Below are 72,089 nucleotides of genomic sequence, written 5' to 3' on the forward strand. Positions count from 1 at the left end.
CCCCTGTCTTGGGGGGGATGTGGGCCCTCTCCTGGGGATAATGGGACCTGGTACTTCCTAAAAGATCCCCCTAGCCTGTCAGGATACCTGGCCCTGTGCCCTACCCCCCTCTCCCGCCCCCGGGGGGGGCTCTATAGCTGCGGCACCTATCGTCCTGGTGGGTGGGGTGAAAATTGTACCTTTTCCTGCTGGGTCTGGTTGTAGAGTCCTTGTGGCCTCCATATTGGGGTCCCCTGACCGCATGGCTCGCTGTGGGAGCAGCCATCTTTAGTGTAGCCAATAGAAAAAATGTTTTCCCATTGACTTGTATGGGGCAGCCATTTTCCCTGTGCTTCCCATTGACTTGCATTGGCAGCTATTTTTGTGTAGCCCTATGGAGCTACAAAGGCAGCGTGACCTTTCACATACCAGGCTGATGTCATAGCGTCCTTTGTGTGAAAGTCTTGGTGTTCCCCTCATTCCCTCTGCTTTTCTATTAAAAACTGACCACACTAAGCAGGAGAACTCAGCGTGGTCAGTTCTCTAGCTACAGTATCTCACAAAAGTGAGTACACCCCTCACATTTTTGTAAATATTTTATTATACCTTTTCATGTGACATCACTGAAGAAATTACACGTTGCCACAATGTAAAGTAGTGAATGTACAGCTTGTATAACAGTGTAAATTTGCTGTCACCTTAAAATAACTCAACACACAGCCGTCAATCTGTAAACCGCTGGCAACAAAAGTGAGTACACCCCTAAGTGAAAAAGCTGAAATTGGGCCCAAAGTGTCAATACTTTGTGTGGCCACCATCATTTTCCAGCACTGCCTTAACCCTCCTGGAAATGGAGTTCACCAGAGCTTCTCAGGTTGCCCCTAGAGTCCTCTTCCACTCCTCCATGATGACATCACGGGGCTGGTGGATGTCAGAGACCTTGCGCTCCTCCATCTTCCATTTGAGGATGCCCCGCAGATGCTCAATAGGGTTTAGGTCTGGAGACATGCTTGGCCAATCCATCACCTTTAGGCTCCAGGCACACAGGGCGTCATAAAAACGAGCTCCAAAGCTGTTTCTTGACGCCGGGAAAAAGCAGCTGTAAAAACGTGCTTTCAGTAGCTTTTTCCATTAGCGTTATTGCACGTTTGGCCACAGTAGCTGTTAGCAGCGTTTTTTCTGCCTCCATTCAAAATCAATGGTTCCCTATGGGAGCCTATTGATTTGAATGGAAGTCGCACCGCAGGTCGGATCAGGGTGAAGAATCTTGAGGGGGAACTCCACGCCAAAATGGGGAAAAAAACGGCGTGGGGTTCCCCCCCAGGTTCCAAACCAGGCCCTTCGGGTCTGGTATGGAATTTGAGGGTAGCCCCACGCCGAAAGAAAAACGGCGTGTGGTCCCCCCCAAAATCCATACCAGACCCTTATCCGAGCATGCAGCCCGGCATGCCAGGAAAGGGGAGGGGACGAGCGTGCGGGTGCTTTGGGGCAGGGGGGGCTCTGCACCCCCCACCTCAAAGCACCTTGCCCCCATGTTGATGAGGACAAGGGCCTCATCCCCACAGCCCTGGCCGGTGGTTGTGGGGGTCTACAGGCAGGGGGCTCATCGGAATCTGCAAGCCCCCTTTAACAAGGGGGCCCCCCAGATCCCGGACCCCCTCCCTATGTGAATGGGTATGGGGTACACTGTACCCCTACCCATTCACCCCATAAAAGGCAGTGTATGTAAATAACGACAGGAGACGTTTTGGAAAGTTTATTAAAAATCTTCATCCTGTCTTCTCCCTCTCCGGGCTTCTGCTCTTTTGCTGTCCTCTCTTCTTGTCTTCTCTCCGATCTTCTGCTCTTTTGCTGTCCGCGCTTCTTGTCTTGTCTTCTCCTCTCCGGTCTTCTGCTCTTTTGCTGTCGGCTCTTCTTCTTCCTCCGGTCCTCCTCCGACGACGTCTCCGGCGATTATGCCGGTCTCTGCAGCTTATTATATAGCCATTAGGGGCGTGGTCGCCAGCGACGTAATCTGGAGACCCCACCCCCTTATGTCACAGATGACGTAATTTGTGACACAAGGGGGCGGGGTCTCCCGATGAAAACGTCTGACGCTGCTAAAGGCTGCATAACGTTGCTTAACGTGCGTTAAGCCACGTTATACGTTTTTTTTTTCTTCCATTCAAAATCAATGGTTCCCTATGGGAGCCTATTGATTTGAATGGAAGTCGCACCGCAAGTCGGATCATCACATCGATCCAGGGGGGGTGGGGCCGTTCGCTCGTCTCCTCCCCTTTCCTTGCATGCCGGGCTGCATGTTCGGATAAGGGTCTGGTATGGATTTTGGGGGGGACCACACGCCGTTTTTTCGGCGTGGGGCTACCCTCAAATTCCATACCAGACCCGAAGGGCCTGGTTTGGAACCTGGGGGGGAACCCCACGCCGTTTTTTTCCCCATTTTGGCGTGGAGTTTCCCCTCAAGATTCTCACAGTGAAAGTCTCGATGAGATGATCCGACTTGCGGTGCGACTTCCATTCAAATCAATAGGCTCCCATAGGGAACCATTGATTTTGAATGGAAGAAAAAAAAAACGTATAACGTGGCTTAACGCACGTTAAGCAACGTTATGCAGCCTTTAGCAGCATCAGACGTTTTTACAGCTTGACGTTGCAGCTCCAGAACGCACAGTTCCTGGGTTTTTTTTGGAGCTGTAAAACGCCTATGCCACTTGGAGCTCCTAAAAGCTCTATGTGTGCATGAGGCCATAGAATAACATGGATGGGCGTTCTGCAGCTGCAAAAAAAAACGTCTGACGCTGCTAACAGCAGCTCCAAAAACGTCCAGTGTGCATGAGGCCTTACCCTCAGCTTCTTTAGCAGGCAGTGGTAGTATTGGAGGTTTGTTTGGGGTCGTTAGGTTGGAATACTGCCCTGCGGCACAAGCTGTGTGCTTTTGCAGCTCTTATGCAGCTGAGAACAGAGGGGAAGTGGTCACTTTTATTTCCATTTTAAACTGAATGGGTTGTTCTTTGAATTTAGGTAAAAACCTTCCAATAACAGTGCCCCTAGCCCCCCTTAGACATATGCCTTAGGCAGGCCATACAGATTAGAACCGTGTATGTACACATCTTGAGAAAATGCAAATATTTAATAACTTAAAAAAGTAGTCATTTCGAGTCATATGTCTCAAGTCAAAGTCAAGTCTCAAGTCATGAATACCCAGTCAAAGTCAAGTCGAGTCTTTTATTAATTTTAGTCAAGCAAGTCTCAAGTCCGCAAACTGGTGACTTAAGTCTGACTTAAGTCAAGTCATGTGACTCGAGTCCCCCACCTCTGGCTTTCAGGGATATGGTCTAGGCATGGCTGCTGTTAGAAATCGCGGGGCCCCGTACAGACTACCTGGCAGGGCCCCCCTAAGAAAATATTAAAGATATATTTAGCTAAAATTAGAACAAAATCACTATTATGAGACACAAATACTGAATAACATAACTCTCAATTCCTGCTAAATCTAAAAAAAAAAAACCTGTCAAATAAAAAAGATGAGATGAGAAAAATATACAGGCTGGGCAGTTGGAGCTCAGTGATCAGAGAGACAGAGAGAGAGAAACAAAGTTACAAATAAACTCCTGAGCAGAGATAACATTAGAGTCAGTGCTGGGAGGGGAGCCCACACAAGGGAGGGGGATTAGTGAGGGACAACTGTCTCTTTCTCAACAGATAAAAGCTGATAGCAGGGAGAGGGACAGATCAGATTCATGTGCTGGAGGAAGATTTCTGTATTTGTTGTCCATCACTAATCCCCCTCCCTTGTGTGGGCCCCCCTGTGAGCTCGGGCCCCCTACAAGAGGGCTGGTGGTCCCCCCCTATCAGCGGCCCTGTGTCTAGGTATTGTACTGTATACACTTAGTAACATTGGTCCACGCCAGATCAATGTAAGTGTTTATAAAATATCCATACCTGGAATTCATCTTTAAATGTAACCACCCCATTAATTTGCAAAGTGGACTGCACCAAAAAAAAAAAAACCCAGTGTAAACACCCTACAGTTAAAGAACACATTTATTTGTTATACATTTTAACCACTTGCCGACCAGTCACGTTGACTGGACTGCGGTAAAGTGGCTCGATTCCGTCCAGCTGGACTCCTCCCCTTGTGGGCGCCGCCCGCCGCCGGAGGCTCGCTCCCGCTGTATTCAGTCACAGCGAGAGTCGGGCCAGGGGAGAAGCGGCGGTGATCACCGCCGCTCTACCTCGATCGTCGGGGAATCGAGTCTGGAGATCCGCCCGCTTGTGTAAACAAAGCGGGCGGATCGCTTAAGTGACAGGCAGGGTCAGATTGCAGGGTTCAGCATAGCTGAACCTGCGATCTGTCCCTGGGTCACTCAGTCACCTCCCCCCACACACGTTAGTAAGCACCAGGCATATATTAACCCCTCCCTCTCCAATAAAATTAACCCCTTCCCTGCCAGTGTCATTTTTACAGTAACAGTGCATATTTATAGTAGTAATGTCACTGGTACCCCCAAAAGTGTCAAAAATGTCAGTCAAGGGTCCGATCTGTCCGAATGTCGGTCCCGCAAAAAAAATCGCAGATCGCCGCCATTACTCGTTAAAAAAAAAAAAAACACCAAAAATGACAGAAATCTTTCCCTTCGTTAGTAAACGCAATAATTTTTGCGCAAACCAATCAAAATACGCTTATTGTGATTTTTTTTTTTTACCAAACATAGGTAGCAGAACACAAGTTGGCCAAAAATTTAAAAATAATTTTGATTTTTTTTGGGTGGAATTTCATATAAAAAAATGTGAAAAATATTGTTATTTTTTCAAAATTTACGCTCATTTTTTGTTTATAGCGCAAAAAGTAAAAATGTGGCACAGGTGATCAAATACCACCAAAAGAAAGCTCTGTTTGTGGGGAAAAAAAGGACGTAAATTTATTTTGGGTACGGCGTTGCATGACCGCGAAATTGTCAGTCAGTCTCACAGCGCCGAATCGCAAAAAGTGGCCTGGACGTAAGACAGCAAAATCCTCCGGTGGTAAAGTGGTTAATACATCAAACTGAAAAGAGAGACAGGAGAATTTGGATCCAAAGAGTAACTGTCCCTCTAGATAAGAAATAGTAGCTGTTTGATCAGTAAAAAGGAAGGTAGTATTTCTTATTGTCCTTATTACATATAACATTTATATATTCATCTGAGAGCCACCCCCCCCCCCACACCAGGACAGTGTGGGGTTGTCTCTCTTCACATAACTTAGCTATACAGCCTTTCACTTTTCTGAACCCAACTGCAATCCGAGGCTCTATGATGTTCAAAACTTTTATGTTGATAAACAAACACCCTAAGTGCCGGTTCAGACTTTGCCTCCTGGAACCTGACCTCCGCCACACCTCGCCCCATAGGACTGGCACTATACTAAAAGTGTAGCGCAAGCTGGCAAGGACCCTTTTCGTTTGGTAGCCGGGAGGAGGTTGTTTTTTTTTTTTTTCGTGCGAGGTTCAGCTTTTTTGCTGCCCCTCTGCAAAGTGCTGCCCTAGGCCTGGGCCTTGTTGGCCTAGGCCAAGATACAGCACTGAGTGTCAGGTAGGCATAGGCTTTTTTGCATGTATAAAAGAGAACCTGATCTAGCCTACAAATGCCTTTGGAAAGTCCTAAACTGGTTAAAAAAAAAATTCCAAAATTCTGCATAAATGCTTAGATCTCCGCAGCGCATTTGACCAAAAGTGGGGGTACCTGTCAAATTCAGGTACCCGCTCCACCCTCCCACAAAAAGTGCCAAATGTGTTAGTGGAAGGGGGGGAGAGAGGATGCAAACAATCGGAACTTCCCTTTTTGGGTGAATTCCTCCTTTAAGGGCTCACTCACACATGTTCTCTGTCCCATACAGTGTGAATGAGTGGTTTGTGCGGCTGGAGCTGCCTGTTACTCTGAGGACGCAGCAACTGTATGAACGCAGCCCCATGTCAAAGTGTGCAGGTGTAGGTGAATGGCCCCAAATGCACACTTTGTGTTAGTAGCTGTACACCTGCAACCACATGCCTATCCAATTAGGATCTGCTGCATCCCCATAGCGTACCATAGGCTGCCTACACGCAGCTCCAGCCACATAAAAGATAAAACACATATTTACACGTATAAAATGTATAATGTACATGTATAAAAAAGGGGATTCACTCCAGAAATAGAGATTATCCCCCCTCTTTACAAGACTCTGCTCCGGCCACATCTGGAGTATGCTGTCCAGTTCTGGGCACCGGTCCTCAGGAAGGATGTGCTGGAACTGGAGAATAATTAGGGGAATGGAGGACATCAGCTATGAGAAAAGACTACAAGCACTGAACTTATTCTCTTTGGAGAAGAGACGATTGAGGGGGGATATATCAATGTACAAATACTGTACTGGTGACCCTAGCATAAGGAACAAACTATTCAGAGAAAGGAGATACAATAAGACACGTGGCCACTCACTAAAACTAGAGGAAAGGCGGTTTAACCTTAAAATACGTAGGGGGTTCTTCACTGTAAGAGCAGTAAGGATGTGGAATTCTCTTCCGCAAACAGTCGTATCAGCAGGGAGCATCGATAGTTTCAAAAAACGATTAGATGGGCACCTTAAAGACCACAACATACAGGGGTATACAATGTATGGTTAACAGCAAACACACACAGACACACACATCATAGGTTGAACTGGATGGACTGATGTCTTTTTTCAACCTCACTAACTATGTAACTACACTGTACAGGCCACAGCACCTATGTGAAGGAGCCCCAAGACCTCATTTACACAGAGCTTTATTTAATACCTCAATACATTTTTATCCTTTTAGATTTCACAGGAAATGTGTAAGTTATCTTGTGTTTCTGTCTCTTAAAAATTAGTGTATTTTTAGCGTAGATACTGTTTTAATATTATTTATTTTTTTAACGTGGGGGGTGGAGGGAGGTCTCTCAGGTAGGCTGTACGGGGCCCTATGATTTTTAACAGTAGTCCTGCATTTTGGCATCTGTCTGATTCTACTTTTGCTTTCTTGGGCAATCAAACAACTAATTTTCAAGCAGAAAATATTTGTTTAAACCATGCAGTTCAGTTTTGGGCACCACTTCTTAAAAAGGATATCGGGGAACTGGAGAAAGTTCAGAGAAGGGCAACCAAACTGATAAGAGGCATGGAGGAGCTCAACTATGGGAAAAGATTAGAGGAACTGAATTTATTCTCTCTTGAGAAGAGGAGATTAAGGGGGGATATGATCAACATGTATAAATACATAAGGGGTCCATATAGTGAACTTGGGTGTTGAGTTATTCACTTTAAGGTCAACACAGAGGACAATGGGGCACTCTTTACATCTAGAGGAAAACAGATTTCTTCTCCAAATACGGAAAGCTTTCTTCACCGTAAGAGCTGTGAAAATGTGGAATAGACTCCCTCCAGACGTGGTTCTGGCTAGCTCACTAGATTGCTTTAAAAAAGGTCTGGATTCTTTTCTGGGTGTACTTAATATACAGTAAGTAGGTACTAAAATTTTTTTTTTAGGTAAAATTGATCCAGGGAATATCAGATTGCCTCTTGGGGGATCAGGAAGGATTTTTTTTTCCCCCTGCTGTAGCAAATTGGATCATGCTTTGCTGGGTTTTTTCGCCTTCCTGTGGATCAACTGTGGGTATAGGATTGTGTGTATATGGGATTGTATGGTTGGGTTTTCAATACTGGTGTTTTTTTTTTTTTTTGTTGGTTGAACCAGATGGACTTGTGTCTTTTTTTCGACCTGACGAACAATGAAACTATGTAACTGTGTCATCTGTTTTTTTTTATATTCTCGATTTGTTAATATTGTTACTTTACTTTCCATTTGTTATTGCCATCTAGATAGAAGGATATGGCCTGAAAATAGCACAGGTCCAGAAATGGTCTTTTGACCTGTATCTGTGTCACTTTCGAATGCATAAAGATTATAACCTTCCTTATGGCAGATGTCAGTGTAATGCCTCTTTACAATAAAATACTTTTCTGTTAAGCACGTTCTTTAGGAATTAATACTGTTTGCAAATACAAGGCACGCATAAGTGGGGGGAAGGCCAGCTTGGAATAGAATGAGATTTCCTTGACATGCTCTCTTTCCAAGTAACCAAGCCCATCGCCAAATTCTCTATGCGATACAATGAATAGGCTTTTATTTCTAACAAAGCTTGGAAAGTCAATGCTCGCTATATACAGAACTGCAGGTGATGTGAGGCTTTTCTTGAGAGGTATTCAGTGGAGAGATTAGGATATCACTGTTAACTGTTGCATCGCAGGCTTACTAAATGTGGATTGCTAAATGTATGTGTTTGTGCAGATGATGCCTTTGTAATGCCATATGATGTCTGACCAGTGTTTTCACAAAGCATTGTGTTAAACGCAGTGGCGGCTGGTGCTCAAAATTTTTTTTTTTGGGGGGGGGGGGGGGGGGGCGCAAAAAGAAAAATGTAATGGGTATTGCTTCGCGTCAAAAAACGCAGTAAAAAATTGCGTGACTTTGAAGTCATGGTATAGGCATGGCATAGGTATGGCACAGGTGATGGTATAGGCATGGCACAGATATGGTATAGGCATGGCACAGATATGGTATAGGCATGGCACAGGTCATGGTACAGGAGATGGTACATGCCCCCTTTCAATGCAGTGACCAGCGTACATGCAACCTTTCAATGCAGAGACCAGCGTACATGCCCCCTTTCAATGCAGAGACCAGCGTACATGCCCCCTTTCAATGCCGAGACCAGTGTGCGTGCCCCCTTCAATGCAATGAATATGGTGCTATTCCCCCTTCAATGCAATGAACACTGTGCCCCCTTCAATGCAATAAACACTGTGCTGTGCCCCCTTCAATGCAATAAACACTGTGCTGTGCCCCCTTCAATGCAATAAACACTGTGCTGTGCCCCCTTCAATGCAATAAACACTGTGCCCCCTTCAATGCAATAAACACTATGCCCCCTTCAATGCAATGAACTCTGTGCTGTGCCCCCACAATGCAGAGTTCAGCGTGCATGCCCCCTTCAATGCAACTGTGCCCCCTTCAATGCAATAAACACTGTTCTGTGCCCCACAGCATTGTACCCCAAGGATTGCAGAGTGCCAACAGCATTGTACCCCAAGGATTGCAGAGTGCCCACAGCATTGTTCCCCAATGATTGCAGAGTGCCACAGCATTGTACCCCAATGATTGCAGAGTGCCCACAGCATTGTCCCCCAACCCAATGCACTTACCTGGCGGCGGCTTGGCTATCGGCGGCTTCTCCCCTCCTCGATCCTTCGTCCTCTTCTGCGGCAGGGGGAAGGTGAGCGGAGCGGCTTCTCCCTCGTCCTCTTCTGCGGCGGGAACCGGCGGGAAGGTGAGCGGCGGTGACGGTGAGTGACTGACGCATGCACCGGCACCGCCCCCATTGCGACGTCAGCGATCGATGTCCTGGATGATGATTGGTCCATGCTGGAGACTGGACTAATCACAGCCAGGATATCACGAAGGTGGGGGTGGCCAAGCGCTCTTTCCTGCGCCCAGGTTACGCCCCCAGAAGGCAGCCAATCGGCGCCTTTCTGGGTCGTAAACCCCACCCCCCCTTTAGCCACCACATAGGCCGGCGAACCGGTTTTTTTTTTCTATAACTTTGTTTTTTTTTTTTTCCTTTTTTTTAAGGGGGCGGCGCCCCCTATGCACGGGCCGCCACTGGTTAAACGTGGAACATACAGTAAATCTGCTTGCTCCTATTAAGCCTAAAATTAACATTGACTTGTACAATGTTCCAATTTAGAGAAGGGGGGTAAATCCGCGCTAAAGATAGTTAACAGGCTTCTGCCTACCTCCAAAGTATACCTAAAAAAGGTATACGAAAATAAAAGGTAGGGGGCTGAGAAAGATGGCGCTGCCTAAAATTTATGAATAATGGTGTATCTGAGCAAAGTCAGGTGTAGCAAAGCACTTTGGCAAAAAATACAAATATCACACTAATTCATAAAATAGGGTAAAATATCCAATAAATAAATAAATACGTGAAAGTGCCAAAATAGTGCAAAATACTGATATAATGCAAAGATAACGGAATATGGGGGTGCAGTGTACCAATATAAATAAGTGAACCAGGTACAATAAAAACTGAATTAAAAAGTGACAGGTCTCTCTTCTCTCCATCTTCTGTCGCAATTTGAAAACAGAGCAGCATCATTCATCCAGTTTGTGAATGAATAGACTACAAGTACCATCAACCAATTCTAGCTAATGGCTTGTAGGTCTCAATGAACTGCAAGGTCTCTGGTGAGCACGCTTGTATTTCATTGATCTTAATGTTCTCAAGTAACTGCCTGCCCGTATTGGAGGTGTGGGCAGACCGCTATCCTGAGAGTCTGCATTCTACTGGCATTGCACCTGCTGATCATGGGTGCAATGCTCTGCAGGCTCGTTGGATAAAAAAAAAAAAAAAAAAAACTCCTATTTTTAAACCTGCAAAAAAATTCACATTTTTCAATTTTTTTTCAAAGGCGAACTTAGCCTTTAAAAGATGGCATGACTACTTAAAAATAAATACATAAAAATAAACTTGAGAAACCCGTTATACACACTAATAGTTTTTCTTTCTTTCTTTTTTTTTTTTTTTTTTTTTTTTAGAATATTTCAAAGACATTGCTGGGGAGAATGAACAGTCTGGTAAGTCAGTATAGTATTGCATTGCAATAAACCCTCACTAACCTTTATATTGGATATTGGTTGAATGCATTTCACTGCATTTTAAAGTAATTTTTTTTGCTGTACAACATTCGCCTTTCTCCTGTCTCAGGACAAGGATGAACAAAACTGAGAATCTTCGTTTTTGCTGAAATTCAGACCAAATTCAGGATATTTTGGCAAAATGCATTGCGTCAATGGGAATGGCAATTTAAGGTGGGATTTAAGGGTACAGTGTGCTTTAAATGGCACCTGTGGGTTAGGGACACTCCTTTAACCACTTAAGCCCCGGAAGATTTTACCCCCTTCCTGCCCAGGGCCTATTTTGCGATTCGGCACTGCGTGACTTTAACGGACAATTGCGCGGTCGTGCGACGCTGTACCCAAACGAATTTGACGTCCTTTTTTTCCCACAAACAGAGCTTTCTTTTGGTGGTATTTGATCACCTGTGTTATTTTTTTTTTTTTTTGATCATGCTCTAAAAAACAAATAAAGAGAGGCAATTTTGCAAAAATAACAATATTTCTCACATTTTTTTATATGAAATTCCCCCCCCCCAAAAAATGTAAAAATCTAAATTTTTTAACATTTTAGGCCAATTTGTTTTCTGCTACATATCTTTGGTAAAAAAAAATCGCAAAAAGCGTATTTTGATTGGTTAGCGCAAAAGTTATTGCGTTTACTAACTAAGGGAAAGATTTTTGTCATTTTTATTGTGTTTTTTTTTTTTTTTTTTTTTTTTTAAAGAGTAATGGCGGCGATCTGCGATTTTATATATTTTTTTTTTTTGGGGGGACTGCGACATTGCGGCGGACAGATCGGACCCTTGACTGACATTTTTGACACTTTTGGGGTTACCAGTGACATTACTACAGTAATCAGTTATATACATATGGATGGTTACTGTAAAAATGACACTGGCAGGGAAGGGGTTAACTTTATTTACGAAGGAGGGGTTAAGTGTGTCCCTAGGGGCGTGATTCTTACTGTGATTGGATGTGGCTGTGTGTGTAACAGCACAGATCAACGGTCCTACATAGCAGGACCGTATGATCTGTGCTGTTACACAGGGGAGAATGACAGGTGGCTTTGTTCACATTAGCCGCCTGCCTTTCTTCCGGTGTAACCGACGATCACGAGTGACCGGCGGACATCGGGTCCGCCGGTCACTCGCGTGGGGGGGTCCGTGAGCGAGCGGGAGTGCGCCTCCAGCGGCGCCGCTTGCTCCCTAGAGCCTCATAGGCTAGCGACGTAGATTTACGTCGCTTTGCCTGTAAGGGGCTGACTGCTGACTTAAATCGTCGTTGGGCAGTCGGCAAGTGGTTAAACTATCTGGGATCTCCAGTATTTTTTCACAAAATAGCCCTATTGCCTTTTATACAGTTGTGCTCAAAAGTTTGCATGCGTTGGCAGAAATTGTGTAATCTTGGCACTGTTATTGAAAATTGTTGCTTTGGTGCCTATAAAGTCCATGGTTTTGAAAAAAATCCTTCGAAATTGAAAATATGACTGATCATGTATTTTATTTAAGGGTAGTGATCAAGTGAAGCCATTTATTATCACATTGTTGTTTGACTCCTTTTTGAATTATAATACCAGAAATCACCCAAATGGCCTTGATCAAAAACGTACATTCCCTGGAATGTTTGGCCTTGGTACAGACACACAAGGTGACATACACACATTAAAATGGCAATTAAAAGGTAATTTTCTACATCTGTGGCTTTTTATATTGCATTTAGCCTCTGTGTATGAATAGTCAGTGAGTTTGTTAGCTGTCATGTGGATGCACTGAGCAGGCTAGATAGGCTGAGCCAGGCTAGACAGGCTAGGCTGAGCCATGAGGAGCAGAAAAGGACTGTTAAAAGACCTTTGTAAGAAGATAGAACTTTATAAAGATAGAAAAGGATATAAAAGGTTATCCAAAGCCTAAAATATGCCAGTTAGTGCTGTTCAATCATTAAGAACTGAAAAATTTGGGGATCTCTTGATACCAAGCCAAGGTCAGGTAGACCAAGAAAGATTGCAGCCACAACTGCTATAAGAATTGTTCAGGGTAGAAAGAAACACACACGTAACCTCAGAAGTACAGCCTGCTCTAAAAAGAAAAACTGTGTAGTTGTTTCAAGGAGCACAATATAATGATACCTGAACAAAAAGGAGTTGTATGACCGAGTTCTTATGGCGCTTTTCCACTGCATGGAACCGAACGGTTCGGCTCGCTTTTGTGCTTTTCCACTGCTGGTACCGCATGGTATGGTGTAGGAACGGTACGGTACGGGGGCGCTTTTCCACTGCATGGAACCGAATGGTACGGCTCTCAAAAACAGTACCACCTCGATTGTGGTTCCAAGAGGTACCAAACCCGTTCCAACACCGTACCATGCGGTACCAGCAGTGGAAAAGCAAACGGGGCCAAGCAGGGCTGAGTAGAGCCGAGCCGGTACTTGCAGTGGAAAAGTGCCATTAGAAGCCTTTACTGCGCCAATGCCACAAAAAAGCCCTTTTACGATATGCCAGACAGACAACACCTTGACGTGCCTCCGCTTCTGGCACACTGTTTTCTGGACTGAGGAGACCAAAATAGAGCTTTATGGTCACAACCATGCAGTTGTGTTCATAAGTTTACATACCCTGGCAGAATTTACGATTTCCTGGCCATTTTTCTGAGAATATGAATAACACAAAAACGTTTCTTTCACTCATGGTTAGTGTTTGGCTGAAGCCATTTATTATCAATCATATGTGTTTACTCTTATTAAATCATAATGACAACAAACTACTCAAATGACCCTGATCAAAAGTTTACATACCCTGGTGATTTTGGCCTGATAACAGCACACAAGTTGATACAAAGTTGTTTGAATGGCTATTAAAGGTAACCATCCTCACCTGTGATCAGTTTGCTTGTAATTAGCGTGTGTGTCTGTGTGTATATAAAAGGTCAACGAGTTTCTGGACTTCTGACAGACCCTTGCATCTTTCATCCAGTGCTGCACTGGCGTTTCTGGATTCTGAGTCATGGGGAAAGCAAAAGAATTGTCAAAGGATCTGCAGGAAAAGGTAGTTGAACTGTATAAAACAGAAAAAAGGTATATCCAAGGAATTGAGAATGCCAATCAGCAGTGTTCAAACTCTAATCAAGAAGTGGAAAATGAGGGGTTCCATTGAAACCAAACCACGGTCATGTAGACCAACTAAAAAAAATTTTAGCCACAAAAAAATTCAGCCATAAAGAAATTTTGGGATGCAAAGAAAAACCCACAAATAACTTCAGGTGAAATACAGGACTCTCTGAAAACATGTGGGGTGGCTGTTTAAAGATGCACAATAAGGAGGCACTTGAAGAAAGATGGGCTGCATGGTCGAGTCACCAGAAGAAAGCCATTACTACACAAATGCCACAAAGTATCCCACTTACAATACACCAAACAGCACAGAGACAAGCCTCAAACCTTCTGCCACAGTCATTTGGAGTGATGAGACCAACATTTAGCTTTTTGGCCACAACCATAAACGCCACATTTGGAGAGGAGTCAGCAAGGCCTATGATGAAAGGTACGCCATTCCTACTGTGAAACACGGAGGTGGATTGCTGATATTTTGGGGATGTGTTCGCTAGAAAGGCACAGGAAAAGACTTCAAGCTGTCATTGATGTTAAAGGGGGCAATACACGGTATTAAGAACTGGGGTATGTAAATATCTGATCAGGGTCATTTGGGTAGTTTCTGTTGTCATTATGACTTAATGAGTAAACACATTTGATAGATAATACAGTAAATTGCTTCAGCCAAACACTAACCATGAGTGAAAGAAAAGTTTTTGTGTTATCATTCATATTCTCTAAAAAATGGCCAAGAAATCCCAAATTCTGCCAGGGTATGTAAACCTAGAATACCATCCCCATTGTGAAGCATGGTGGTGGCTTATTGATGTTTTGGGGGGTGTGATCTCTAAAGGCACAGGGAATCTGGTGATATTTGATAAAAGATGAATAATGCATGTTATCAGAAAATACTGGCAATTTGCATTCTTCTGCACAAAAGCTGTGCATGGGACGCTGTTGGACTTTCCAACAGGATAATAACCCTAAGCATAAGGCCAAGTTGACCCCCTGGTGATTACAGCAGAAGAAAGTGAAGGTTCTGCAGTGGCCTTCAGTCTTCTGACCTTAATATCATCGAGCCACTCGGGGGAGATCTCAAACGTGCGGTTCATGCAAGACGACCAAAGACTTTGCATGACCTGGAGGCATTTTGCGAAGACGAATGGGCAGCTTCACCACCTGCAAGAATTCAAGACCTCATAGACCACTATTACAAAAAAACTGCACGCTGCTATTGATTGTAACGGGGAAACACACAGCATTAAGAACCAAGGGGATGCAGACTTTTGAACAGGGGTAATTTCATTTGTTTACTTGTTGCCATGTTTTGTCTTATGATTGCGCCTTTCTGTTATGCCCTACAGTTACAGAATATGAATCCCATAGGAAATAAAAGAAATGTGTTTTGCCTGCTCACTTTGTATTCTTTATGGTACATACTGTATGTTGCCAATTCTTCAATGCTTTTGAGTACAACTGTATTATAACAATTGCCTAATTTTTGTCCACATGTTGTCAAGACTGCCTTTTTTGTTGCTTGCATATTGTCACTACTGCTTATTTGTTGCCCTCGGCTAATGCCTGTTTCTTACCCAAGTATTGTCATGACTGTGTTGTTGCCAAGGCGTTGACTGTATACTTTGACAATTGCCTGTTTATTGGCCATAATATCATAGTAATTGCTCATTTGTTGCCTGAATGTTCTTATATATGTTATATGTTGATGCCTGCGTCTTGTCATGGTTACCTGTTTATTGCCATGATTGCATGTTTCTTATCTGTGTATTGTCTTGATTGCCTGTGTGTTGCCCTTATATTATGAGATTTGTATTGTGCATAGAGCGGTGCACATGACTGCAATTAACATGCACTGCTTGTTCCAAACAACCAGAAGTGAGGGGAAAAGGAGAGGTTTCGGGAGGAGACAGAAAAGCACAGTAAGAAACAATTTAATAAAAATAGATTACAGGACCATTAAGTGCTGGTTGTATATGGATTATTTTTGGAGAATAAGGATATGACTTATTGTCACTTAAAATTTTGCCTCTTGCACCAACAAAGATCCAAAACTGAATAAAAAAAATTGGTAGTGGGCAAAGTTTAATGGTTAGGAGAGATGTTGGATATCTTTCCTGCTAAAAACTACCTGTTTTCTTGCAATTTTTACAATGAGCCAAGTGCTGTGATAATGCAATGCACGTGTGGGAGTTGCACTTTCCTTGGTCGCTCCATGGCGGAGAAGGAAGATGTGAAATGCAGAAATGGAATCAGAGAAGATGGTATTGGTAAACGACAAGAGAAGGGCGCACCGACCACTGAAAAGTTTACTAAAATCAAGAAGGGTAGCGTACAATATACTCACAAGCATGTAGGAAATGGCAACCGCTCCCTTCCAGAATATTTCTCTACTGCTGGATAGCGTGATGGTGTCCTCAAAACCATGAGGAAGGCTCTGAGGAAGAGGGCCCTCCCTCGAAACGTGTAAGCCATACCAGGTTTTGAGGACGCCATCACGCTATCCAGAGAGTAGAGAAGTGTTCTGGAAGCAAGTGTTTCCCATTTCCTACATGCTTGTACATAGCCTGTGCTTGTGGGTATATTGTACGCTACCCTTCTTGATTTTAATAAACTTTTTAGTGGTAATGCACAAGGTCGGTGCGCACGTCTCTTGTCGTTTTCTTGTAGTGCTTTTTGGATACCCTTGGTCCTAAGGGGGGCAGCAAGACCGCTTCATTTGTGCCAAAAAACCACCTAGAACATTTACCTTCCCACATACCACTCGAGCACAGGAGAGATATTGTCTTCAAGATGGTATTGGTGACCGAGAGCCAAGAGCTATCATCTCTGAAGGAGGTAAGGCTGACTGTGCTGTGCAAACTTGCACATTTTGGTAAATGCTAACACCTTCCCTTAATTTTCAGCCATTTGATTGTAATTTTAAAATCTTATTGGAACCGAGTGAACAAATGTGTTTTACTGTAGAGACATGACTGTTCAATGCTTGTTCATGCAGATGATGTGAGCTAACATTTAAAGTAGCACGAAATCCTGGTTTAAAAAAAAAAAAAAGATCCTAGTAAGTATTCTTATCTCAGAAAAACTTCTGTTCTCAACCTCCTTCAAATTCAAATCACCATCTCTTCCGAATTCCCTTTTTCCTCTTCTGTGATACGACTTCCTATTAGATGGTGGCCATATTCATTCTCCATGGTCCTACTAATAGGCGTCCTCAGAACTTTTTTCAGGGAGGGGCATCATTTTAAGGTCACCCATGCGCCGCCCCTTTTCAACTATGTCCTGAAGGGGAGGGGCTTAGTCATTATACTAAGTTTGAGTATTTATTTTTACAAATATGAGATTTTATTGAGGCAGAAAGATGCAGACAATGCGAACCATACAGAAATGTCGTAAACACATGAACACAATGGTACAAAAAGAACAATCTTGTATTCAACAGAGGTACAAAAAAATCGCAAGTCTGACACTTCTCATGCCCACTTTTATAAGGAGATGTAAGGAAAACAGAAAGAAAGGACAATAAGAAAAAGAGGAAGAAGGGGAGGGCAAGAGAGATCGGAAGGGGGGGAGGTGGAAGGGGAGAAAAGGCAAGAGGCAAGGCAGGTGAATGGGGGGAGCAAGGAAAAGTAGGGCCAAGGGGTCCACCATGGAAATCATGCTAAGGGCACTAACCACTCATCAAGGCGGCCCCCTCCTCGGATACCACGAACATGTCCCAACTCCACCAAAGAAAAGCAAGAGTATTTATTTTTAAAGGACAAATGGCAGCATTTATTTTTAAAGCATTTGTTAACCTAAAAAAAATTGATCCTGTTCCCTTAAAGCATGTTATATGTAGTGCTTGTGTTGTGTAATTCCCCCGTATCACCTATAATCCTCTCCTTACAATTTTTATTTTTAAAATAAAAATTTATACCATAAATTTAATCCAAAATATATTATTTTAATAAATCTACCTTTTTAATAATTTTTCGGACTTTTATATTGTAATAATAGGAGTTATCAGTGTATATATTTTTTCTGCTGATGGAAATATATTTATTGAGATGTTTTCTAGTTTAATTCTATATACATTGGGTGATTTTTTTTTTTTTTTTTTTTTTAATAGTAGCAGCATATTCTTAAAATGATATACTTATTCATTGATGGTTTTTTGATATTTATAGAATACATTATGGCATATACAATACTTCACTTCCGGGTTCGGGATTTAAGGATGCATTCTTATAGGTTTTATTTTTTTTTTCTCAATTCCTAAATAATCAGCAATTTTAAAAGTGAAATTATACTTGGACCATAGTAATATAGCTGCTGGGCTCTCTGGCTTGTCCCAGAATGTAGTAAATACAAAGCTGAATATTAATAAGGCATAATATGGTTGGGGAGATCCTTGGACCCAACCGCTGCAAGCAGCTGTCAGACTGGGAGAGGAGAGAGCCGACAAGTCACGTGAGTGGCGCTCTGCTTTTTGCAAACTGGTAAAGAACGCCTTATTTTTTTAAAACCCAGACATAGGGGCACACAGGGTTATTAAACAGACCAGACAGGGTGGTATAAAGTGGCTTAACAACCACTTTAAAGTGGAAATTGAGATGCTGGGGGGGCGTTGCCCCTACCTGCGGACGCCCATGGTCCTACTGTATGTCGAAACGTAGCCAACATCTCTTGTTTCCTCCTGATTTGAAGGGGTAACTATGTACTATGGGATTTGAAGCATGCATAGTGCATTGTATATGACCACAAGGAAAACGTGCACTGCATGTCCCAAACAAAAGTACGGGAGCTCATGGAGGATGTTGCAAGGACACGGCAAAACACAGAAGAAAACAATGTCAATGAAAAATGGTTGACAACTACAATTTTGCAGTAAGTATTATAACTCGATCCACATAACCCAAATACCAGAATCATAAGAAACCATATACTAAACATACATTTATATATATCTTAAATATTTAGCCCTGCAAACAATATATCCTAAGAAAGACCACCTGAGCAACTTTTTAGCTGCATGGTGACTGGGACCTTGCAGTACACACTGTAAGTACTCTGCATTCAACCTTAAATCATCCCTCTACTTCACTACACACCTTGGTCATTACAATATGTATGTCATATGTACCTACAGATTGTCAACTACCTTAGAAATACCCGGATATCTTCTCCGTCGCTCAACCTTCACAAATTACATGAAGGATCAAATAGACGACCCTACAATACATAGTAAGTTGACACCTAATGAGCCACAATATCCCATTAACAGATCCTTCTTCCAATCATGACTATATACATATACCTTCCAGGCTGCATCCCATTGGTTCCTTTGCAAATCTTCAGACAGACATTCACAAGAATAGGCAAAATGTATGTACTTTGTTTTTTTTACCTAATTATGTTACAAAAATCTAATATGATATACATGAACAACTACCTATATTCATCACTATTCCTACAGAACCGGTGATATGAATATCCTTGATAAAGGCTACATTTTTAGCCGAAATGCGTACGATCAATACCGGATGATCTCTGTGAACACAATTCCAAGCAAGTTAGCCTGGAAAAACAGAGTTTCTCATCCAATAAAAGTCACCTTATTTCACCAGTGTCACGGAAATTCTTTTCCGAACTTACCTTTCCTCTACGCACTTTGGGTCTATAACCCAACACTTAAGCACTATAATAACTGCCAGTTATAATTCTCATTGAATATATGTTTTCTTTTAACAATCAATAAATTATTTATTTTCTTCATTTATACAACCGTGTATTTATCACTTGCCCTGAAAGTCCCACACCTTGGCTTGAGGCACCATCACACACCCCCTATAGATATACAGGGACGGAGGCAGACAAAATTAAGCTCTCCAGAGATCAACCCTGCCCCCCTACAAGGAGACAGCAAAACACAGGAGAAACAATTTCAATGAAAAATGGGTTTATTTGTTGAGCTGTAATCATCTATTGCTGGTTTTCACTGTAAGGTGTTTTTTTTCATATATATTCTTTAATATCCTAAGCCATTTAGAACAGTAAATGATGAATAAACCATTACCAGTGTAAAACAAGATAGGCAAAGCAATGAATGGAATAATAAGAGAGCAGGGCAGATGTCTGGAATCACACCCTGACCTGGCAGCAGATGTTAAAGAAAAACCCAATTGGAGGTTCTTTTTGCAGCCATGGGATTTCGTTATCTAATTAGTTTTGACTTCTCTTTTTGGAAATCAGTGAAGGGGGATCCGTATTGATTCATGTACAATTCTGCTTATTTTGGAGCCCTGTGTGTTTGAGGCATGGCATAAAGAAAGAGATAAAAGAATTAGTCATTTACTCTAAACCCATGCTCTTTGGGTAGAGAATAATTTAGAGTGTGCAGTATGACCAGACACATGTACTGATTGGTTGCTTTGCTTTAAATCAACATTTTGTTTAAAGTTATATATATATATATATATATATATATAATATATACAGGGAGTGCAGAATTATTAAGCAAATGAGTATTTTTGAGGATTAATTTTATTATTGAACAACAACCATGTTCTCAATGAACCCAAAAAACTCATTAATATCAAAGCTGACTATTTTTGGAAGTAGTTTTTAGTTTGTTTTTAGTTTTAGCTATTTTAGGGGGATATCTGTGTGTGCAGGTGACTATTACTGTGCATAATTATTAGGCAACTTAACAAAAATCAAATATACAGTATACCCATTTCAATTATTTTTTTTTACCAGTGAAACCAATATAACATCTCAACATTCACAAATATACATTTCTGACATTCAAAAACAAAACAAAAACAAATCAGTGACCAATATAGCCACCTTTCTTTGCAAGGACACTCAAAAGCCTGCCATCCATGGATTCTGTCAGTGTTTTTTGATCTGTTCACCATCAACATTGCGTGCAGCAGCAACCACAGCCTCCCAGACACTGTTCAGAGAGGTGTACTGTTTTCCCTCCTTGTAAATCTCACATTTGATGATGGACCACAGGTTCTCAATGGGGTTCAGATCAGGTGAACAAGGAGGCCATGTCATTAGCTTTTCTTCTTTTATACCCTTTCTTGCCAGCCACGCTGTGGAGTACTTGGACGCGTGTGATGGAGCATTGTCCTGCATGAAAATCATGTTTTTCTTGAAGGATGCAGACTTCTTCCTGTACCACTGCTTGAAGAAGGTGTCTTCCAGAAACTGGCAGTAGGACTGGGAGTTGAGCTTGACTCCATCCTCAACCCGAAAAGGCCCCACAAGCTCATCTTTGATGATACCAGCCCAAACCAGTACTCCACCTCCACCTTGCTGGTGTCTGAGTCGGACTGGAGCTCTCTGCCCTTTACCAATCCAGCCACGGGCCCATCCATCTGGCCCATCAAGACTCACTCTCATTTCATCAGTCCATAAAACCTTTGAAAAATCAGTCTTGAGATATTTCTTGGCCCAGTCTTGACGTTTCAGCTTGTGTGTCTTGTTCAGTGGTGGTCGTCTTTCAGCCTTTCTTACCTTGGCCATGTCTCTGAGTATTGCACACCTTGTGCTTTTGGGCACTCCAGTGATGTTGCAGCTCTGAAATATGGCCAAACTGGTGGCAAGTGGCATCTTGGCAGCTGCACGCTTGACTTTTCTCAGTTCATGGGCTGTTATTTTGCGCCTTGGTTTTTCCACACGCTTCTTGCGACCCTGTTGACTATTTTGAATGAAATGCTTGATTGTTCGATGATCACGCTTCAGAAGCTTTGCAATTTTAAGAGTGCTGCATCTCTCTGCAAGATATCTCACTATTTTTGACTTTTCTGAGCCTGTCAAGTCCTTCTTTTGACCCATTTTGCCCAAGGAAAGGAAGTTGCCTAATAATTATGCACACCTGATATAGGGTGTTGATGTCATTAGACCACACCCCTTCTCATTACAGAGATGCACATCACCTAATATGCTTAATTGGTAGTAGGCTTTCGAGCCTATACAGCTTGGAGTAAGACAACATGCATAAAGAGGATGATGTGGTCAAAATACTCATTTGCCTAATAATTCTGCACTCCCTGTATGTATGTATGTATGTATGTATGTATGTATGTATGTATATATATATATATATATATATATATATATATATATATATATATATATATATATATATATATATATATATATATATATATATATATATATATATATATATATATGTATATATGTGTATGTATATATGTGTGTATATGTATATATGTGTGTATATATATATATATGTGTGTATATATATATATATGTGTGTATATATATATATATGTGTGTATATATATATATGTGTGTATATATATATATATATATATATAAAATAAAAAAAAACAAACAAACACTAACTGGACAGTTTCTAACCAGCCCAAAAATTGATGGACTCTTTAATGCTGCAGAAAAATAAATAACATAGTTGTATTTTATTTCATTTTTCAATCAGTACGAGAAAACTAGTACAGCCAGTTCAAGACAACACCCCCCCCCCCCTTTTTTCTTCTTTTTTTTCAGTGATCTTGCTTTGGCCTGAAATGACAGGAGGGATCCCGTGAGCAACCTCTTAATAAATTAATAAATTGCTGCTAACACTCCACTTCTCATATCAGTGTAACAAATCAATAAAAATAAATAGTGCTGCACAAAAAAATATTAAACCATTAATAATTAAAAAACTATCAAACAGTAAAAAATCATCAGTGCCAAGATAAAATGTTAAGCATAAATATGATATATGCAATAGATATGCAACAGTGCAAAGTAGAAAAATGCAAATAAAGTGCCGATAAAAAATATATAATGAAATCCAGTAAATATAAAAACTGTGCAAACTGTTTATAGGTGCAAAGATTGCAAAGGAAGTCCAATAATAAAAAGTCCACGTGAATAATAGTGCTGAAAAAATTGTTCTATAACAGTGAATCGGCCAACCAAAAGTGACTAGTGCTTCCCAATAGTGAGTGACCAGGGTGTCACAGTGAAAACAGCAACCATGCTCCCACTTGTGAGTGGGTGCTCACCTTTAAATATATACGATAGTTCGTATATATAGAAGATCTCAGTAAACATCCATCCGGTTCCCTATGGCTCCTCTCATCCTGGATAACCATGGCCGATATACCGTAACCTATGGGATTGGACGAAATGGAATATTTTGGATACCTTGAAACAATGATCATCCCTGATTCAGGCATGCAGAGGGGGAGACACAGAAGAGCTGAACAGGTAGCAGGACAGAGGCAGAACTGGAGAGAGAAACACCAGCGCTGAATAGACAGCGGGAGTTGTCTTGCTTTGGCCTCTTTTTTTTGTTTTTTTTACTATAACTCACTCTGAATGTGCTTTTCTCTGCATGTCACGTATGTAATCCAAAAAAGATATAAGACAGGACTCAATTTGTTCTGTGGCTTCCCATCCCCATATAGATCAAGAATAACATGGAGAATAGAGGAAAAGATTGGCACTTTAAAGGTAGCCACTCATAGCCCCTGGGAGAAATAGACTCAAGTGTTTGTAAAAAAAAAAAAATATATATTTTTATTTTAACATGATTAAAATAAATATATATGTGCGTATCTATATAGAGATATATATAGATAGATAGATAGATATAGATAGAGATATAATATATATATATATATATTATATCTCTATCAGTACAACAAATAGGTGCAATATCTCCTCATAGTATGCAATATATAACAAGCTCCCTCCTACAACACAAAGGACAGGCTAATGACAATACCCATAGTGTATATATACACACAACATGTAGTATGAGATGAGATTCTCTAGGTTCCACGCGTATCTCTGAAAAGTTACAGGATCACAACCCTAGCCCATATGTACCAATTAATCAGCTGTGATCAATTACAGATAATCACAACAACTGAATGCATCTCTTTCATTCAGTAAAACTGGTTGCTTATAACAGTGCAATTCACTGGTATAAGCAATCATAATGCGTAAAATAATAAAATCCTGATCACTTCTGCAGAGAAGTACTTTAATGCACTGGTCACAGTATGTAAAAAGGAAAAAAAAAAATCTTAAAAAAAAAAAAAAAAGTAATAAAGGGGGGAAAAAAAAATTACAAGTATGTAAAAAATAAATGAAAATGTCATTAGTCAGTGTCCCTGATCACTGCCACATCAGTAATGATGATGCTGTACTGCAGTGGTTCTCAATTCTGGTCCTCGGGACCCACTAACAGGCCAGATTTTAAGTATTACCTTGGGGGATGCAGACTAGAATACTGCAATCACTGAGCAGCAAATGAGATCACCTGTGATGTAACTTAGTTATCTTGCAAACCTGGCCTGTTGGTGGGTCCCGAGGACCGGAGTTGAGAACCACTGCTGTACTGCACTGGTGATAGTATGTAAAAAAAAAAAAAAGTCCCTAGTACGTGTCCCTAATCACTGCCACATCAGTTTTGTTGATGCTGTACTGCACTGGTGGTGATGGTATGTAAAAAAATAATTTTTTCACATTTTTCTTTTCCATAAAATTGACAAATTACAACTTAAAAAAAAAAAACTCACCATGCCTCTTTCTTGGACTGTGTACTTTCAAAAAGGGGTCTTTTGGGGGATATTTGTACTGTCCTGGAGTTTTCAGGCCTCAAGAAATGAGATGGTACCTTGAACTATTTTCAGATATATACATACCATAGTTTGTGGACTTTATAGTTTCCCTACAGACTAAAGCCTCTTTCACACGTGTGTTCCGTATGTCCGTATATCACCCCATCTGTTTGCGGGTGATATACGGACATAATGGATGTCAATGGGATTGCGGATGTCAGTGGATGACCATCCGCTGACATCCGATTTTCGTCCTTTCAGTTCTGTTCCATTTTTTGGAACGGAACAGGACCCTATTTTTCTTCCGTTTAAAAAAAACGGAAAGGACGCAAAATCGGATGTCAGCGGTGTCATCCACTGACATCGCAATCCCATAGACCTACATTATGTCCGTATATCATCTGCAAACGGATGGGATGATATGCGGACATACGGACTGGATGACACAAGTGTCACCCGTGTCCGTTAAAAAAAAGTGCCGGAGCGGATCGCAATACGGTCCACTCCGTGTGAAAGAGGCCATATAAACACAGATTAGGGTTTTTTTCCCCAAAGAAATTGTGGAACTTTATTTAGCAAAACCTAAAAAATCCAGTGATGATTACATACCACCAAAAGAAAGCTCTATTTGTGTTTCATATGGGTATAGTGTTGCATGTGTCGCAATTGTCAAAGTGTGACAGCGCTGAAAGCAGGAAAAGTGTAAAAGTGCCCGGTATTGAAGTGGTTAAAGTGTCCTACTTATAACCCGATCTTGATGCACAATGTAATTGGGCAACTTTGCGGCCAAAGAGGTTAAACCACTTAACGCAAACTGACGTAGGTCTACGTCTGCTGCCTTTAAGTGGTTGTACCGGGGTGATGCCTCTAGCTAGAGGCATCACCCCGGTACCCTTTTTTTAGAGCCGGCAGTCGGCTTTCCGGTGGCAACGACCGATGCGGCTCGGGAGTCGCTCGATCGTTACCCCAGCAAGCGGGAGGGGACGATTCCCGCCACCTTCCATTGCTCTGCCTGGGTCTCCCTTCCCACAGGGAGACCCGAGCAACGAGTCAGCGAGTCCGCCGGCTGGATGGAGTCCCAATAAAAGCCGAATGCGTCTTCGATCGGGTCTCCGATGACGTAACACGGAGGCGGCATCCATGGCGTCACGTCCGGGTTACTCGGCTGCTAAAGACGCCAAATTTAAAAAGTGAGTGGATTCAAAAATGCAGTTTTCAGCATTATGAATACATTGAAGTGCAGTGGAGGGGTCTAGGGTCTTTTAGACCCCGATCCCTCCATAAAGAGTACCTGTCACTGCCTATTGCTGTCACAAGGGATGTTTACATTGCTTGTGACAGCAATAAAAGTGATCAGATTTTTTTTTTTTTTTTAAAAAGCCCGTGGTAAAATGAATAAAAAAAAATAAAATGAAAAAAAAAACAAACATTTTTTACCCGCCCCGTGGCCGTGAGCTCGCACATGAAAAAAAAAGTATACATAAGTCGCGCCCGCAAATTAAATCGCTGTTCAAACCACACATGTGAGTTATTGCTGCGATCGCCAGAGCGAGAGCAATAACTAAAAAAAAAAAAAAGAGCTACACTCTAACTCTAAACTGGTAACCGTTAAAAGTTTGTAAAGCGTCGTCTATGGAGATTTTTAATGATCGTAGTTTGTCGCCATTTAGTGGGAGTGCGCAATTTTAAACCGTAACATGTTGGGTGTCTATTTACTCAACGTGACATCTTTCGCAATATACAAAAAAAAGGGCTAAGTTTACTGTTTCGTTTTTTTTTTTACATGCAGTGAAATGTAATTTTTCGTAACTTTTCCCAAAAAATTGCGTTTAATAGACCGCTGCGCAAATACCGTGTGACAAAAAAATTGTCCATTGTGGAATGCACTAGCCTTGACTGTCCCGGGGGTATTTTCAGTGAAAAAAACTTTCGGAGGGTGGAACTCCGCTTTAACTTGTGAACAAAATGTGTCAAAAATAGGCTCGGTCCTTAAGTGGTAATGTTGATAAATGTAGGGCTGAAACAACTAATCAATGAATCCACAACTAATCGATTATGAAAATAGTGGTCAACTATTTTCATAATGTATTAGTTGGTCAGCCAGTTAGTTGGCCTGCATACAGAATGCATTTTCTGTTTACATATCCGCAAATATAGTAAAGCGTACACAGCTCAGTACACCGTCCATACATGTCAGTATACACAGTGTAGCACACATACAGCTCAGTACACCGTCCATACATGTCAGTATACACAGTGCAGCACACATACAGCTCAGTACACCGTCCATACATGTCAGTATACACAGTGCAGCACACATACAGCTCAGTACACCGTCCATACATGTCAGTATACACAGTGCAGCACACATACAGCTCAGTACACCCTCCATACATGTCAGTATACACAGTGCAGCACACATAAAGCTCAGCACAACGTCCATACATGCCAGTATACACAGTGCAGCACACATACAAGCTCAGTACACCGTCCATACATGTCAGTATACACAGTGCAGCACACATACAGCTCAGTACACCGTCCATACATGTCAGTATACACAGTGCAGCACACATACAGCTCAGTACACCGTCCATACATGTCAGTATACACAGTGCAGCACACATACAGCTCAGTACATCGTCCATACATGTCAGTATACACAGTGCAGCACACATACAGCTCAGTACACCGTCCATACATGTCAGTATACACAGTGCAGCACACATACAGCTCAGTACACCGTCCATACATGTCAGTATACACAGTGCAGCACACATACAGCTCAGTACACCGTCCATACATGTCAGTATACACAGTGTAGCACACATACAGCTCAGTACACCGTCCATACATGTCAGTATACACAGTGCAGCACACATACAGCTCAGTACACCGTCCATACATGTCAGTATACACAGTGCAGCACACATACAGCTCAGTACACCGTCCATACATGTCAGTATACACAGTGCAGCACACATACAGCTCAGTACACCGTCCATACATGTCAGTATACACAGTGCAGCACACATACAGCTCAGTACACCCTCCATACATGTCAGTATACACAGTGCAGCACACATACAGCTCAGTACACCGTCCATACATGTCAGTATACACAGTGCAGCACACATAAAGCTCAGCACAACGTCCATACATGCCAGTATACACAGTGCAGCACACATACAAGCTCAGTACACCGTCCATACATGTCAGTATACACAGTGCAGCACACATACAGCTCAGTACACCGTCCATACATGTCAGTATACACAGTGCAGCACACATACAGCTCAGTACACCGTCCATACATGTCAGTATACACAGTGCAGCACACATACAGCTCAGTACATCGTCCATACATGTCAGTATACACAGTGCAGCACACATACAGCTCAGTACACCGTCCATACATGTCAGTATACACAGTGCAGCACACATACAGCTCAGTACACCCTCCATACATGTCAGTATACACAGTGCAGCACACATACAGCTCAGTACACCGTCCATACATGTCAGTATACACAGTGCAGCACACATACAGCTCAGTACACCGTCCATACATGTCAGTATACACAGTGTAGCACACATACAGCTCAGTACACCGTCCATACATGTCAGTATACACAGTGCAGCACACATACAGCTCAGTACACCGTCCATACATGTCAGTATACACAGTGCAGCACACATACAGCTCAGTACACCGTCCATACATGTCAGTATACACAGTGCAGCACACATACAGCTCAGTACACCGTCCATACATGTCAGTATACACAGTGCAGCACACATACAGCTCAGTACACCCTCCATACATGTCAGTATACACAGTGTAGCACACATACAGCTCAGTACACCCTCCATACATGTCAGTATACACAGTGCAGCACACATACAGCTCAGTACACCGTCCATACATGTCAGTATACACAGTGTAGCACACATACAGCTCAGTACACCGTCCATACATGTCAGTATACACAGTGCAGCACACATACAGCTCAGTACACCGTCCATACATGTCAGTATACACAGTGCAGCACACATACAGCTCAGTACACCGTCCATACATGTCAGTATACACAGTGCAGCACACATACAGCTCAGTACACCGTCCATACATGTCAGTATACACAGTGCAGCACACATACAGCTCAGTACACCCTCCATACATGTCAGTATACACAGTGTAGCACACATACAGCTCAGTACACCCTCCATACATGTCAGTATACACAGTGCAGCACACATACAGCTCAGTACACCCTCCATACATGTCAGTATACGCAGTGCAGCACACATACAGCTCAGTACACCGTCCATACATGTCAGTATACACAGTGTAGCACACATACAGCTCAGTGCACCATCCATACATATCAGTAAGTGCCTGAGAACTTGTGAATGTGTGAGGAGAAATCCCTCATAGGCCTGGGTAGAAAGTGAGTGGTTCTAAAGGCAGTTTTTTTTTTACCTTGCCATGGGGGTACTCGATACTATACTTTGCTGCTTGCTATTGGGGCACTCTGAAGGCAGGAGAAGCCAGAAGCGTCGGTGGGAAACCCAGAAGAGGAGAATCAGGGCTGGTCTTGCCCTAAGAAGGTAAGTAGAACATGTTTGTGTTAAAAAAAAAAAAAAAAAATCACTTTAAAAGACTCTGTGCAGGGAAGATCCGCATCTGATTCTAGAGAAGGTGGAGGCTGATACACTGGAGGGAATATAAGGCATTACAATTCCATTTAAAGTAAACGGATACCACTGTCATTTCCATAAAAAAAATCTCGGCTTTTATTACTACTTTATTATAACCTATTTATTTCTCTATCGTTCATTGACAGACGCAGCTCCATATCTTCTTGTCCACTGGGTTACACAGTAGTTGAGTAAAGACATCAGTCCATCCAGTTCAACCTCTACAGGTGTGTGTGTGTGTGTGTGTGTGTGTGTGTGTGTGTGTGTGTGTGTGTGTGTGTGTGTGTGTGTGTCAGTGACGTGATCATTTCCCATATCCCTGAATGTTGAGATCTGTGAGATGCACATCCAAGAGTCTTTTAAAAGTAGCCATACTCCCTGCAGCTACCACCAATTGTGGAAGAGTTCCACATTCTCATCGCCCTTACAGTGAAGAACCCCTTACGCAGCTTAAGGTTAAACCTCCTCTCCTCTAATCTCATTGTGTGGCCACATGTCTTCTTGAGGTCAGTATCGCCTGATATATGCGTTGAAACTCCTGCCAAGGCTTCTGTGCAGAATACAGTTGGAAGGGATTCCGATCATTCTGGTGGCCCCAGACTGGCCTCGCAGGTCTTGGTATGCAGACCTTGTATGGCTGGTCACCGATGTCTCTTGGAGACTCCCGTTCAGAGAAGATCTGTTAACTCAAGGACTGATTTTCCATCCTGCTTTGCAGTCGCTGACTTTTAACGGCCTGGCCAGGTGCTGTAGGATAGAGGGGTGTCTGAATCGGTGACTCCTACGCTGTTAAAAGCTATAAAATCGACTTCTAGGAAGATATAGCATGGAGTCTGGAGGGCGTACATTACTTGGTGTGAGTCTCAGTGGGGGGGGGGGGGGGGGTTTCCCTCCCCCCCCGCTCTTTCTATGTGTCTCGTGTTTTGGAGTTTCTCCAAAGAGGTGTGGATCAGTGTTTGGCCTTGGGTACCATCAAAGGCCAGATATCGTCCTGGCGATTTTCTTTTAATGCCTGTTGGCCAGAGATTCCTTGGTTCACACCTTTGTTCAGGGGGTCCGCCACCTTGCTCCCCCCCGGTGAGGTCTCTGTTGCCTCCATCAGACCTCAATTTGGTGTTGTCGGTTCCTCAGAAACCACCTTTTGATAATTTTCGTGAGATTCCTCTGATCGCTTTGACACAGAAGGTAGCTTTCTTGGTGGCTATTACTTCTGCGCGCAGGGCCTTGGAGTTGTGTTGTCCTGTCGTTCACCATACCTGATCGTTCACAGAGACAAAGTGGTGCTGCCAGTCCTTCCTTCCTAAGGTCGTCTCTGGTTTCAATTTAAAAGAAGACATTCTTTTGCCTAAGCATCCTAAAGAGATTGCCTTACATTGGTTGGATGTGGTTTGGGCAATCAGGGTGTACCTGGCTGTGACTGAGTCGTTCCGAAAAACGGGTTCTCAATTTGTCCTTACGGATGGACCCTATAAGGGGATGGCCGCGACTGCTGCGACCATTTCCAGATGGATCGGGCAGACTGTGGTGCAGGCCTATTCCATTAAGGGTCAGGATCCTTCTTTCCCTGTTAAGGCACATTCTACGAGGGCGCTTAGTGCCTCCTGGGCCTTCCGTCCTCAGGCGTCAGTGATGCAGATATGCCAGGTGGCCACATGGTCATCTATGCACACTTTCACAAAATGTTATAAGGTGGATATGTTGGCATCTGTGGATGCTTCTTTTGGCTGCAAGGTTTTGCAGGCCGCTGTGTGAGAGGTTTTGTCCTCTTTGAGGGTGTATTTGTTGTTTTTGTCAGGTGAGCTCCAGTTGTTCCTGGTTGAGCTCTTGTTTTGCCTTGGTTGGCTGTGTTTAACCTTTTGGGAAGTGTGTTTTTTCTTGCTGTGTTATTCCCACCCCTCATATTGACACTGCTTTTGGATGTCCCATTGGTCAAGAAGATATGGAGCTGTGTCCGTCCAATGAACGGAAAAAAAAAATGGATTTTTGTCTTCCCGTAAAATCCTTTTGGGTTTTGTGTTCTTTTGACACTGCTTGTTACAAAACTGAAGTCCTTTAGCAGGAAGTGGGAGTATACCCCCTGGAGCTGCCTTTCGGCCATGGTCAAATTTTTTTCCACCTAGTCTCCTCCTATGGAGAGCAGCATATACACATTGGTCAAGAAGATATGGGGCTGTGGTTGTCAACATCAGAAAAAAGGATTTTACGGTAAGACAAAAATCCAGTTTTTACCAAGCTCCTTTCCGCTTATTTTTATTGCATTTGCGGGCAGGTGTATAGGGAGTTTTTTGGTATATAGAGCAGTTTCACAACTGAAATGCTAATATTCAAATGTGAGGGAAGTCATAGGTTTGGTGTACTTTGGGTACATACCTGTCCAGCTTCTGAGCCCAGGAAATAACCTTCCTTTAATCTATTTCCCTTAAGTAGGCTTCCCTTTACCCATCTCTATTGAAAATTAAATAAATTATAATTTAAAGGGGGCCTGCAAGGTTTGTCTGGCATGGAGCCTCTTTTTAAATCATTCTCCTGGACAGAGTAGTGTTTTAGCCAGATCCTCTTTGTTAATCAAGTAGTGTCCTTGTTTCACAGAGCAAGTCTTGGATTAGTCCTTTTTTTAGTGTTCCTAAGAAGTGGTACAGACATGATAGGCCACGATTGCTAGATGATTGAGACAGTCAGTTTTGCTAACCTACTGATTTCACAGGTTTTCGGATTTCATCTTTAAGATCTTAAAGCGGAGTTCCGGGCACAAAAACATTTTTTTTTTTGTGCCCCCTCCGCTAGGTACACCTCACCTGAAAAGGAATTGGATAGTTATTTTTTTTTTTTTTTTTGTTTACTTACCTTGTAATTGAAGATCGAAGATACTCACCTCAGAGTACTTCCTCCCTCGGAGCTGCGGCTCACCCCGTCACTTCCTGTCTCGCTATGATTCCTGGGAGCTGAACGTCATAGCTCCCAGGAATCAATGCGACGGCACCGGCCCCGCTCGTCATTTCCGGGCGTCGCCGCATTCCCCTGCTAAACCGCTTCTGGGCATGCCCAGAAGCTGTTTAGGAATGCGGCGCCGCACCGGAAGTGACGAGAGGGGCTGGTGCAGTCGCATTGATTCCTGGGAGCTATGACCGCGCCGGCTTCAGCTGCCCACAAGAGAGATGGCAATGCTGTGGAAGAAATTTTATAAGTAAGTATTTCTTCTAAAAGGTAAGTGCGAACCGGGACAGATCAGAGGCTAGCCATTGTGGAATGTGCTAGCCCTGACTGTCCCGGGGGTATGTTTAGTAAAAAATGACCTGGAACTCCGCTTTAAGATCCCACTCCACATAGGCCCTGCATCCGAAGCAGAGAAGACAGAGACATCCGAGGGTCAAACCCGCTGATCAGCCTCTTGATCCAAAGATATCTTCATCAGTCATAATGGAGTGGAGGCAAAATGCACTGTAAAGTCTGTCAATTGGCAGGAAGATCTTGCAGGCAGTGGTCCCACCCTAAGGCAGGCCTGCTGTTACTTGATTATTCTCTCGTGTGTTGCCGCCCTGGAAGGTGATGGGAGAACACCGACCGTTAGACTTATCGTAACCGTGTTTCTACGAACCTTCCAGGACGGCAGGTCTACTTCCCGCCCAGTTAAGGGTGAGGAAAGAATATAAACAGTAGGTGGTGAGTACCTAACTGAATGTATGCCGCTTTTGGATCGGTTTTGAGAATTACTTTTTTACAACTGAGGGACAAGAGGAAGGGTGACGCCTTTTAACAGCTGTGAACGAATTGTGTTTCCTGTAGGGTGGAGCCTCTCATCTCTCTTGTGTTGCTGCCCTGGAAGGTTCATAGAAACACCGTTACCGGTGTATCTAATGGTCGGTTTTTTTCCCTCTATTGGCTGAACTAGATGGACTTTTTTCAATCGGACTAACTATGTAGCAAACGGGTGGATATGCTTGCAAAATCATTGATCTAAAATGGCCACATTGACCTTAATTCATACTTCATTCCGAGCAATGGAAATTAATCATACCTGTCCAAAAATGTTCCATCCCACTGTTTCAGCCATTTCTGAGGCATGACTCCTGATCTGCAGGTTTGTTCTGGGTTAGTGACTCAAAGTACTGAAACCAGTGGTAGTAGCATGGTAGCCAGGCACATAGCTTTTTCACTGGAGAGGTCAGGAAAGGCAGCCTCCTTACATTTGTTGTTATAGGTTTCCTTTAGGGTCCATTCACACTAGCGCGGCTTGTCAGGCGACTTGGTCGCCTGCCAAGTCGCGGTCGGTCGCCTGCCATTGATTAGCACAGGACCCGTTCTAATAGGAGCGACACAAGTCGCTCCGACTTTAGAAAAAGGGTCCTGTACTACTTTGGGTCGACCTGGAGACGACTTGCATTGACTTCAATAATATGAAGTCCGTGCAAGTCGCGCCGAGGTCGCCCCAGCAAGTCGTGTCGCCCCTGTCTGAATGGGCTCTTTAGCAGAAACAAAATCTCTAAATTGTGAATACGCATCTGAGGACTCTGTATGGTGCTTTTTTTTTTTTTTTTTTCACAGCCTTGGCTACTTCTGTGTCTTCATTGCATCAAAGAACTCTTCTAGTATCTGTCCATAACTGGATTGTTTTTTTTAATGCAGCTTTAAAGGCATGCAAATAGCAGCTCAGAAAATCTTTTCTTCGGTATACAATGTATATGTTTGCTAGGCTAGAAACAAAGGTTTATCATCATGCTTTCAAATAACCGAGCTAACTAGTAGTTAGTTATTACTGCTAATAGGCAGATTGAGGAAAACAGATCTAATCAGTCACATCTGGCCCACCACAGCCACAGGAGCTGTTCCTTTTAGCCCTTGTTTTGAGCCACCTGCCAAACAGTCTATTGTAAGCAGAAACAGATGTATCAATCAGCCATAATCCTCAAAGAATGGGGCTTTTCAGCTGCTCCTACTGTATCTGGAAGCAATGCCTGATCACAGTTTTTACAATTATAAATACACTGCCTGGCCAAAAAAGTCACCACCAAAAAAGGTCACACACTCTAATATTTCGTTGGGTTTGATTACAGCATGCATTCACTGTAGCATTGTTTCGATAAGAATCTGCAATGTCACACGATTTATTTCCATCCGGTGTTGCATTATTTTTTCACCAAGATCTTGTATTGATGGTAGAGTCGGACCACTACGGAAAGCCTTCTCCAGCACATCCAAAAAATTCTCAATGGGGTAAGTTCTGGATTCTGTGGTAGCCAATCCATGTGTGAAAATTATGTCTCAGGCTCCCTGAACCACTCTTTCACAATTTGAGCCCGATGAATCCTGGCATTGTCATCTTGGAATATGCCCGTGCCATCAGGGAAGAAAAAATCCATTGATGGAATAATCTGGTCATTCAGTATATTCAGGTAGTCAGCTTACCTCATTCTTTGGGCACATGCAGTAATTATCCAATAGGATAGTTACTATATGGTTAGTTTAGTTCAGTGATTCTTAACTGGGGTTCGGTGGGTCAGTCTCGAGGGTTCGGCACACCCTCCGCTAGTACCACTTCGCTGTCAGGGACTATTTCTCCAGTTTCGGGCATGTCCTTCCGCTCCCACTCCGCACTGTCATCATGGAAATACATAACATCCAGTGGCGTAGCGCGGGGGGGGGGCGGCCGCACCATCTGGGGGGGGGGGGGCGCATCCGCTCCGCAGTGTCATGTCACTCACTCTGTCATGATAGGCTGGCCGGCGCCACCCGCTGAGTCTGCTCGCATTCGCAGCTCTCTCTGCCCCTGGCTCACTCACACAGCTGGCTGTGCAGCTCGGCTCCCGGCCGAATCCGATCCAGCCGGAGCCGGCGTCGCCCACTGTAGAGTGGTGGTGGTGGGGGGGGGGGGGAGACAGGCCAGGCGTTCTTTGTTCTTAATGGTTTTGTTCATTTTGTGCACCTATGTATAAATATATACCTAAAATAATATATACCTATGTTTTGAATTTGAAAAAATTATATTTTCTTTTTCCATTTAAGAAGGGTTCGGTGAATGCGCATATGAAACTGGTGGGGTTCAGTACCTCCAACAAGGTTAAGAACCACTGGTTTAGTTAGTTGCTTAGTAATTCCAGGTGGCGACTTTTTTTTGCCAGGCAGTGTATACCATTAGTCTTTTTATGTGCAACTTTCATTGAAATTGAAATGCGTGTTTTCTTACATTCAGTTATTTACCAGGTCAGGTCAACATCCTCAATTCGGATAACCACTGAAGTCCAGGCATGGAATTTTTTTGCATATTTACATTGGTCCAGCTTGGAGCAATGCAAGTATGCATATGCCATACCGGTGTGACAGGTATAAAAGCAAGAATAAGTGTAGTAGTCACTGCTATTATAGTGATTGCCACTGTTTCCAGGTCTCATGCTAAATGCCTGCCCTTCTGAATTCAGTATTTACAGGAGATTGGTCACTTGCTTGGCACAGGCGTTATTCACAGCATAGAAGCATAGTGTTTTCTGATTGGACACAGTGGAAATCATGACTTCACCACTCCACCCCCGTGCCCCTCCTGCTCGCTGGGGTAACGATCGAGCGTCTCCCGAGCCGCATAGGTCGTTACTGCCTCAAAGCCGACTGCCGCCTCTAAAAATTGGTACCGGGATGATGCCTCTAGCTGCAGGCGTCACCCCAGTACAGCCACTTATTGCAGCCGACGTAGGTCTACGTCAATTTGCGGTAAGTGGTTAATATATTAAATGCTCCATATAGTGAACTTGGTGTAGAGTTATCCACTTTAGTGTAATTACAAAGGGAAAATATGCTACATCAAGAAGAGTTTACGTCTTGAGGAACAGAGATTTAACCTCAACATACGGAAAGGCTTCTTCACAGAAAGAGCTATGAAAACGTGAAATAGACTTCAAGGACTAGTTCTGCCCAACTCATTATATTGCTTTAAAACAAGCTGGATGCATTCCTAAATGCACAAACTATAAATGGATTCTAAAATGTATAGATAATAACATGAATGATTGTTGATCCAGGGAATATCTGTTTGTCTTCTGGGGTTTCAAAAAGGAATTTATTTTTTTTTCCCCACTGAAGCAAATTGGATCATGTTTTATAGGGTTTTTATTGCCTTCCTCTGGATCTACTTACTTTGGGTATAGGATGTTATAGATGGAGTTTTGCTGTTTATCTGTTTATTAAACTAGATGGATTTGTGTCTTTTATTTATTTTTTTCAGCCTATGTAACAAAAAGCTGAACTCCAGGAAAAATATAAATTGTCCTATGTAGTGGGATTGCCCCCCACGCTACAAGGGTTAAACGCCTGTATAGGTCTATGGGACAGAAATGGCAATTTTACTTACCTGATCCTCCAGTTCTACAGCAAGTGTTGGACTGTTCCTAAGGATCCTGCATTGGTCATGATGATGTCAGGGCATAGGGAAGTATAGGCTGCAGGGACTGGTCCTACAGCATTGAGGGAACCCAGAGGAGCAAGTAAACATGCTTTTTTTGTTCTCCTAGACCTAACTGATCATTAAATTGTGCAGTGAAGGAATAGAGCTACTGCAAGGGGGGATTTTTACCTTTCCCTGAAGTTCAGCTTTAACCACTTGCCAACCAGCCGCGGGACAGAGAGGTCATCTCTGTCCCGCGAAACAACATTTGCGGGACCGCTTGCCGGGGGCATGCATACCCATTGGCCACAGAGGAGCCAATCAGTGGGTCCGGTGGCCACGATTGCCACCGGGCACCCGCGGTCGCTCCCCATGGAGACAGAACAGCGGTCTGCCGTTGTAAACACGGCAGACCGATGTTCTGTCAGTTATGAACAGAGGAATCCTGTGTTCCTCTTATTTAGGAACACAGGTCCCTGTGTTCATGCAGCAAGTCCATCCACCACACAGTTAGAAAGCACCCCCTAGGGACACATTTAACCCATTGATCGCCCCTGATGTTAAACCCTTCCCTGTCAGTGTCATTTTTACATTTAACAGTACATATTTTTAGCACTGATTACTGTAGTAATGTCACTGGTCCCCCCCCAAAATGTCAAAAATGTCAGGTATCCGATCTGTCTGCCACAATGGCAGTCCCGCTAAAAATCGCTGATCACTGCCATTACTAGTAAAAATAAATAAATAAAAATGACATAAATCTTTCCCCTAAATTGTAGACGCGATAACTTTTGTGCAAACCAATCAATATGCACTTATTGGGATTTTTTTTACCAAAAAAATGTAGCAGGATACAAATTGTCCTGATGAAAAATTTTGATTCTTTAAATTTTTTTTTAATTGGGAATGTTATAGCAGAATTTAAAAAACATTGTTTTTTTTTTTTCTTTTCAGAATTGTTGCTCCTTTTTTGTTTAAAGCGCAGCAATTGTCAGTTAAAGTATTGCAGTACCGTATCGCAAAAAATGGCCTGGTCATTAACCACTTGCCGACCGCCGCCCCCGACTATATACGGCGGCGGTCAGCCCCCGCTCGTTTCCTAAGCAGCCCACGCGTGGGTCCGCCGGTCACTCGCGATCGTCGGATACAGCGGGAGAAAGGCAGGCGGCTAATGTAAACACAGCCGCCTGTCACTCTCCCCTGTGTAACAGCACAGATCATACGGTCCTGCTATGTAGGACCGTTGATCTCTGCTGTTACACACACACAGCCACATCCAATCACAGTTAGAAGCACGCACCTAGGGACACACTTAACCCCTCCCTCTCCAATAAAGTTAACCCTTTCCCTCCCAGTGTCATTTTTACAGTAACAGTGCATATGTATAGCACTGATTACTGTAGTAATGTCACTGGTACCCCCAAAAGTGTCAAATGTCAGTCAAGGGTCCTATCTGTCCACAGCTATGTCGCAGTCCCGCAAAAAAAATTGCAGATCGCCGCCATTACTCGTAAAAAAAAAAAAAAAAAACAATAAAAATGACAAAAATCTTTCCCTTAGTTAGTAAACGCAATAACTTTTGCGCAAACCAATCAAAATACGCTTTTTGCAATTTTTTTTTCTTTTTTACCAAACATATGTATCCGAAAACAAATTGGCCTAAAATGTTAAAAAAATATAAAAAAAATGTGAAAAATATTATTTTTGCAAAATTGTCGCTCTTTTTTTGTTTTTAGCGCATGATCAAAAATCGCACAGGTGATCAAATACCACCAAAAGAAAGCTCTGTTTGTGGGAAAAAAAGGACGTCAATTTCATTTGGGTACAGTGTCACACGACCGCGCAATTGTCCGTTAAAGTCATGCAGTGCCGAATCGCAAAATAGGCCCTGGTCAGGAAGGGGGTAAAATCTTCCGGGGCTTAAGTGGTTAAAGGGGTAAATCCTTCTGGTCCGGAAATGGTTAATAACAAAATTCATATTCTTCAAATTTGTAAATACAAGTACACATACAGTGAAATTTATTGTTTGCTGTCCCTAAATTGGCTTCTTAGAAGACGCCAGCAACAGTGTATAATCCAGACAATGACATGGCTGAACTAATGACCCCTCTGCATCCATTGATGGATATATGAAGTGCAACAATGCATTTTAAAGCCAGCCATTGTGATCTACTTGGTTCACTTCTATTCAGGGAAGATGTCTTGTCTGCAATGTTGTTTAATAGTTTTGGACATCCTCTGTATGTCTTCTACACAGGCATTACTGATCATAAACTCCATTAGGCTCAGTGAATATAAGTGAATATAAAAACCTACACACCCTGGTGTGGCAGGTTTCTGTGATGTAAAAAAATGAGACAAAGACAAATAATTTCAGAACCTTTTCCACCTTTAATGTGACCTTTAAACTGTACAAGGGGGAGGGGAGTAAAGAATGAAAAACAAAAATAATGTGGTTGCATAAGTGTGCACACCCTCTAACTGTGGATGTAGCTGTGTTAAGAATTAAGCAATCCCATTCAAGCTCATGTTTAAATTGGAGTCAGTACACACCTGCCATCATTTAACCACGTTACCACCGGAGGATTTTGCTGTCTTGCGTCTGGGCCACTTTTTTGCGATTTGGCACTGTGCGAATTTAACGGACAATTGCGCGGTCATGCAACGCTGTACCCAAACGAAATTTACGTCCTTTTTTTCCCCACAAACAGAGCTTTCTTTTGGTGGTATTTGATCACCTGTGCAATTTTTACTTTTTGCACTATAAACAAAAAGTGACAATTTTGAAAAAATAACAATATTTTTCACATTTTTTTATATGAAATTCCCCCTCAAAATTTAAAAATCAAAATTTTTTATAATTTTAGGCCAATTTGTTTTCTGCTACATATTTTTGGTAAAAAAAAATCGCAATAAGCGTATTTTGATTGGTTTGCGCAAAAGTTATTGCGTTTACTAACTAAGGGAAAGATTTTATGTCGTTTTTGGTGTTTTTTTTTTTTTTTTAACGAGTAATGGCGGCGATCCGCAATTTTTTTTTTTTTTTTTTTTTTTTTTGCGGGACTGCGACATTGCGGCAAACGGATCGGACCCTTGACTGACATTTTTGACACTTTTGGGGGTACCAGTGACATTTCTACAGTAATCAGTGCTATAAATATGCACTGTTACTGTAAAAATGACACTGGCAGGGAAGGGGTTAATTTTTATTGGAGAGGGAGGGGTTAATGTATGCCTGGTGCTTACTGACGTGTGTGGGGGGAGGGGACTATGTGACACAAGGACAGATCGCAGGTTCAGCTATGCTGAACCCTGCAATCTGACCCTGCCTGTGACTTAGGAGATACGCCCGCTTGTGTTTACACAAGCAGGCGGATCTCCACACTCGATTCCCCGACCGGGGAAGAGCAGCGGCGATTGCCGCCGCTCCTCCCCTGGCCCGACTCCCACTGGGACTAAATACAGCGGGAGAGAGGGGAATGTCTGGCGACGTAGCTCTACGTCGCAAGACGTTATCGAGCCACTTTGCCGCAGTAGAGCGGCAAAGTGGTTAAGGTTCCTCTGATTTACCCCAAATAAAGTTCAGCTGTTCTAGTAGGTCTTTCCTGACATTTTCTTAGTCGCATCCTACAACAAATGCCATGGTCAGCAGAGAGATTCCAAAGCATAGGAGGGATCTTATTGTTTAAAGGTATTAGTCAGGAGGAGGCTACAAAATAATTTCAAAGGCATTAGATATACCATGGATCACAGTGAAGGCAGTCATCAAGTGGAGAAAATAGCAGTGAACAACTGGACATCCCTCCAAAATTGATGAAAAGACGAGAAGAAAACTGGTTGGGGAGGCTACCAAGAGGCCTACTGCAACATTAAAGGAGCTGCAGGAATATTTGGCAAGTAGTGACTGTGTGGTACATGTGACAACAATCTGCCGTATTCTTCATATGTCTGGGCTATGGGGTAGAGTGGCAAGATGGAAGCCTTTTCTTAGGAATAAAAACATCCAAGCCCAGCTAAATTTTTCAAAAACACATCTGAAGCCTCCCAAAAGCATGTGGAAAAATGTGTTATGGTCTGATGAAACCAAAGTTGAACTTTTTGGCCATTATTCCAAAAGATATGTTAGGCGTAAAAACACTACACATCACCAAAAGAACATCATACCCACAGTGAAGCATGGTGGTGGCAGCATCATGCTTCGGGGCTGTTGTTCTTAAGCTGGAACAGGTAGAGGGAATTATGAACAGTTCCAAATACCAGTCAATATTGGCACAAAACCTTCAGGCTTCTGCTGGAAAGCTGAACATGAAGAGAACTTCATCTTTCAGCATGACAACGACCCAAAGCATACATCCAAATAAACAAAGGAATGGCTTTACCAGAAGAAGATTTTGGAATGGACCATCTAGAGCCCAGACCTGAATCTAATTGAAAATCTGTGACCTTTAGAGGGCTGTGCACAGGAGATGCCCTCGCAATCTGACAGATTTGGAGCGTTTTTGCATAGAATGGGCACATATTGTCAAGTCAAAGATGTGCCATGCTGATGGACTCATACCAAAAAAGACTGAATGTTGTAATAAAATCAACCTTATTGGTCAGTCTCCTGCAACTTTATTCATCACTACCACCTCCATCAGAGCCCCTTTTGCTGGTGGGAGCTTAGAAAGACAAACCATTGGTGCTTATTGGTTAAATACATAGAAGACAGTCTTGCGTCAGTGGTTCCCCACTGTCTGGTGTCTCCTAAATGCTGGAATTACATAGCGTCAAGAGAAATGTCCCAGTGCTTGGAGCTGTTTTTCACTTTTTGGTCTGCCTTGCCCTGTCTTCATGGGTATATCTATACGCTCGCTCTCTATTCTTCTGAATGGGAGAGTGGTGTAACACGTAAAGGGGAAGCCAGGCGGAATGTATCATTACTTGATCTGGATACTGTGAGACCCCATTAGTGCCGGTGTTCCGTGAGAATTACCTACCCTGTGAGAATTACCTACCCCTCGTCACTTCCGGCCAGAAGCATCTGAGCAGCGCAGCAGTGCGCATGCTCAGAGCGCCGGATACCTAATGGCAGAACAGAGGAGCTTACTAGTGCGCATGCGCACTAGTATAAAACGAGCACGGTGTACCGTGAAAAAAACCTACCGACGCGGCACTTACCTAAAACAGCTGTGCTGACATACGAGTCATCCCCGCTCCTGTCCCGGTCACTTCCCTGCTCTCGGCAAGTAAATATAAAAGCGGCTTTCGGCTCAGTGATTTATGTTTTCATACAGCCGCCGCCGCTTTTATATTTACTATCCGAGAGCAGGGAAGTGACCGGGACAGGAGCGGAGATCACTCGTATTTCAGCACAGCTGTTTTAATGTACCCGCTGCATTACATACAGTGCGGAGTACCGGAAGTGACGAGGGGTAGGTTTTTCTCACGGGTAGGTAATTCTCACGGAAAACCGGTTCACACTGTTCCGACTTGTTAGGCGACTTGGTCGCCTGGCAAGTAGCGGACCGTGCTGTGCAATTGGAACCGTTCTAATAGGAGCGACTCAAGTTGCTCCGACTTAGAAAAATGTTCCTGCACTACTTCGGGGCGAAAAATGTTCCTGCACTACTTCGGGGCGACTTGCATTGACTTCCATTATGTGAAGTAGTTGCAAGCCGCGCCAAAGTCGCGGTGCACGGGCGATGGCATAACTCGCCCGAAGTCGTGTTGCCCTAATGTGAACAGACACTTACTCTGTTACATCATATTGCTTGTTTTTAACTGAATAAATGTGAGTGCATTTCCTTAAGCTTGGCTGGTATTCTCTTATGCATTTTAAAGGCGATCCTGCACATTGGAGATTGTTTCCTTTATTCTGAGAGTTCTGTGAAGTCATTCCAGCTGGGGAAGTTCCATAATCAGAGTAGGAAGCGAGTAGAGGACCCACTATCTGGTGTACAGGATTGATTACCATTATGCTGTGTTGGCCCTTTTGAGGGTCTTGTCCTTAGTTTGTCAGTATTTCACCTGGTGGGTGGAGCACCTATTGAAATATGATGATGAATTAGAGCACTTTGTGTGGACTGTTGGGACTTTATTTACCTAATATGTGTTTTTTTTGTATTTGTATAGCACAGGATTTTATTATTGAATGATTGATTGTTCACTATTGGGTAGCGCTATCACAACTTTTTTTCTTTACCGATGACAAAAATATACTTTCTGATACAAATACAAGGTCAAACTGCACTCTGCACCCCACTTTCTGCAACATGGGAAATCGTGTTCTAGTTTTGGATAGAGTGAAGAGGCATTAGAATGCTTGTCAGTTTTTATTTCTGTCTGTGCCCCCTTTAAGGAGATTCGATCTCTATTTTTCCTATTAACCATTATTATTAAAAGTGAAAGTAAAAGAAAATCACACATTTTGGGATGTCCCCAGAAAAGTAATGCAGGGGTAATCTTCCAATGGGGATACTAGTTCCAGTGACCTGGGGGTCCCCAAGGAATTCCCATAATTTGCAGGGATTTACTTTTTTTTTCCTGTTTGGCAATGGGACAGAAAGTGAAGGGAAATCTCCCCAATGGGACACAGATGGTTAAAAAAAAAAAAATCTGAAAAGGGTTATAACCCTCCCTTGCTTTATCCAAAAAAAAAAAATGCCTATAGTTCTACTTAAATGCATTGGAATCATCCTATAATGGTAGGGAATATAAGGCTGGGAAATATGGCATACATATTAATACATTTCCTAATTTAATGCCTGAAATAAATAAAAACAGGGACATACTATCTGTGATCTAAGACATTTGACAGATTGCATGGCAACCTAAAACTGAACTCCAGGAAACTTGAAAATTCTCCCATTGCAGTTCCCAATCCGGTCCCCACAGTGTTTTCTCCCCTATGCCGCAGCCAGGGCTGTCTTTAAGGCAGGGCAAAAGGGACAGCTGCCCCGGGCCCAGTCATTGTTGTGGGGCCCAAAGTAGCTGCCCCTTGAGCCCGCACTGCCCGCAAATAGTTAAGTGGATTTGGGAGGGCCCAAGAACATGTTCACCCATGGTCAAATCAATATTAAAGATGGCCCTGGCCGCAGCAGACATCATCAAGACCGATGTGGGGTGTCCATAGCCTTTCTTTAATTTGACAAAGCTAAGGGACAGTCTGCCTCTGAAGCATGGTGAAGTGCTGTCTGCTGGGAAAGTGGAGGTTCGGGTAAGTAAAATGCTTTTACTCTCCCACTGTAGGGGGGGGGGGGATTTTCACATTTCAAAGTTGGACTTTAAAGTGCAATGCTGTTTTGTAAGGGTTTAATCCAACCAGATGTATGCCACCTCATGGTCTTATCTTTTTTATTTACTGTTTGCATTTTGTCTGTGTGTTGGGTGTATGGTTATTGTTATACCCCTGGCGCATTGGATGGGAGAGATGCCCTCTGCTACACATAAGCTGTTCTGCCAGCCCTTCTACTCCACTGCCCATTCACAGATAACTTTTTGGGAATGCATTCACATGATACAAAGCCTTCCGTGATTGGGCAGAGGGGCTGCAAATGACTGCAGCTACTGTGTTGGAGGCTCAAAGGTTCATTATCAGAGCACCAGAAGTACAGTAATCAACCTAAACATTGATCACCCAGCGTAACTCATCGAGGCATTTACTCCACTAGACCTCTAGCCTGCTGTGGTATCTGGCACCAAGCCGTCAGTAGCATATCCTTTAAGTCCTGTAAACTGCAAGGTGGGCCTTTATGAATTGGACTTGTTTTTTCCAGCACATACCATAGATGCTTGATTGGATTGAGATTTGGAGAATGTGGAGGCCAAGTCAACTCAAACTGCTTGATTTCGTCAGACCAGGCCACATTCTTCCATTGTTCCATGGTCCAGTTCTGATGCTCATGTTTCCAATGTTGGTGCTTTTTTTTACTGTGAACATGGGTCAGTATCTGCACCCTGACCAGTATGCGACTATGCAGACCCATATGCAACAAACGGCAATCAACTCTGTGTTCTGGAACCTTTCTTTTGGTTCCTTCATTAAAAGATAAGTTCACCTATGGGAACATGTTACATGTTCCCAATGCTGCAGCCACTGCCAGATGCTTGCACTTTGTGTGACATCAGTACGGGGAGAAGTTCCCTTTACTAGCTGTCACTTTTTAAAAGCAACCCGTCCGTGCAGGGCTCCACACGGGTCCGCGTCATTCATTCACACACCTCTGAGGCTGTCGCCTTGTAGTTCTCAATGAATCCCCATTCGGGATGTATGAGCACACAGATAACACTGACAGATCTGAAGGTGACCTGCATGGCACCAGCAATCTGCAACGCTTTACAGGCTCCAAAAACAATAAAAAATAAATGCACAATTTTTTACCTGCAAAAAAATGTGCATTTATTTTTTTCTAAAAAGTGAACTTATCCTTTAAAGAGGTTGTAAACCCCCCCTCTGTAAGTTGTACCTATAGGTATGCCTATAATAAGGCTTACCTATAGGTACTGTAAATATCTCCTAAACCTGCACCGTTTAGGAGATATTTACTTTTCTTGCATTCAATGACGTCATCGGCGCATGCACTCGGAAGGAACGGCCACCCGTGCCGTTCCTTCAGAGCCCTGTGCCGTGAGCGGCGGCTCACGTGTGCATGCGGGGGAGTGATGTCATCGTGCCTCCGGCCAGTCGGATGTCAGCGGACATGTCTCCGCTGACATCCGATGCCCCATAGGAATGCATGGGGGAACCGTTCAGATTCACCAAAAAAAACGGACAGGCGGATCTGAACGGTTTGCCTGTGTGAAAGGGGCCTTACATTTGCCCTTTTTTTTCTGCTTTCAACACATCAGTTTCAGGGACGACCTCTTCACCTGCTGTCCAATATTTCCCACACCCTTTTAGATGCCATTGTAACAATATAATCAATGTTATTCATTTTACCTGTCAATAGTCCTAATGGTATGGCTAATCAATGTATAACAATAAACAAGCAAAAAGTTGGGGGAGCAAACCCTGAACATGCATTTCTAAAGCTGGTGGAGCTATGGACCAAGCGACATGCATATTTAAAAAGAATAGCACACACATGCAAAAGAAATGACTATCAAATATGAAGACAATCCATAAATAAAAATGGGGATTTGGTCCCACCATATGGCCATATCGTGCTCAAGCCCACCACTATGTCAAAGTACCCCATTGCCAGTGGGTCCTACACTATCCATAAAAAAGGATGAATCCAGCCTCTCTAACCCTTGGAGACAACACTCCTTGCTGGGAGAGATGTGCGACTGCACTACAAGGGGACTCCTCCTATATCTACTTGATAGTGGACACTGATAGAGTACAGGTGTGTGTGGGGGGTGGGGTGCTCAACCCCAGAAGTCTGGTCAGACTGAATACATAATAAACCAGAAAAAAGTTGGGGGAGCAAACCCTGAACATGTATTTCTAAAGCTGGTGCAGCTATGAACCAAGCGACATGCATATTAAAAAAGAATAGTGCACACATGCAAAAGAAATGACTATCAAATATGGAGACAATCCATAAATAAAAATGGGGATTTAGTCCCACCATATGGCCATATCGTGCTCAAGCCCACCACTACGTCAAAGTACCCCATTGCCAGTGGGTCCTACACTATCCATAAAAAAGGATGAATCCAGCCTCTCTAACCCTTGGAGACAACACTCCTTGCTGGGAGAGATGTGCGACTGCACTACAAGGGGACTCCTCCTATATCTACTTGATAGTGGACACTGATAGAGTACAGGTGCGTGTGGGGGGGGGGGGTGCTCAACCCCAGAAGTCTGGTCAGACCGAATACATAATAACCAAGCAAAAAATTGGGGGAGCAAACCCTGAACATGTATATCTAAAGCCGGTGCAGCTATGGACCAAGCGACATGCATATTAAAAAAGAATAGCGCAACCATGCCAAAGAAAGGAATGTAAACATCCCTTGTGACAGCAATAGGCAGTGACAGGTACTCTTTATGGAGGGATCGGGGTCTAAAAGACTCCAAACCTCTCCACTACACTTCCATGTATTTAAAACGCCAAAAACTGGCATTTTTGAATACATTCACTTTTTAAATCCGGCGCCTTTAGCAGCCTAGTAAACGGATGTGATGTCATGGACGCCGCCTCTGGGTTACGTCATCAGAGACCCGATCTAAGCCGCATTTGGCTTTGTTCCGGACTCCATCCAGCCAGTGGATGCACCGGCTGGTTGCTTGGGTCTCCCAGGGGGACGGGAGACCGGGGCAGAGCCGCGGCGGGAGATCGGGGGTCCCCTCCCACTCGCTGGGGTAACGATTGAGTGGATCCCAGCTCTAAAAAAGGGTAACGGGTTGATGCCTCTAGCTAGAGGCATCACCCCGGTACAACCACTTTAAAGTCAGCCGACGTAGGTCTATGTGGCTGGTCGTTAAGTGGTTAATTTTGGTAAACATTATTTAATGCAGATAATGTAAGTTCCATGGTGTCTGCCTCTTGTAATCCCCTGTACAGCAACATACAGACTGGGTGAGAAAGGGACAATCACGTGTGCTGCATGCAAATGTGGTGACAGGAAGAGACCAGAGGGAGTAAAGCGTTGAGCACTGCTGATCTAGCTCTATGTTTTACAGTGTGACCTGTTATATTGTTTTTGGAACTACTCAAAATAGTTATATCCCTGTGTCCCAGAGCATAGGGTAAACGATTGTTCCAATACCAGAGGGCTAGGAAATGTAAGGAAAGGGTTGCCCCTACTCCCAACCAGGCCAGGTCAATAAAGGATAAATGGGGGCCTCAGCCTACATGTCTCCACCAAACCACACAATCAAGTATGGAGACAATCCATAAATGGGGTACTTTAACGCAGTGGTGTGCTTGAGCACGATATGGCCATATGGTGGGACTAAATCCCCATTTTTATTTATGGATTGTCTTCATATTTGATAGTCATTTCTTTTGCATGTGTGCGCTAATGTATAGCAATAGCTGGACTATCTGTGCTCAGCAAAAATATAAATAGTAAAAAAGAAAAGTCTACAAAGTGGCATACATCTCATTGGACTTACCCCTTCAAAACCCATTCAATTTGTAAAAGTGCTCCAATTCCTGGTGTTCTGCTTTTAATTATTGCATTAGAATCATTCTACTTATAATAGAAAAATAGCAGGAATGCATTACCGAATGTCCTTAATGTCTGAAAGAAATAAATACACGGACAAAGTGCCCGCTGCACCCCAGTTCTATCTCTGACATTGGACATTTGAGGGATTGTTTCCGTGGCTGGTCTCAGGGAGTCCAATGCTATGTTGCAGGTTCAGGCGAAGTTCAATTCTAGATGTTGCCCTCTCCAGCACACTCTGTGAACTGGTGAAGAGGGACAAGGGCAGTCAGAGGTCAGGAGAAGTTCAAGAAAGCATAACCTCCTCTCCTAAAGCTTGGGGAAGCTTCTGTAAGCAGCGGTGTTTACTGCACACTCATAAAACTTTGAAGAGCCAAGCCTTCTTGGTACCAAAGGCCACAAACCCAGCACATAAGAATGAGCTGCATTGTTGCTTAAAACAGGAGAAATAATTGATTTATGTCAGCCAGTGTAATTAAGCTGTAAAATGAAGGCTACATAAAGAAGCCCCGGAGTTTCACAGGAGTGCTTACCCCTTGATATCTGGACTGCAAAAGACTTGGTACCCTAATAAAGGTCATCTTTCTATAAGGACTGAATTATGAATCCTTTTCAGAGAATGTTAGCAATGTGGAATACTGAAAACAATTGCCAGCTATTCACAGATCAATATTAAAACAAGGCCAAGAGAGGAAGAAGGTTTTACAGAAAAAGCTTTTGGGCATTTCTTTGTCAGCTGTGCATTTTGTTGGGAAAATTCTTTGTTAGATGATGATGATGTGAATTTTATACTCCACCCAGACCGGTCTTTATTTCATAGCTTTGGAGACATTGTTGTATTGTTGCGGAAACCCAGAATGAATTTCTTGGACTCAAGCTTCGGAATCAAACCTTTTTTTATTCGCTAGCGAAAATGGCTTAGCCCGGCTAATGCCCGCTTGCTAAGTGAATGAAAGAGCGGGCACATCACATATATGAAACAGAAGTTACGTCACAGATACATATTTCCCTAACTAGCTTCACAGTAAAACAATACAATCCTCCTCCTCCCTATGTCTCCGCACATCTGTGTGTAGAAATTACATCCCTGGCCTTCACTTCTGGCTTATCTGTATTCTCATTAGTTTTTTTGGAAGGGCCAATGAGGAAAACTGTGAGAAAGAAGGTGGGGGCCAATATAAGAGAGAAGGTGGGGGCCTCAACTGCGCAGCTAGGCTGTCATGGTCTTTGTAGTACCACAGAATCTACCATTTTGTCTAATGCCTCGTACACACGCAACGATTGTTGGCCGACCGATCGGCCATCTTTTGTCCAGTGCTGTTGTGTTGGTTGAAATGTGCTCTAGACTTGCACTTGGCCAACAAAAACCAACTTCAGAAGTGATGTCATGTGCTGGTTTACTTTCCGTGTGTTTTTTTCTTCTCTGAGCATGCCCAGTCTTGCTCATCAGATTTTTGTCTGCCGAAATCTGTACTGACTGACGAAAAATCGTCTGTTGTGGTGACGGCCAACAAAAAATGTTATAGCATGCACACCAGATTTTGTTCGGCCGAAAAGCCGCAGTCGGTTGTCGGAAGCATCATGCTAACAAGCTGAAAATCGGCCGACCGGACGTTGGCCGAAAATTCACGGCCAACAATCGTTGCGTGTGTATGAGGCTTTAAAAGGCTATTTATCTGCCATTTTAAAAGCTTTCCAGGTACTGCCACCGTATTACAGGGGTCTCCAACCTGCGGCCCAAGATATCTAGGAATGCGGCCCAACACAAAATTGTAAAACTACCTAAAAATGTTGACTTCTTTTTGGACTTTTTTTTTTTTTTCTAAAATGCATTTACACTTTGTGAGCACATCCCGAAGAAAAATTTGACTTGAGTCTTATTAATGGACTTTTATGAGTTTTATCTTTCTGAAGAAAAATATCACACCCTTCACAATCACACCGTATTAATGTCGTCAGTTTTCAGCATCTATATTTGTGAGCAACTATTTTAAAGGATGAAGCACACGAAAGACAAAAATTAGAACAAAAATATCTGATGAGCACCTTGACAATTCATTGAGGATTGCTACTACAGCCATCGAACCAGATATTCATGCATTGGTTTATCAAAAACCGTGTCAAATATCGCAGTAGTGTTGCCCTCTTTTACTTTTATAATAAAAAATATTTCTAAAAAAATGAAGATTTATTATTCACACATTATATCAGTGATCGTTCACTTGCGATCTGCACCGTGTGCAGCTACAGAAGGAAAAAGGACAGTGACTTCTCTACATGCTGCCCCCCCCCCCTCTATCCAGGTCTACAGGGGTGATGCACAGGCAATTGCAATCCCTGCAACCCCTGTAGTTACGCCCCTGGCTTAGTCATAGGCTGTATGACTAAGCCCTGGTGGGCGAGAAAAATGCATCAGGGTGTGTGGTTTGGTGGAGACATGTAGGCTGAGGCCCCCCTTTATCCTTTTATTGACCTGGCCTGGTTGGGAGTAGGGGCAACCCTTTCCTTACATTTCCTAGCCCTCTGGTATTGGAACAATCGTTTACCCTATGCTCTGGGACACAGGGATATAACTATTTTGAGTAGTTCCAAAAACAATATAACAGGTCGCACTGTAAAACATAGAGCTAGACCAGCAGTGCTCAAAGCTTTACTCCCTCTGGTCTCTTCCTGTCACCACATTTGCATGCAGCACACGTGATTGTCCCTTTCTCGCCTAGTCTGTATGTTGCTGTACAGGGGATTGCAAGAGGCAGACACCATGGAACTTACATTATCTGCATTAAAAAATGTTTATCAAAATTAAGCACTTAACGACCAGCCACGTAGACCTACGTCGGCTGACTTTAAAGTGGTTGTACCGGGGTGATGCCTCTAGCTAGAGGCATCAGCCCGGTACCCTTTTTGTAGAGCTGGGATCCGCTCAATCGTTACCCCAGCGAGTGGGAGGGGATGCCCCCCTCCCGCCGCGGCTCTGCCCCGGTGTCCCGTCTCTCCGGGAGACCCGAGCAGCCAGCCGGTTCATCCGCCGGCTGGATGGAGTCCCGAACAAAGCCAGATGCGGCTTGGATCGGGTCTCCGATGACGAAACCCGGAGGCGGCGTCCATGACGTCACATCCGGTTTACTAGGCTGCTAAAGGCACCGGATTTAAAAAGTGAATGTATTCAAAAATGTCAGTTTTCGGCATTTTAACCACTTTACCACCGGAGGATTTTGCTGTCTTGCGTCTGGGCCACTTTTTGTGATTCGGCGCTGTGCGACTTTAACTGACAATTGCGCGGTCCTGCGACGCCGTACCCAAACAAAATTTACGTCCTTTTTTTCCCACAAACAGAGCTTTCTTTTGGTGGTATTTGATCACCTGTGCGATTTTTTTTTGATCATGGGCTATAAACAAAAAAAGAGCGTTTATTTTGAAAAAATAACAATATTTTTAACATTTTTTTATATGAAATTCCCCCCCAAAAAAAGGTAAAAATCCTATTTTTTTTTTTAATATTTTTGGCCAATTTGTTTTCTGCTACCTCGTTTGGTAAAAATAATCACGATAAGCGTATTTTGATTGGTTTGCGCAAAAGTTATTGCGTTTACTAACTAAGGGAAAGATTTCTGTCATTTTTGGTGTTTTTTTTTAACGCGTAATGGAGGCGATCTGCGATTTTTTTTTTTTTTTGCGGGACTGCGACATTGCAGCGGACAGATCGGACCCTTGAATGACATTTTTGACACTTTTGGGGGTACCAGTGACATTACTGCAGTAATCAGTGCTATATATATATATATATATATATATATATATATATATATATATATATATATATATATATATATATATATATATATATATATATATATGCACTGTTACTCTAAAAATGACACTGGTAGGGAAGGGGTTAATTTTATTGGAGAGGGATGGGTTAATGTATGCCTGGTGCTTACTGACATGTGGGGGGGGGGGGGGTGACTGAGTGACACAGGGACAGATCGCAGGTTCAGCTATGCTGAACACTGCAATCTGTCACTGTTTGTCACTTAGGAGATCCGCCTGCTCTGTTTACACAAGCGGGTGGATCTCCTCACTCGATTCCCCGACGATCGGGGAAGAGCGGCGGCAATCGCCACCGCTCCTCCCCTGGCCCGACTCCCGCTGTGACTGAAAACAGGTCTACGTCGCTGGACGATAACGAGCCACATTGCTGCAGTAGCCGCAATGTGAGCAGTGGGAAAGTGGTTAAATACATGGAAATGTGTAGTGGAGGGGTTTGGAGTCTTTTAGACCCCGATCCCTCCATAAAGAGTACCTGTCACTGCCTATTGCTGTCACAAGGGATGTTTACATTGCTTGTGACAGCAATAAAAGTGATCAGATTTATTTATTTTTTTAAAACCTGTGCTAAAATAAAAAAATAAAATTTTTTTTGCCGTCGCCGTGAGCTCGTGCACGAAAGAAAACGTATACGGAAGTTGTGCCGCAAATGAAATCGCTGTTCAAACCACACATGTGAGGTGTCGCCGCGATCGATAGAGAGAGCAATAATTTTGAAAAAAAAAAGAGCCTCACTCTAACTCTAAACTGGTAAATTTTTTAAAGCTTCGCCTATGGAGATTTTTATTGACCGTAGTTTGTCGCCATTCCGCGGTTGTGTGCAATTTTAAACCATAATGTGTTGGGTATCTATTTACTCGGCGTGACATCTTTCACAATATACAAAAAATGGGCTAACTTTACTGTTTAGTTTTTTTTTAAATGCAGTGAAATATAATTTTTCGTAATTTTTCCAAACAAATGGCATTTGAAAGATCACTGCGCAAATACCGCGTGACAAAAAAATTGCAATGACCGCCGTTTTATTCTTCAGAGTCTTTGCTAAAAAAAACATATATAATGTTTCGGGATTCTAAGTAGTTTTCTAGCAAAAAATACTGATTTTAACTTGTGAACAAAAAGTGTCAAAAATGGGATTGGGGCTAAAGTGGTTAATAAATGAATAACTGTTTTAATTTGTGTTTTTTTTTTTTTGTTATATACTGTATGTTTAGCATTAACATTATCATTTAGCTTGGTCATAGGTTTGACAGCAATGACAAAAAAAATGTGTACATTGCGTGAGTCAAAGACCGCGTAATTTACATAAAATCAAAGGAAAAAAAGAAAACCATTCCTTGTGCATAAAAAAGCAAAAAAAAAAAAAAAATGTGATTTTTCTGTGCTTCAAACATACTGTGTCTGAGTACCACCTCGGGGGGCGTGACCGGATGTAGAGCGGACCAGACGTGCCTGCCTGGAGCTCCGGGGACCCTGACTAATCCTTCGTTTCTCTCATCCTTCACCCCGTTTCTACCTGCCGTTACCGGACCTGTGGAGGGTCGGGACACCCGTGGGCTACGTCCGACATGCCTGGGAAGGGCAAATCCGCGGCCGCCGCTGCGAAACAGAAGCCGGCCTCCCCGCCGGCGGTGCCTCCGGACGCCATCTTGGAAGGCCTGCGCGCTCTACTTACCAACATGGAGCTCCCGGCGGAATCTGTTGCTGCTCCATCTGCATCCATCCCGGTCCAGGCAAGTGACACTGTCATGATTTTATCTGCCATTGAGCAGAGTAAGACTTCCTTATTGGCCAGGATTGATTATTTGGCGGAGGAGTGCAACCTTATCCGGGCTGACTTGGACAAGATTAGGGGGAGGCTTACGGACACTGAACAGCGTATCTCCTCGGCTGAGGACCTCACTACCCAGCACTCTGCCTCCCTTTCCTCCCTTCAGCACACAGTTCAGATGCTATTAGCTAAGGCGGATGATGCCGAAAACCGCCAGCGGCGGAATAATGTGCGGGTGCTGGGACTGCCTGAAGGGGCTGAGGGGGATAGGCCTGCTGATTTTGCCGAACGTTTTTTCAAGGACCTCCTGCACCTTACTGACCTGGCTCCCACCTATGTCGTTGAGAGGGCACATAGAGTCCCTACAGGCCGTGTGATCCCTGGGGCCCCCCCTCGCCCCTTCTTGGTCCGCTTCCTGAACTATCGTGACAGGGACCGTATACTGAGTGAGGCCCGCAAGCATGACACTTTGCCTTACGAAAACGCTGCAGTTCATCTATACCCTGATTTCTCTGCAGAGCTTCAGAAAAAGAGGAAGACCTTTAATGATGTGCGGCGGAGGCTCCGTGAAAAAGAAATCAAGTATTCCATGCTCTATCCCAGCCGACTCCGTGTGCAACATGCTGGCTCTGTCAAGTTTTTTGATTCTCCTGATGACGCGGACGCTTGGTTGCTCAGCCTGCGGTGAGCTTCCTTGTCCCTACTCTGTTGGCCTTGCTGGGTGGACTCCCTGTTCCCCCCTCCGTCCCCCCTTTTTGAGTTGTCTTATTGGACTGTGACTGGAGGGGACTCCCTCTCCCCGGATGCTCTCGGACTCTCCACATCAATGCCCCTGAGTAGTTTTATTTTTTGCCCTTGTTTTTTGCTATTTTCCCCCTTTCTACATATGTGTCCCTGGAGCTGGGGCTGGTGACGGCCTCTATTAGACTTTTCCCACAAGATTGCTGTTCCTGGTCCTTGGGACTGTTGGGACCGTCGGCCGGCCTTGCCTCTGGTTAGCCCTCCGGCTACTCCCCTCCTGGCCTAGTGCCAGATTACTATTGGCTGGGCATTTTCCTAGTCGATAGTGTGTTGTTTTTTTCTTCTAGGTTTTTGGGATGAAGTTGGCCTGTAGCACTGTTGCTCTCTGGCTGACAGGGGTTTCTATGTGTTCTTGTTTATTGTCTTTTCTTTTTTTTCTTTTTTGGTTTTTGGCTGCATACCCGTACTGTGTTTTACTATTCATTGTGCAATGTGCTATTTCACTGTGTGTCGCTGACTCCTTGTGGGTCGCTGTCCGAGCTACTTGCTTCCCTGCACTAGATACTGAGGGGTGGCGTGGTTGGTCTCTCATCTGGCCCCTGGCTCCCCCGCCGCTGTTCCTATTTCTCCTGCCCCATTTTCTCTCCCAATGCTATGGCTGACCGCATTAGGGTGCTATCTTGGAACGTGCGGGGCCTAAATAGCAAGTTCAAGCGTGCTTTGCTATTCAAATATCTCCAATCCTCTAAACCACATGTGGTCTTCCTCCAGGAGACTCACCTGACGGGGAGTGCTGTATTGGCACTACGCAGGCGCTGGGTGAGTCATACCTTCCACGCCACCTACTCCACTTACGCCAGGGGGACCTCCATTTTGGTACATAGGGCCCTGCCCTGTCGTGTTGAGAGGGTTATAACGGATCCCAAGGGTCAATATGTTATCCTAGCTCTTGAGATTGCGGGTAAACTGTTTATTTTTGTCAACGTGTATGTCCCCCCACCTTTTTCTAGTGCTGTGTTGTACCACATTTATGATCGTTTGGCCGAATTCTCGACCCAGCGCATCTTTGTGGCTGGGGATTTTAACAGCATCCTGGATGGCGACTTGGACACCTCGAATGCGAATCGTCAATCCTGCTCTGAGCTGTGCACCTGGGCCTCGACCTTGCAGCTCACAGAACTGTGGAGGTGGAAACACCCGCAGGATCGGTTCTATTATTATTATTATTATTATTATACAGGATTTATATAGCGCCAACAGTTTGCGCAGCGCTTAACAAAATGAGGGCAGACATTACAGTTACACTACAATTTGGAACAAAAGGAATCAGAGGGCCCTGCTCGTTAGAGCTTACAATCTAAAAGGGAGGGTCAATTGATACAAAAGGCAATAGCTGTGGGGGATGAGCTGATGGAGCAAGAGAAACAGCGTTATTAGTTAGTAGCCGGGTAGGCTTCTTTAAAGAGAAGGGTTTTCAGGGATCGTCTAAAGATGGATAGATTAGGGGACAGTCGGACAGATTGGGGTAGAGAGTTCCAAAGAATGGGAGAAGCTCTGGAGAAATCCTGGAGGCGAGCATGGGAAGAGGTGACAAGGGAGCTAGAGAGCAGGAGGTCTTGGGAGGACCGAAGAGAGCGGCTAGGTTGATATTTTGAGATCAGGTTAGTGATGTAGCTGGGGGCAGAGTTGTGGATGGCTTTGTAAACTGTTGTTAGCACTTTGAATTTTATTCGTTGGGTGAGTGGAAGCCAATGAAGGGATTGGCAGAGAGGGTTGGAGGACACTGAACGGTTGGTAAGGTGGATAAGTCTTGCAGCTGCATTCATTATGGATTGAAGGGGGGATAATCTATGTAAGGGTAATCCAATGAGGAGGGAGTTGCAATAGTCGAGGCGAGAGATAACCAGGGCGTGAATTAAGAGCTTGGTGGTGTCATTGGTTAAAAAGGGCCGTATTCTAGCGATGTTGCGGAGGTTAAGGCGGCATGATTTGGACAGGGATTGGATGTGAGCCTGAAAGGACAGTGCAGAGTCCAGGGTTACCCCTAGCACCCTGGCATGTGTGGAAGGACTAATAGTTATTCCATTGATCTTGACAGAGAATTCTGGGGAAGAGGCACGTAGAGGAGGAAATATTATGAGCTCGGTTTTAGATAGATTCAGTTTGAGGAAGTGGTGAGACATCCAGGCTGATATGTCTGTTAGTAGATCAGTAATGCGGGAGGAGACTGATGGGGTGAGCTGAGGGGTAGAGAGGTAGATTTGGGTGTCATCAGCATAGAAATGGTAGTGGAAGCCATGGGAGGCTATTAGCTGACCCAGGGAGGAGGTATAGATTGAGAATAGTAGTGGTCCAAGGACAGAACCTTGGGGGACCCCAACAGTAAGAGGAGTTGCAGAGGAGTAAGTGGAATTGTAAGTGACACTGAAGGTGCGGTGAGATAGGTAAGATTCGAACCAGTGGAGAGCACAGTCACGGAGACCGAGCAAACTGAGTTTTTTGAGAAGGAGGGGGTGGTCAACAGTATCAAAGGCAGCCGAGAGGTCCAAGAGTAAGAGTATCGAGTAGTGACCATTGGTTTTTGCTGTTAGTAAGTCATTTGTAAGTTTTAGGAGAGAAGTTTCTGTGGAGTGTTGCCGGCGAAATCCAGACTGAAGGGGATCAAGGAGGTTATTCTCAATGAGGTGCTTGCTCAGGAGGTTGTAGACTAAACGTTCAAGGAGCTTGGAAGCAAAAGGGAGTAAGGAGATGGGTCTTAAGTTATTAAGATTGGAGGGGTCTAGCGAGGCTTTCTTTGGTATGGGAGTTACTAGCGCATGTTTTAGAGAGCTGGGGAAGATCCCAGTGGAGAGGGAGAGGTTGAAGATATGAGTTAAAGAGTGTAGGATAGAGTCAGAGGGTGACCGTAATATTTGAGAAGGAACAGGTGTCCTCGTCACACCACTCCGGCTCCCGTATAGATCTTGCATTCTGCTCTCCCTCAGTCCTGCCATTTGTGCTGTCGGCCGGCTACCTGCCCGCCGGTCTCTCGGATCACTCCCCGCTTGAGATTCAGCTGCGGCTGGGTGATCCGGGGGAGCGGGGTGGCTGGAGGCTGGGCTGTGGGTGGCTTCAGAATCAACGGGTGGTGGAGGGGGTGTCTGGTAAGATTGCCCAGTACTGGGAGGTTAATGACCTCACCACATCCGCCTTGGTGTGTTGGGATGCTTTCAAGGCCACTATTCGTGGTGACTATATCTCCGCTATTAAGGCTGCGCGGGTGGAGTGCGCCTCGGTGAGGACGGATTTGGAGGCAGTGGTTAAGGAGTCCGAGGCTGCGTTTGCCTTGGATCCCTCCCCTGAGGCGTACTCCTCCCTGGCCCAGGCTCGGAGGGCGTTGCACCTACATGTGTCATCGGCCGCTGAGGCGGAGGTGGGGTCGCTGCGGGCCAGGATATTCGAGTCCGGGGACAAGAACGGCAGGCTTTTGGCTAACTTGTCCGCGGACTCTAGGTTCCAGACGGTGGTTCCAGTCATACAATCTGCGGATGGCAGTGTTCTTCGGGATCCTGCTGATATTCTCCTGGAATTTCGTAATTTCTATGAACGTGTGTACCGGGCGGACCCCCCCCCCGCCGGGGGGTCGGGACTTGGGGTCTCTCGGGGAGCTGGCGCTGCCCACTCTGGCCCCGGAGGACGTGGCTCTCCTAGAGGCGGACTTCACGTTGGAGGAGGTCGAGCTGGCTATTCGCTCCCTCCCCCCTGGGAAGACCCCTGGTCCCGATGGCCTGCCGGGGGATTGGTACAAGATGTATATCTCTGAACTAGCTCCTAGGCTTTTGAAGACCTATGCATCTTGCCTTGACTTGGGAGCTCTCCCGGAGTCCATGTCTTTGGCGCACATAGTCCTAATTCATAAACCGGGGAAGGATCCTACTTTGTGCTCGGCCTACAGGCCCATTTCTCTTTTGAATTATGACCTGAAGATACTTACCAAACTGCTTGCTAACAGATTGATGAAGGTCCTTCCCTACTTGGTCAACATGGACCAGACTGGCTTCATGCCAGGCAAATCCACTGATATTAACATACGCAGAGTGTTCACTCATTTGCAGGTCCCAGCGGAGGCTCGGAGTACACGTGTGATGGTGGCACTTGATTTAGAAAAGGCATTTGATTCGGTGGACTGGTCCTACATGATGTTAGTTCTGAAAAGGTTTGGTTTTGGCCCTGTTTTTTGTAAATGGATTGCCATGCTTTATGCTCACCCCAGTGCTCAGATTAAGTTGGGGGGGAGGCTGTCTTGTCCCTTTTCGATCGCGCGGGGCACTCGCCAGGGGTGCCCTCTCTCGCCTGCCTTGTTTTCCTTGGCTGTTGAGCCTCTGGCGGCGGCTGTTCGTGGTTCTGGGGCGGTCGGGGGGATCCGGGTGGGGTCCTTGGAGGAAAAGTTGGCGCTTTATGCTGACGATATTATCCTTTTCCTCCGGGACCCCGGCCGGTCGCTCCGTTCGGCCCTGGATCTGTTGGCAGTCTTCACCACCTTGTCTGGCCTGCGAGTGAACTGGGACAAGTCGCTTATCCTTCCGGTGGACGCGGGGGCCCGTGCCCACGCGGACCCGTCCTTGCCCCTGTGTTGGACTGACAGGCTCAAATATCTGGGCATAGTGATATCCCCTGACATTCGAGACTTTTGTGATCTTAATTTATCTCCCTTGTTGTTGAAATTCGGGACCAAGCTGCGCTCCTGGGCTAATCTCCCCTTGACCCTGATTGGCCGCATTAACCTAGTCAAGATGAAGCTGTTGCCCCCTCTCCTATATGTGCTTCGTCACTCCCCTGTCTGGATACCGAAGGCCGTTTTTCGTCGACTCCACTCTCGCATCCTTACTTATATCTGGAATTCTCGCCCTCCTAGACTTCGACTGACGATCCTACAGCGACCCTGGACTCGGGGGGGACTGGCGTGTCCGGATTTTTTCCGTTACTTCGTGGCGGGACTTTTGACGCATGCACACAACTGGCTGATCTCGGATGCCTCCAATGCTGCGGTAGCCCTGGAGGCGGGCCTGCTGGGCTCATATGAGGCTTTACGTAACTTGTTGCTGCGTGGACCGAGGGCCCCGTACCCTGTCACTGTCTCGATGTTGGCAGTGATTAGGGCATGGAAGTTGCAATCGCCCTACATTCGGTTGGGACCTGGTCGGCGTTCCCCGAATTCCCCCCTATGGATGAATCCGGAGTTACCGGAGTTTTTCTCCATCCCGGATCCCTCCGTGTGGGCCTCCAAGGGCATTCTGTCTCTCTCTCACATCTGTCGGGGGGAGGAGCTTGCGTCGTTCGACCAACTGAAGGCCGATTTCTCCCTACCCAATTCCCACTTTTTCAGGTACCTGCAGCTCCGCCATGCCTTCCACAAACAGTTCGGTAATTTTTCTTGCGACTTCACGCTAGCTGACTTAGAGGCCATTCTCCGAAACGAGACCTTAAAAAAACCACTCTCCACTATCTATGGTACCCTGCTCCCCAGTGTGCACTCGGGGCTGGAGGTCCTGCAGGCCTTCTGGGTGGCAGAGGTTCCCGGCCTTGATGCGGAGGACTGGGAGGACGTCTGGGATTACCCGTTCCGTCACCTGGTGGCCGCCAGGGACCGCCTTGTGCAGTTTAAAATCCTTCATCGGTTTCATCTAACCCCGACCCGACTGCACAGGGCCTTCCCTGATACGCCTGCGGTCTGCTGGCGCTGCGGAGCGCCGGACGCCGCGTATACACACATGGTTTGGCATTGCCCACCCCTGGTGGAGTACTGGACCCGGATTCTGGACTTTGTTGCTCGAGTGACCACCATCCACGTGCCTCTAAAGCTGGAGTATTGTATTCTGGGACTTGTGAATGATCTGGCCCACTCTGTGGCGTCTCGCACTCTTTTAGGACTTCTGTTGTTCTACGCTAGGAAAATGGTGGTTCTCCACTGGCGGAAGCCTGGTGCACCCACCGTTTCCTCGTGGAAATCTCTTGTGAACTCAGTAATCCCACTTTACAAAGCAACCTATGCTAATAGGGGTTGCCCGCAAAAATTCTCAAAGGTGTGGGACATTTGGTTGGAGTCTGATGATACTACCAATGATGCGGGGGGCCCTGCTGTATCGACTTAGGACCCTTAATTGTATTTGTTATTGCTAATTATTTCCCCTACATGCAGTGGACTCTGTTCAGATCTTCTTCTCTATTGAACTGATGGACCTTCACGCAGTGAACGGATTTCTCCTGTCACCGGGATCCTTGTGCGTTGAACACCCTTATGAAGTAGCAGTTGGGTGCAGCCTTGTTTGGGGTTGTTTTTGCCTTTTTGTTGCTGTGTGTTTTTATTTTATTTTATTTTGTTCTTTTTTGTCTTGTTGTTGAGCCAGGGAATGCCCAATGGCTGTGTTTTTGTATGTTGTTCTTTTTGAAACAAATAAAAAGAATTTTCAAAAAAAAAAAAAACATACTGTGTCTCCACCCAAAATTGTAAACTAGCTCACCCAATGATACAACCCCCAAAAAAGACAGAAGGTCAAATTAATCATAATTAATAATAATAATAATAAATAATAATCATAACCATGTCCACCGATCCAATGGCTTGTATCTCCTTTTACCGCCTTGTGTATTGTGAGACTTCCTAGCAGCAGCGTTTTTGGTAGAAAAAAATTCTTGATGCATGTTTAGGCACATCAAGCGCTTGGGCGGTAATTAATTTATTTGGTCAGAAAAATAATTTATTATTTCTAGCCTTAAAGCGGAGTTCCGGGCACAAAAACTATATTTTTTTTTTTCTGCCCCTCCGCTAGGTAGACCTCACCTGAAAAGGAATTGGATAGTATTTTTTTTTTGTTTACTTACCTTGTAATTGAAGATCAAAGATACTCACCTCAGAGTACTTCCTCTCTCGGAGCCGCGGCTCACCCCGTCACTTCCTGTCTCGCTATGATTCCTGGGAGCTGAACGTCATCGCTCCCAGGAATCAATGCGACGGCACCGGCCCCGCTCGTCATTTCCGGGCGACGCCGCATTCCCCTGCTAAACAGCTTCTGGGCATGCCCAGAAGCTGTGGAGGAATGCGGCGCCGCACCGGAAGTGACGAGAGGGGCCGGTGCAGGCGCATTCTGGGACAAGAAGACGCGGAAGAAGACACAGAAGAGGATCGCGCCGGCTTCAGCTGCCCACGAGAGATGGAAACGCTGTGGAAGAAATTTTATAAGTAAGTATTTCTTCTAAAAGGTAAGTGCGAACCGGGACAGATCAGAGGCTAGCCATTGTGGAATGTGCTAGCCCTGACTGTCCCGGGGGTATGTTCATCAAAAAATGACTTCTGTGCCCGGAACTCCGCTTTAACATCCGTCAAGCATTTTTTTCTGCCAAAACGCTGCTGTATGCGCTGATAATGGGTTATTTTCCTGCCTCTAAATGCCTTTGTGCAGAAACACATAGGCTAACATGGAGGGGCATTTAGAGGCAGATAAAAAAAAAAAAAAGTCAGACACCCCTAAAAGTATGCTCAGTGTGCATAAGACCTTATAAAATACAGCAAATAAAAACGCTCCTCATAGTGAAGTTCCACTTTCCTTTATTAACCACTTGCCAACCTCCCGCCGAAGATTTAGTGTGGCAGCCTGGCTCTGCTGTTCGAAACGATGTTGCCCTATGTCAGTCACATGCGTGGTGATGGGGGGCGCGCGCGCCGGCAGTAGCATGCTTCCACCCCCACTAGGCATGGGACCGGCAGCCGCGATCGCTCCCCACTGAGAGAGGACGGTCAGCTGTTGTAAACACAGCTGACCATTCTTCTCTCTGAAATAATCAGAGTGCCTGTGATCCTTCTCTATAGGATCACAAGTCTCTATGATCATTTCACAAGCCCATCCCCCCACAGTTAGTAAACACTACCCTAGGCTCGCAATTAACCCTTTGATCACCCCTAGGTTAACCCCTTTCCTGCCAGTGTCATTATTACAGTAACAGTGCATATTTTTAGCACTGATTACTGTAGTAATGTCACTGGTTTCCTCAAAAGTGTCAAAAATGTCAGTCAGGGGTCCGATCTGTCCGCCACAATGTTGCAGTCCCGCTAAAAATCGCAGATCACCGCCAATACTAGTAAAAAAAAAAAAATGACAAGTCTTTCCTAGTTTATAGACGCGATAACTTTTGCACAAACCAATCAAAATACGCTAATTGCGATTTTTTTTTCTTTCTTTTTTTTCCCCAAAAATATGTAGGAGAATACAAATTGGCTTAAAAGGATGAAAATTTTTGATTTTTTAATTATTTTTTTTTTGGGAAGTTATATAGCAGAATGTAAAATTGTATTTATTTTTTTTCAGAATTGTCACACTTTTTTTGTTTATAGCACAAAAAATCAAAATTGCACAGGTGATCAAATACCACCAAAAGAAATCTCTATTTATGGGGGAAAAAGGACATCAATTTTATTTCGGTACAGCATCGCACCACTGCACAATTTTCCGTTAAAGTAACGCAATGCCGAATCGCAAAAAATGGCCTGGTCATTAAGGGGGCAAATCCTTCCGGTCCAGAAGTGGTAAAAAAAAATAGATACAATTTCTAAGCATCAAAACACTTCCATATATTTAGTTCTCATAAGCACTACTGAAATTTCATAACATCCCAGCAACGATCCACCTGATCTTCCATACAAGCATGCATGTGACTTATGTGATGACAACATCCAAATCCCACCCTTCACCCGTCTATAGCAAGTGACTTCTTTAGGAGCACAGGGAGGACTAATCGGCACAAAAATAGAGCTGCTATATGAGGTTTTGTTTTTTGCTCAAGTTTTTTCTAGCATGTGTAGCACTGCCCCCATGGGAGCTGCTTGAATTGGATTCCCCTGGGTTACCCATAGCAACAGACAACTGAACTTTTAGCTTTAGCCCCGGTTCACACTTATGCGATGCGGGAAGGCTGCGAATTCGCAGCCTGTTCCCGCATCGCACACGCACCCCCGGCAGTTCACACTGCCATATGCGATACGCTGGGGGTGCCAATGTAATCTTAACGACACCCCCAGTTTGATCGCATATCGCAGTGCGATCTTGCAGTTCGCACAGGATCGGATCGCACAAGTGTGAACCACTGTGCGATCCGATCCTGATGCGGCTGAAAAAAAGGGTTCTGTGCGTCTTTGCTGCGGGTGCAGTGCGAATTTCAGCCATACAAACTGTATGGCTAAACTCGCACCGCACAGCCGATCGCATGTAATGAAGGAGCAGTGCGCTCCGACATTACATGCGATCGCCACAGCCGCACATGTGTGAACCGGCACTCAAGTCCTCGGCTCGGTCAAGAAACAGTACAGGGGATTTGTTTCTTTGTATTTATTTTGGAACTGGGATGGGAAGGTATGAGTGGCATACTCCAACTAACAACTATGCACAGTTTGAGGACATCTATCTGAGGTGAGTGCAGCAAGGCCGCTGCTTCACTTTGCCAACGAGGGAAGGTTTTAAATGATGAACAGTACTTTGTTTCTCTTCAAGGTCTATCTTGGTACCTCCTTTCTGACCCACTGCGTGTGCTGACCTTGTCCACTGACCTCCCTGGAGTGGTCCCCTTCCTGGGCAGACCCCTGACGAGTTCCCTGCTACTCAAAGATACTGTTTTCCACAGGAACCTCTGCCACTGCTCCACTGTCAGATTCCACAGGACCTTACAACTCAGCCCCACACGTCTGGCCCACTAGGCTGACTGCCCATGACCACTTCCTCTCTGACAGGAGACAGCCATCACCCTCCTCCTAGGACTCTGCTTCCCGCCAAAGACGACCTGTCACATGTGCCGCTGGCTTTTATGAACAATCCCAGAATGCACTGCGGTTGTGCCCTCCCACTGGGACTGCCACAAAAACCAGTGTGTCATTGGCTGGGTTTCCTACACTGTCCAACAGGCTCCCCTATTGGATACAGTGGGGACACTTCCTCAGACCAATTGAATCACACTCTGGACACGTGTAACAGGCAGAACTAACAATCAGATTCTCCTTATGAGCAGGAGAGCAACCCAATGCTCTTACCTAGCACCTGACTAGGAGGGTGCTACACTAGTAAATCAGAGCTCAGCTTAGCATCATGGAGTGAATCTGCCTGTCAAAAACAAAGCTTTTACCTAGCACCTGACTAGGAGGGTGCTACGCGTTTTTTTTTTTTTTTTAAGCCAGTAATTTAGTAGCATTGAGATTACCGATCATCATGAGGATATGCTATATGGGTGTGGTTTTTTTTTTTTTCCTCCTGCAGTCTTTATAGATTTTATTTTTTAGATTTAAATATTTTATTTGTTTGATTTTTAGCAGTAATATTTAGGGGTTGGTTTACTAATGGCAAATTGCGCACTTTCCAAAGTGCTCCAGAGCTTAGTGAATGAGTAGAATTGATGACTTCCATCATCCAATTACGTGCAATCTAAAATTTTCCTTGTATGTGATTTGGTATTCTTTGCAAAGTGAAGCTTTACCTAATTTACGAAGCTCTGGAGCAACTGCACTTTGCAAAGGGCACAGTCTATATCTGCCTTTAATAAATCAACCACTTAAGCTGGATACACACTATATGTTCTTTCGATTTTTTCCTTTAGATTTACCAAAACCATATAATATGAGGTCAGACTTAAACACTTTAAATTTTTATGCAATCAGGCAGGCCCGTATACTACATAGTTGAAGGTAAATCTAAAGGAAATCTACCAACTAAAGTCCATCCAGCCTTAAGGCCTGTACACACGATAAGAAAATCGTAAGGGAAATTTCGTTCAACAGTTTTGTTAGTACAGTGCTTTCGACAGCCGATTACGGATTTTCGGATGACAAAAACTGAATGTGCAGGCTATAAAAATTTTATCGTACGTCAACACAACGTCCGATTTTCGCTTAATTAGTACAGTTTTCGTCTGAAAAAAATCGTAAGAGCAAGACTAGGCAGCTCAGAAACGAAAGAACACATACAAAACAACTCAACACATGACATCACTTCTGAAGTAGAATTCTGTCGCACGGGAATTCTCGTATGAAAGTAACCTCTTCACTTTCGACATGAGACTAGCATGCAACAAAAAACGGTCGACAGATCGTTCGATAATCTGATCGTGTGTACGAGGCTTTATTATGGGCCATACACAATATACAATTGTCTTTAGATTTTTTCCATTTAGATTTACCAAAACCATATAATATGAGGTCAGACCTAAACACTTTCAATTTTTATGCAATCAGGCAGGCCCTTGCACTACGTAGTTGAAGGTAAATCTAAAGGAAATCTACCAACAAAAGTTGTATAGTGTGTATTCAGCTTCATGCCTCGTACACACATTCAGATAATCGTACGAAAATAATCGCTTTCAACTGGATCACACGATAATCTGATCGTTGGTACACAGCTTTAGACAGCCGATCACGGCAGTTCGTCCAGCAAAATTCGAAGGGACAAACACCAAAACTTCTGTCGTAGGATAGCCTAGTGAACGACAATCGTTTAATCAGTACAATATGCATCCGCTAAAAATCGAACAAAGACCGTGCATGATCAGAAACACTAAAATAGCACGGAAAAAGCCTGGCGGCCATTGTTTTTGTTTTGCACCATCTGATACGTAGCTAAGCAACCAGGAAGCTTTTCCGGAATTGTACGAAAAAATCCTACGTTTTTATATGCATTGTTGAATTCGATATTGGTATCATGCAACAAAATGCGAACGATAAGTCGTCCGATTATCGTGTGTACGTGGCATTGGAGTCCTCAATAAAATACAGCAATCGTTTGCAAATTTTATTTGGCGTAAAACAAAATCTGTGCTCAATAATGTAAGCCTATGGCCCTCAGAAATGCTGATCAATGTAGTAACTCTTATGTGGCCTCCAAACCAGTGCGTCGGTCATTTCCTATGAGCAAGAAAAAGAAATAAATCTGCACATGTCCAGTACCATTCTAAGCTGTTTCCTTCTATGTGTTTGGTTTGTTTTTTTCCTACTCGAAGACTAAGAAACGTCTCCACCTCTTCAAATAGAGTAGGCGTTATATGTTTGCTTATTAATCCCAGTGGTTTCCTTGAAGACAATCCCATGTGTGGGCAGGTGAAGTTTACTGCTGTAAAGAAGTACATGGGGGCTTGTGATCAGCAGATGTGATGGTTGTGACCTAAGACTGAGGCCTCACCATCTGGCAGCACTGTGCTGGTGGACCCGTTTATATACAAACAGGTATGCTTGACCATCTGCTGACCTTTGCCTTTAGCCCTCGCTGCCCCCCTGCTGACCAGGGAGCTGACCCCTGCTAGGTTAAACATTAGAAAGCCTTTGGGGATTCAGGCTATACAGTATATGCTGTACTGAACATCATCAGGCGTTCAACCTAAATGCTGTGAGCATGCACCTTAGTGGCCCAAGAACTTCTGCTGCATGTCCATGTCCAGTTGGGGGTGCAGTACCTTTTAGACCAGTAGCTGTGTATTAATATCTTTTTTCTTTACACTTGTTGCAAATGTTGCAGCACTTTATTGAATATTCCCACCTAAAGCTTACAATCTAGTACTGCTACTACAATTTGCATGCACACTATATGCTAGTTTGCACCGGGTTTTGAGAGCAGTTTGCTTTGCTTTAAAGCGGAGTTCCAGCCAAATTTTTTAAACCCCGGAGATATTCTTTTGAATCCTTTAAATCCATTTTATATTAGCTAAATATATTATTGTTTGCTGTGTTATACATTTATATTTTTTTATCACACCTTTATATTTCTTCTGCAGTGGGATCCCATCTTAATTGCGGGCATGTGAATTCCACATGTACTTTCTTCCGGGAATAGGTGCACCTCTGTCAGCTCTCGACCTCCTCTCAGCTCTCCCATCCGCCCCTCCCCACCCCCTGTAAGGACCCGATGACGCGGCGGCAACTCCCTCCCGCCTCAGCCCCGCTTCCTCCCAGTCAGCTGTCCGCTCTGTATTAAAAGTACCTGATGGGCTGGTGACAGGTACTTCGGGTACTCCGATGACAGGTACTCAAAGTACCCAAGTACTTGTCACCAGAGTATCCCCAAGTACTTGTCACCAGAGTATCCCCAAGTACTTGTCACCAGAGTATCCCCAAGTACTTGTCACCAGAGTATCCCCAAGTACTTGTCACCGGAGTATCCCCGCGTACTTGTCACCGGAGTATCCCCGCGTACTTGTCACCAGAGTATCCCCGCGTACTTGTCACCAGAGTATCCCCGCGTACTTGTCACCAGAGTATCCCCGCGTACTTGTCACCAGAGTATCCCCGCGTACTTGTCACCGGAGTATCCCCGGGTACCTGTCACCAGAGTATCCCCGAGTACCTGTCACCAGAGTATCCCCGAGTACCTGTCACCAGAGTATCCCCGAGTACCTGTCACCGGAGTATCCCCGAGTACCTGTCACCGGAGTACCCCATGGGCTGGTGACAGGTACTCGGGTACTTTGATGGGTTAGTGACAGGTCCTCTTTATTGGGGGGAGCAATCAGTGTGTTTTGGGGTGCACTGTAATCGGTAACTAGCTGTTACCACAATCTCCTCCTCACACAGGATCAGTGTGTGAGGAGGAGAACACGGTGACAGCTAGTTACCGTGTTACCTGTTGACATTCTGTGACCGGCTGTGATTGACAGCCGGTCACGTGGTAAATAGCCAATTTCATTGGCTCTTTACCTAGATCGGGGACGAGGCTCGATGAAGGAGAAAAATTACCTGTTTGCAAAATTTTATAACAAACAATACATTTTGCTGTCTTTTTTTGTTCAGCAAAAAATAAAAACCCCAGTATTGATTAAATACCACCAAAAGAAAGCTCTATTTGATTGAAAATTAAATTATACAAATTCCATATGGGTACAGTGTTGCATGACCACGCAATTGTCATTCATAGAGCGACAGCACTGAAAGCGGAAAATTGGCGTGGACAGGAGGGGGTTTAAGTGCCCAGTGGTTAATTTAGAATTTTGATGATTTTTTTTATTTTTTTTATATGTATAAACTCCTCTTATTAAACTAAATAATATTGAAGTTTGAAAAAATTACTTTAAGAATTTAGTGACAAATAGGCAGTGTGATCTCCAAAGAGTCTGCTAAGATCAGTTTTCCAATATTTAAGTTGCATTTAATGTGAAGTCTCTGACAAGTAGGTTAGGTTAATCAAATCTATTTGCTTAATAATCACAGTGATATAAATTAGTATACAGTATACTCTAAATGGACATGCACAATCAATTTCCACTTGCTGGCCACTGGTGGGCACTATTGTACCACTGAATAGTATTGCCGAATGCTCCAGTAGCCAATTTAGAAGCAACCTAGATCAGTGAGAAATTCTAGGAATTCTCTGCTTAAGATAAACTTTTGTAATATCTCTATGGCAAAAAAATAGTGGTTTCTGAATCTAGAAGAAAGTAACAAGTTACATTTTATGGAAAAAAGCAGCAAAAGCATAATTAAAATAAAAAATAAATAAATAAAATAAAGTTACATTTTAAAGACCACTAAATTAAATTTAGTGAAGGTTGTGAGTGGAATGAGCTGGTGGGGTGTAAATACAATTTATCACTACAATTAATAATTTTAATAACATTTTGTGCTACTGCCTTTTGTGTCAAAGTCCTACAAATACGTATATGAACTGTTTGACAGATTGTATTTTAGGTGTACTGAAAATGCTAGGTACATAATTTAAAGCGGAACTTCAGTCGAAACAATATTTTAAAGCGTGTACTGTAAAAATCAATTCGCACTAATGCAGTGTGCAAGGTGTTCAGTGATTGGAGAATTCACTTTGCAGAAGAGTATTTGAATCTCCCCTACAATCACAGAATGCCCTACAGAAAGGAAAGAAAAACCTTTACTAAATGAGCTGCAGAGCGAGTGAATTGTTATCAGAACTAAATCTAGCCTGGGGTGTGATGCCTAGTACACTCAATGAGAAAATCCTAAGTAAAATATCGATTTCGGAACGATCATCTAATAATCTGATCGTTGACTTTTGAGAGCTGATCATGACAGTTCATGCGAAATTATCAGAACAGACAACCATGAAAATGCTCTGGTATGATAACAGAAAGAATGATTTTCGTTTAATCAGTACAGTATTCGTTAAATTGAGTGACCAAAACTGCGCATGCACGAATACTTTACAATACAATAAATTCTATCATCACGGGAAGTTGTATTCTCTCATACATTAATTTTCCTAACTCTAGTACTTTATTTGTTTTTGATAGGACACTAGCCTGCAAAAAAAAAGAACAAAACAAGGTGATTATTTAATCTGTTTAGTGTGTGATTGAAGTTTCATCACTAGGCATTTGGCCCTTACTTTACTGTACAGGGTGAATAAGGAATGCTTCAGCCTACACACAGAACACATACAAGCCAGCCGCCATGTCCTTACCAACCAGTGACTTATCAGCTGGCAACGGGTGCCCCTGTGGGGTACCCGCTGACAGCTGAATTAAAAAAAAAATAATAAATCGCCGGCAATTAACCACCTCAATAGTTGGCAATTTCACCCCCTTCCTTCCCAGACCAATTTTCAGCTTTCAGTGCTCTCGCAATTTGAATGACAATTACTCAGTGCTACACTGTACCCAAATTAAATTGTTATTTTGTTTACACAAATACAGCTTTCTTTTGGTGGTAGTTATTTACCACTGGGTTTTTTATTTTTTTGTGATCCAAGTGAAAAAAGAGTGAACATTTTGAAAAAAAAAAAAAAAACAATATTTTCTACTTTCTGTTTTAAAAGAAATCCAATAAAATTTAAATGTTGTCATACATTTAGGCCAGAATGTATCCTGCTACATGTCTTTGGTAAAAAGCAATCCTGAAAAGTGTATGATAATACTGTAGGTTTGTATGAATGTTAGAGTGTACAAGCCAGACATTTTGGTATGGAAAAAGGATCAATCCTGATGTACTGACTACCTTTCTCATTTCTTGAAGCCCTAAAATGTCAGGACAGTACAAATACCCCCCAAGTGACCCTTTTTTGTAACGATGACAGTCCAAGGTATTTAATTAGAGGGAAAGTGAGTTTTTTGAAGTTGCAATTTTTTACCCACAATAGTTTAGGTAATGAAGAATTTTTTTCATACTAACAAGTTTTCTTACACATGACATAGATAAACTTGCAATTACACCTCCAAAAAATATATTCTGCTACTCCTCCTGAGTATGGCAATACCACATGTAAGACTTTTCCACAGACTGGCCACATACAGAGGCCCAACATGCAAGTAGCACCTTCAGGCTTCTAACACATAGCGTGTACATACCAAGAATTACACCCTAAATACATTTTTATTATTATTATACAGGATTTATATAGCGCCAACAGTTTGCGCAGCGCTTTACAATGTGAGGGAAGACAATACAGTTACAATACAGTTCAATACAGGAGGAACTAGAGGGCCCTGCTTGTTAGAGCTTATAATCTAGAAGGGAGGGTCAAGTGAAACAAAAGGCAATAACCGTGGGGGATGGGTTGATGGAGAAAATGGAGGTATATTTGTTAGGTGTTGGTAGGATAGGCTTCTCTGAAAAGGAGGGTTTTCAGAGATCGCCTAAAAGCTAATAGAGTAGGAGATAATCGGACAGATAAGGGTAAGGAGTTCCATAGGATTGGAGAGGCTCTGGAAAAATCCTGTAGGCGAGCATGGGAGGAGGTGACGAGGGGGCTAGAGAGCAGGTGGTTTTGAGAGGAACGAAGAGAGCGATTAGGATGGAATTTTGAGACTAGGCTAGTGATGTAGCTGGGGGCTAAGCTGTGGATTGCTTTTTAAGATGTAAGTATTTTAAATTTAATTTGTTGGGTGAGCGGAAGCCAGTGGAGGGCTTGACAGAGAGGAGCAGCAGACACCGAGACACTGTTAAGCTGACCAAAAGGTAAAAAAAAGGATTACCTGTGGTTTTAGCAGGCAGGAATACTGTCCCAGCACAGGAAAAGCATTGGTCCAGGCAGCCAATGGAAATGTCCAGGCAGCAGGCAGAGATATGACAAAGTATTGGTCCTGGCAGTAGTACAGGTAGCGGACATAGGCATGGCCAGTTCAGGTGTCAGCAGGCAGCAGTATAAGACTTTGGGCCTTGGTCAGCTAAGGCCTGAGGACAGGGATAGAGGCTTCTCCCACCCAAATCTCTGAGTCTCCAGACCCTAATCCGAGAAAACAAAAACTCAGAGAAAATGTTTTCTTCACTTGGACATTCTATTCTGGAGCCCCGCACATATATGGGACCCCTGTGGTGTCTTGAATTTCACTAATACAGTGGCAGGGCAAAACGATCAGTTCAGGAGGCAGGCAAAAAGCATGGTCATTTAACAGGCCAAGGTTAATTCATTTATAAGGCAGAAACATGGTTGGCAGAGACATAGTCGATAAACAGTCCGGGTCATACACAGAAATAGCAGAAACTTTAAAAATATCTTCACGTCATAGTCATACACAGAAATAACCTACAGTGGAAACTGGAAAAATGTCTTTACTTCACTAATAGTGTAGTAAAGTGTGATAAATCTGATAGCACTCTCAGACATAGAGGCCTGGCTGGGAGGGACATTGGAGACAGTAGTATTGGGGTGTCACGGCGATATCCTCCACTTGAACATACACAACATTTTTGTTGGGGTTTGTGGCCTGTTTGGGAGGATATCGGAAGTGCCTTCAATGAAGTCTGGCTAATGTATCAGAGTGAATTTGTTGAAGGGCTGTAATAATGTCCTCTTGCAATTTTAGATTGGTTAGGGATCTTCGGGGGCAAAAATAAGATATGAATTGAACAGGGCTTGTTTGATTTAAATAAATGGTGACTTTCTCATATCAAAACAGTGATCTCCTGGTGGCCAAGTAGGGCTGCATCAGCTGGTCGTGTTTGTGACGGTGGCGGGTATCAGACCCCTGGCCTTCTCATCCAACTCGTGACCAAGGACCAGGCAATCTCACACCCTGCCGTCACTTGCGTAACAATGCCACTCTCAACTGCACCTGGCACAAAGATTCTTCCAGCTTGCGGGACCACAATCTAGATGCCAGCAGGCTGGGAGCAATTGTCACCGGGCCAATTAAACAATTAACCCTTTCTCTGCCACCACCACTACGTTTGAGCCTAGCGAACGCTCGTAATTTTAGAAATACCATTATGACTTTAGAATAAT

Source organism: Pelophylax lessonae (assembly GCF_965119305.1).
Source record: "Pelophylax lessonae genome assembly, chromosome: 7".
In the NCBI taxonomy this organism is placed as follows: domain Eukaryota; kingdom Metazoa; phylum Chordata; class Amphibia; order Anura; family Ranidae; genus Pelophylax; species Pelophylax lessonae.